Raw genomic sequence first — 60948 nt, forward strand, 5'->3', positions numbered from 1 at the left:
GCATTTGGTGTCGCCAGTATATATATTTTTTAATTTTAGCCATTTTGATAGGTGTATAGTGATATCTCATTGTGGTTTTAATTTACATTTGCCTTATGCCTACAATGTTGATCCATCTTTCCATGTGCCTTTTGCCATCAGCGTATTCTTTTTAGTGAAATGCGCCTTCATGTCTTATCTCCATTTTTAATTGGATTCCTTCTTTTTTTTTTTTTTTTTTTTTTTTTTCAGTTGAGTTTTGAGAGTTCCCTATGTATTGGAGGTAAAATTCTTTTCTGGATATATGGTTTGGAAATATTTTCTCCCATGCTGGTACTTGCCTTTTTTATTCTCCTCACATGCTGTCACAGAGCAAAGCTTTTAATTTGATAATGTTCATTTTATAATTTGTTTTTCTTTCATGAATCATATTCATAACTTTGTCTAAGAATTCTCTGCTTAACTTTAGATCCCAAGTATTTTTTCCCGTATTTTTCTAAAAGTTTCATATGATACCTTTTATATTTAAATCTTTTTTTTAATAAAATAATTTTTATTGGCGTTCAATTTACCAACATACAGAATAACACCCAGTGCTCATCCCGTCAAGTGTCCCCCTCAGTGCCCGTCACCCACTCACCCCCACCTCCCACCCTCCTCCCCTTCCACCACCCCCAGTTAGGGAAAGGTCATTTATTACTGTTTAATAACATCTTTTTTTTTAAATAATAAATTTATTTTTTATTGGTGTTCAATTTGCCAACATACAGAATAACACCCAGTGCTCATCCCGTCAAGTGCCCTCCTCAGTGCCCGTCACCCATTCACCCCCACCCCCCACCCTCCTCCCCTTCCACCACCCCTAGTTCGTTTCCCAGAGTTAGGAGTCTTTATGTTCTGTCTCCCTTTCTGATATTTCCCACAAATTTTTCTCCCTTCCTTATTTAAATCTTTAACTCATTCTGAGTTAATTTTTGTGTGAGGTCTGATACTTGATTTCATTATTTTGATTCTGGGTGTTCAGTTGCTCCAGTATAAATTGTTGAAAAGCTCTATTTCCTTCACTAAATTGCTCTGCACTTTGTTTAAAAGTCAGTTGGGCATATTTGTGTGAGTCTATTTCTGGATTCTCTATTCTGTTCCATTGGTCAATGTGTCTATCCCTCCACCAATATCACACTTTCAATTTCTTGAAATTGGGTAGAATAATTCCTCCCATTATATATTTTTTCAGAATTATTTTAGCTTTCTTATTTCTTTGCCTTTTATGAAAGTTTTACAATAATCATGCATATCTACAAATATCACTGGAATTTTAAGAGAAGTTGTGTTAAATTTTTGTATCTGTTTGGGAAGAACTAATATCTTTGTATATTGAATATTCCATTGTGATTCAATATATGTAAACATATTATGTCTCTCCATTTATTTAGATGTATTTAGATTTTCAAAATTGTATTTATCAGCATTGTGTAATTTTAGTATAAAGGTTCTGTACATGTTTTTGATGGATTAATGCCTCCGGACTTAACTTATTTTTGAGTTACTCTAGATAATATTACATTTCTAATTGACCTCCATGTATTGATCACTATGGTGTAGTAATGCACATAATTTTTGCATGTTAATTTTGTTACCTGAGAATTTACTGCGCTCACTTATAGGTTTAAGAGTTTTCTGGTAGACTCCTTAGAATTTTCTACGAGACAATCATATCATTTACAAATAGGCACCATTTTATTTCTTCCTTTACCATCTGTATATTAGTTATTTCTTCTCCTTGCCTTTTCACACTAGCTATAACTCTAGAACTGGGTCAGATAAAGTGGTGAGAATGGACATTTTTGTCTAATCCCTGGGCATAGTGGGGAAACTTTCAGTTTTTCACTATTAGATATAATATTAGCTGTAGGTTTTTTGGTAGATATTCTTTATCAAGTAGAAGTTTCTCTTTATTTTTATTTTTTCCTGAGAGTTTAATCATGAGTAGGCTTTGAAATTTATCAAGAGCTTTTTTCTGTATCAACAGCATAGTCATGTGAAATTTCTTCATTCCTTTTAATATGAGGGATTACACTAATTTTTTTTTACAAATGTTGAACCAGCTTGCATCCCTGGAATAAACTCCACTTGGTCATGGTGCATAATTTTTATATATATTGATGAATACTATTTGCTAATATTCTGCTGAAGATTTTATTATGCCTACATTAATGAGGGATATTAGTCTTTAGTTTTCTTTTTTGTACTGATTTGATATCACAGCAGTATTTGTTTCATAAAATTGTTTTCCGTAATTACAGTCGAGTTCTTGGATAGTCTGTTTTGTCTTTCTTTTTTCTCTTTTTAGAAATTTCTATAGGCATGCTCACTGTTACCTTGCTCGTGTCCAATCATTCATGAACCTAATACAATCATTCTTCATTTCTCTTATAGTGTTTTTGAATTTAGGACCTAAACCGCTGAGCCACCCAGGCTGCCCTCTGTTCTTTTTTTAAACTAGTTTTAGCAGTTCAAAATTATAACTTTTATCGAATCACAATTTACCTACTTGTATTTTTTTTTCCTGGGAGAATGTCATGACACAGAGAGAAGATAGATATTAATCTTTGGGATTAGAAATCATGTAGTTCACAGTAAGGTTCACTGTTTGTTGGCCTGTTACTAGGGGCTCAGGTGTATGTGTATCTTGTCTGGTTCTTGAGTGTTTGGAACTTTGTTCGGAAGTGCTGGTTAAAGGACAAGAGTACGTTTTAGGGTCTGCAGTTGGGTCCACAGACAGTGGACCTGTTACTAGGTGTGTGTATGGTGTGACCCTGTAAAGTCCCCAAGAGGACTCCTGCTGGGCCACTGGGTAGGTCCCTGAGTCAGCAGAACTAGCCTTGAAGTTGCTGAGAGGGTCAGGAATTGAGTCCCAGGGCTGCTTCAGGATTAATAGCCAAGACCAAAGTCTATAGACCTGGCTTTAGGGGCACAAATGGGCATGTCTCCTGCCAGGTTCCTAGCTAACAAGACTACCCCTGACCACAGCAGGGAGGTCCTGAAGCTAAGTTATAAGACTGTTTCAGGATCTGCAATCAACCAAGGTTTGTGAGTGTATCTGCAAGGGCATAGCTGGGGAGTCTCTAAGGGAGCCAAATTGCTCAGGGATCACAGCTGAAAGTGGCTGGAGCTGAGTCACTGGCCATTTCAGGATCTGCTGTCATATGGAGGTTGGTTGGCTATTCTCCAGGGGCACCGTCGGAGGCCTCCCAGAGGGTCCCCAGGCTGGTAGGACTGCATATGGGCTATGGCTGGGAGGACCAGAGTCCAGTTACAAGGGCTATTTCAGAACCCAAAGTCAGATTGAGTTTTGTGGGCTTGCTTCCAGATCATAGTGGAGTGGGGCCAGAGCTGGGTCACAGAGTCACTTCATGATCCATAACACAGGCCTAGCAACCACAAGTCTACTGCCTAAGACATGAACATGCTTGCCCCCTCCTCGGTTCCTCCAACATAAGTCAGGATCAAAGGCAAATCAGGTTGTAGCTAGTCCACAGAGGGATGGAACTATTTTCCAGTTTGTAACTGGAACCACAGTCATCAAGTCAGCCACTTGGGCACAGACCTGCCTTATCAAAAGAGCCCTCCATGATCTTGGACTCCACTAGTATTACAATCTCTTACCCATATTGCAGAGCTCCCACAAAGGCTTTTTAAAGGGACTTTTTGCTTTGTTTTGGTTTTCCTTTTGGTTTTGGTTTTTGGGTTTTTGGTGGATGGCTGACAAAATATCATTGTGCAGCGGGGATATGAGTAAGGAATATCTTATTCCATTATCTTGCTGACATCACTCCCTCTGGAGAAACTCAGATCTTAGTAAATGAAAGAGGCCAATCTGAAAAGCTGTATACTATATGATCCCAACTATATGACATTCTGGAAATGGAAAAACTATGGAAGGAGTAAATATATCAGAGGTTAAAAATTGCCAGAGGTTAGGGGAGAGGAAGGGATGAATAGGAGAAACTACCCTGTATGATACCATAATGATGGATACATGTCGTTATACACTTCTCCAAACCTATAGAATATATGACATAAGGAGTTTACCCTGATGCAAACTACAGACTCTAGATGATAATAATTGTGTCAGTGTAGGTTCATCAACTATAATCATTGTAGGCTCATTATCTGGTGGGGAGTTACCGTTGGGGAAGCTATACATTTCTGTGAGAAGAAGGATATATGGGAAACTCTGTACCTTCATTTTTGCTGTGAACCTGAAACTTCCTTAAAAATGAAAGTCTATTAAAAATAATCTAGTCTGAAAGTTTCTATAAAAAGTTCTTGCAAAAAAAAGTTCTTGTATATTTGTCAAGATGCTAATATATTGAAAAATTATGAAAATATAGATTTCCTAAATATTGCATCATCTTTGCATTTCTTTTTCAGAAAGCTCAACTAGGTGATGTTGAAATAATGATATTTTAATACATTTCTTGATTAATTCAAATTATTTCTATAGTTCTTGGACATTTTACTGAACAAAAATTAACTTTGTTTTCCTGGAGAAAGAATCAAATTATTGATTAATAAAAAGTGTGAATTTTTTATGTTTATCTATATGTAATTATGTACCAGAGTGTTTTTGAACTATCCTCCTTATAATTTATTATTTTGGTTTTGAAAATAAATGATGAACTTTTAATTTGTAAAAAAGTCTCTCAAAGAGCTTAAATAGATAAAAACTTGTGGTCTTTCAATGTTTGAAAGAACTTAGCCAGAACTTAGCCAACTCTGTGTCCAGTGCCTTGTGGAAGGTTTTTACTTGGTTTTGTTTTTTTTTGTTTTTTGTTTTTTTGTTTTTTGTTTTTTGTTTTATTTTTGTCAATTCCATCTATTATGGTGGTTTTTTTTCTACTGTTTTTTTTTAATGTCTTACTAAGGATTTAAGGTATTTTTAGGTATTTAAGGTATTTGTATTTTGCTACAAATATGGTCAATCTGCTTAACCACTGTGATCACATTTACTTAGGATATCCATGGTATTTCACCAAAGAGATGTTGACTGTACTGGAGTGAATAGGTGCCTCTTCCCTGGATCAGAGAGGAAGTCCAGTCTCATATGCTCTGCTTCCTGTGGTGGTGGGGAGGTGGTCTCTCAATATTGTGTCAAAAGCTAGAAGCAAAAACTAAAGACAGTGACATTGCACCAAATACAAAGGTTTGGACACCAACATGAGGGTCGTATAACCAAAATGAGGTATGGTGATAAAAGGCAGCATTGCCAGGCTTTTTAGATTTTTTTTTTTAATTTATTGATTGCAAGAGAATACTAGCATTGTAACTGACATATTTGTTATTTTGAGCTATATTTGCCTTTCATTTACTCTGCACTCCATAATTCTAATTTTGGGGGCATTGAATAAGGGTTTGCCTTTACTGGCTTTGCTCATGCAGTCATATTTTAGAAGCTATAATTTGACAAGCAGTACTTCTGAGTAAGCTTCATTATGACTCCTATTTTATAGTGTGATAAAGCAGTGACTTAATCGTGCTTGCAATTCATATACAACCACTGTTCACAATAAGAGTACCTTTTGATTGTATTTCCTTCTTCTCTCTGTTGAAGTATATTTTTGGTTGCTGATAAGAGAAACTTAAAAACTTGGGACGGAAGGGTCTTCAAACCTGCCACATGGCAGTGTTGAGTGCTTAAGTGGTCATCAGATAGATCCTGTAACAGCGTCTTCCCCGGCTATGGAGAATTTGAATGCAACTAGAAGTTGAATGGAAAGAGACTCTGTCAATCAAGTCTGGAGGTCTAAAGTCATTGGAGATGAGGATCCATCCTAAGGGAATCACCTCAGCTTCCATGCCAACTGTGGATTACCTCAACCCCCATATCTCATCTTCACCAATTGACTGCAGCTGGTAAACCAGAGGAGCCAAAGTCCCATATATGAGTGCCACACAGATAGAGCTGCATATGTCGCTGCACATTGTTTTAAGGACAGTAAGGATGCTTACCATCTCAAGTTAGTTGACATTTCCCTGAATACAAACCAGAGTTTATGAACTTCTATACTATTCTATTTACTTCCTTCAATGTTAGCCCATTCTATACTAAAATGGACTGCAAATTTGGCTTCTGACTGATGGCCTAAGAAGGAGAAGGCCAAAATGCAATTTTGAATAATGGGAACTTATCCTGTGGCCAAAAATCCCAGGAATTAACATAGACAAGTGAAGGTTCTTATTTTCCTAACTAGAAAATGACTGATTATAAGGATAAACATGTCAATAAATTCTTACCACACTACTAAATCAGGAAAATAAAAGTGCATCCTTCTCTTCATGTCGTTAGGACATATTTGTTTTATTTTAGCTAACATGTTGATATGATCACTGTAGCTAGATGATAAACAACAGACCAGGCAGCAAAATCATTTTAGGGAAGTGGTTATTTTTTTAAGTAGCAAAATATTTCTGGAATCTTTGCTGGCTATATCCAGAGCAAATTTAACAAAAATCGTGTTTATTAAAAGTCCCTTTGGTTTATCCCAGATTACTTTTCAAGATCTAGTATTTTACTCCCCTTATTATTTCCTCTTCACCATGTTTTCCCTCATTTTAAATTCTCCATTGAGACTGCTTACCAAGTCGATTATCCCCAAACTCTCACTTTATAAGTTAAAAAATAGTATATTCAATAATCCTAGAACAAATATAATTTATAAAAATAATAATTTGCAGTGCCAGTGCTTTGAAAGGATTTTTTTTTCCCTCCTCTGTGAATGTGTCTAATGAGAGAATGTGTATCAGGAGGGGAATATACCATTTGGGTTCCCAGATTGCTTGCCCTATTTAGCATTATTATTTTTTTTAAGTTGCAATTAGTATTAGCCTTAAGAAATGAATGAAAATTGGTGATGAATGAAAAAGTTAATAGATGTTGGTATTGTAATTAGCAAGGGTCTGATCTTGCAAGAGCCGTTTTACAACTGCAGTCTTTGGAGGACATGCAAGTCTCCAGCCTGTCTGCCTGGAGCTTTGCACCACATGTGAGGGAAGGGTTTCAGTGGAGAGAGAATGAATTGCCCTCCTCTGCCACCCATGATGATGAGGATGTAAGGAAATGATATGAAGCCTGAGCCTCACTCAGCCTCATAGACATAGTCCATCTTTTCCCCAGACAAGTGAGAACAGAATACAATAGAAACTTAAATGGGCTGTGGAAGTAGACATAATGCAATTGAGAAAATATTTTTATTTCAACACATACACAAAAAATGGGGCTGTTAGACTGAAGAAAAGAAGCATCTAAATATGTTGTAGAAAAGAGTGATCCTCTTACTTGAAAAAGTAGCAACCTGAATTTTTCTTTGTGCAATTTCCCTACCATTTGCCCAGGGGGCATCTTTATCCTTGGAGCCAGTCTTTTGTCTGAGTGGCACAGAAAACAAACTAAGTTTAGAGTAAAAAGTACTGGAAAAGATGTCTAAAGAAAAAGACAAACAACTGGGGATGAATAATGTAATTATTTGTGCTGAGATAAGTTTGACCATAAAATTTACTATTGGAAAATATATTTAAGACTAACAATACTCAACCTTAGTAAGGATGTCAAAAAAAAAATGACAGTTTACACATATTGCTTGTGGGCATGTAAATTGTTATAATGTTCATGGAGGGCCATTTGGCAGGCTACAAATGTGAAATATTAAACATAATTCTATTTGACACTGTAATTATAATGGAAAATAATCTATAATTAGGAAACAGTCATGGCTATAATAATGGATGTAAAACATATGGATATTCTTCCCAACACTGTCCAGAATTTTTTTTTAAAAAAGGAATTAAACCAAACAATCAAATAGCCAGTGGTAATGGGTAGTCTAAAAACTTATGATGCATTAATACCATGGGATACTGTGCAGTATTTTTAATAGAGTTTAAATACAGAGGAAATTATGAGAAGTCAAAACAGAATTACAGAAGAAGAAAGTCTTTCTAATTTAGTCACAGAGTACTTTTCACTACATTACAGTTAAAAAGCTTTGCCTACAGAAGCGGAAAGGAACTGCATCAATAAAGAAACTAATCTGAGAGAGACTAATTGTAACACATATGACATGCAAAAATATTGATTTACTTAATATGTAAAGAGCTCTTGTAAATCAATATGAAAATAATAATCACCCAATAATAAAACGAGAGATGTTCATAAACAGTCAATTTTCAGAAAGAAATGCAAGGTGTCAGTAGGGATGCTCAGCCTTATAATTTAAAAATTTTAGATAACAAGTAAATACAACTCTTTCACCTATTATATTGGAGGAGATTTTTCTTTTTAAATGGTATGCACAGTGTGGTGAGGGTAAAAGAATATAAATGGCTTCATTCTATTTTCCTCAATATGGAAAATGGTTACAAATTTGGAATCATATGTAATAGTTGTAAAAAAATTTAAATGTGCCTAAATTTTTACTCCACAGTTGCATTTCTGGGCATTTATCTCACAGAAATACTAGCACATATCTTACATTAATATGTAAGATATCTACTGCAATGCTGTTGGAAAAGCTAAAGATAAAAAATAAGCTAACAGTATACTTAAGAAACATAGTACCTTCTTTTAATGTGATGCCATATGGCCATCAAAAAGAGTGAAGTAGACTTATATTGCTCATGTTTGATCCTTTGAAAATCTGTAAATAAATGTATTATTAATGGGAAAAATGTCCAAACTTTGTTTATAGTATGTTACCATTCGTGTGAAGACCTGAAAAGATACAAGAGAATAACAGCCTGAGATGGGAAAATGATTAATTTTTCACTCTACATAATTTTGTTCTGTGTAATTTTGTTTTTATCATAATCATGAAAGTGTTTTTCAATATAAATTTTAGATTAGAATTAAAAATGGGTTTAAGTATAAAAATGGGTTTAAATTAAAAATGGTTTTAAAATGTTTACTGTAAAAACATGTCTAATTTTTATATATATTAAATATTTTATTGTATATTTTATCACATATAATATTAAATTATGTATTATATTGTATGCATAGTTAAGTACAGAAAATTTGAAGCAGATATAACAAATGTTAATAATTAGCATCTATGATGGAGTTATGAGTAAATTATATTTTGGTCTTTATATTCTTTAATTATTTTTATAATCAAACATTTATGTATAGAAAGATTATTGGTAGATGTTGACATGACTAATTTTGACATTTTCAGTATGCTAATTTAAATCTTTATTTCACAAAAGTTTTCTTGAATTATATATGTAAATATTTCTTCTGTTCCACTGTTTTAGGTTATTTTCAATATTTATTTATGTTGTTAATCCCTTCCACTTCTCGTCTATAACAATCACTTTTTCTTTTTTTTTTTTTTTTTTTTAAATTTTTATTTATTTATGATAGTCACAGAGAGAGAGAGAGAGGCAGAGACACAGGCAGAGGGAGAAGCAGGCTCCATGCACCGGGAGTCTGATGTGGGACTCGATCCCGGGTCTCCAGGATCGCGCCCTGGGCCAAAGGCAGGCGCCAAACCGCTGCGCCACCCAGGGATCCCACAATCACTTTTTCTAAGACATTTAAGCTACTTAAAATTTCTGTTTAAGTTTGGTTACTTTTTAAATTCTTCTGTGCACTTTGCTGCATTTTACTTAATTCCCATTTTCCTTTGTTTTCCTCTCCTTTAAAAAAATTTCTTTTATATTCTTTTACATCATTTTCCTCTTAATCTTTTGGAACTTCTGGCAGGTCATGTTTCATTTTATTTTATTGTCTTTCCATTTACTCCCTGAATTTTTGCATTTCTACTTTGAGGTCTTCCTTCAAAGAAGCAATTGCTTCATTATTTTTTTTTTTAAAAGGGGGGTAATTATTGCTTATATTTTTAATAAGCTGATTAACAACATTTTTCTGGTGAGTAGCCTTCATCTATTGGAAAGTTATACTACTCCTCTCTTTTCTTTTATAATGTTGGTGAGTTTTTAATCCAAGTTCTGGTAGTGTCTAATTTTTAAAGTCCATTGTTAAGTTAGTTGGGTTTTTTCTGGATCAGCCAGGGGCAAGAATTTCCTTTGAGAGAGACATAGCTTAGTAGTAACCCAGATGATTGGCTTTCTTTTTTATTTCCTTCTTTTTTAAAAAAAGATTTTATTTATTTATTTGAGAGAGAGAGAACACAAGCCAGGAGGAGGAGCAGAAGGAGAGCGAAAGCTGCCCCCTCCAATGAGCAGGGAGCTGATGTGGGACTCTATCTCAGGACCCTGGGATCATGACCTGAGTTGAAGGCAGATGCTTAACTGACTGAGCCACCCAGGTGCCCAATGGTTGATTTTCGTAATGCAAGTCTAAGTTCTCTGTTGTCCCACACTCTATGTCTATAAGATACTTCAAATAAATCCACCTTCTCTGTTTTTCTAAACCAAACCCAGTCTAGGGCTCAGTAGTTTACCTCTGTTCCTGGTCTTGCTGTTAAAAAAAAGAAATACAGATATTTCAACTTTGGTTATGCCTCTCATCTTCAGAAAGTATACATTTGCTACTGCTTCCAAAATCTATAATGACAGCCCTATCACAGTCCTTTTTCTCTCCTCTTCCTTCCATGAAGCTCTCTTATCACATTTTCAGACATCTCGAAACTGACTCAAGCTCATGACTGGAATTGAAAGAACTAACAGATTAATGTAATAGACATTGACCAAAAAATTATTGAGTAAGCGTCAATGCTCATCATTCATCCTTGTATTTCATTGGTTTGCAATGTGTCTAAGGCAGCTGGATCATTGTCCAATTACTAATAGCTTCAGGGAGAATATATGGATATTGTTCAGATCCTGCCTATTTAGGAATGCATATAATGGGTTTTATTTTCCCTGAAAATACAGAAGGCACTCTTTGTTGATTTCTTGTATTTAAAATGCAAGAGGGAGGGCACCTTGGGTGGCTCAGTTGGTTAAGTGTCTGCCTTCAGCTCAGGTCATGATCTCCGGGTCCTGGGATCAAGCCCTGAGTCAGGCTTCCTGCTTGGTGGGGAGTCTGCTTTTCCCTCTACCCCTCCCACCTGCTCATCTCTCTCTCTCTCTCTCTCTCTCTCTCTGTCAAATAAATAAATAAATAAATAAATAAATAAATAAATAAATAAATAAATAAAATAAAATAAAATGCAAGGGCAAGATTTCTTAACACATAGAGAAATGTTTTAAACTCAAGATGTCTGTATTTATTAGTAGCCTAATTTATTCACCCATCACATTGTTGTTTTTAAAGATGGACAGATTAGAGTAATTATATTTAATATGATTCTATTGCTGATATATTCACAGAACTTTATCAAAATTTCTTTTCCAATCTCCAGGACTTTTGCTGATTTTTACCCTATCATTGGAGTTCATTGATTACATTGGTGATGATGTGGGTGGGGATCAGTAAATGCATACATTCTTAATGGTATACACCTGACATCTAGAAATGTATTCAGATGAGGATGCTAAACCTCAAAACATTTATGTAGCTTCTATTGTATAGTAACCATTTTTTATGATAGTTGAATTACCTGTGATTTTTTTCCCCAAACCACTGTGAATTTTCTAATTTTAATAAGAAAACAAAAAAGTTAGTAAAGAACTCAGGAAATCACATTTTAGTCCACGAAAAGGAATTTATGACAAAAATGTTCAGGAGATTTCATGTGTGACCAATAACCTTACTTTGAAACTATTTCCAAAAGAGGATTCTCAAATTTTCTTAATTGCTGCAATCATTATTGAAGTAAACATACACTATCTCAAGATTAGTCTCTTTACAAATAGCAGTTACGAGGGTTTTTATGTTCAAATATGCACCTAAAAATCAATCTCCATACTTGACAGTCAGATCTCAGGTAAAATTATACAGAAACAAATTATTTAATACTTATTGAATCAGATTCTTCTTCTAGTTCATACACTATTCACTGTTTCAGTGAAATAAATAGACTTCTAGTTGCCTGAGTTATTCAGCTTCCAAAGTGCTTGGCTTCTTCCCAGAAAGTAGTTTACACAGTGACACTTTACAAGCGTTAAAGAGATATGAAGAGGTACTTGTATACTCACAAGAGCATACATCTGCTAATAACTGGAATTGCCCTCAGAGCCTGAGGCTCTTTATTGACCGTCTTTGATAGTGCAAATTTTCATCTTTTTAGGGTAGGTCTGCTTTTTATGTAGCCAACTAAGAATTGTCCAATAGCATTGTCTGATGTCCAAAATTCACAGAAAATCATCTAGTAAACTAAAATTAAATGTATCTTACACTAAATTGCAACTTTATGATTTTACTGAAAATGCAAACTAAGAAACCATAGACATCTAGGAATATAGAGCAAATAATTCTTGGTGTTTAAATAAATTTCTAGAACATGATACAATATTTTAAATTGTAATAAATATTTATTTGCATCTTATCTAGTAATAGTTTTAATGCCTATGTCCCTATAAACTATATAGCCAGTCACAGTTAAAAATAATTGAATTGGAAGCAATTATGAAAGTACATATTCATATTTAAATTTAACTTTTTACCCTTTTTTGTTTACTAGTAAGTTGTGTCTTTTCTCTTTTAATTGGGTAAGCTATCCCTATTTACTCCTACTACTAAGCTCTTGATTCTTTTATTACTACCTTTCTTTTTTAGATACCTTTAATCCATTTCTCTCTCCTAGATCTTGTCTTCCCATGTTCAAGAGTGTAGACTTCTCTTTATCTTGAAATATCTTTCACTTGACTCAACTTTGAAGTTATTGCTTTTATGTCTTTTGGGGTTATAGACAGGTAGGAAAGAGACAAATCATTATTAGTTTTGAATGTTCTATTAAATATTTTAATCATTATTACAAAAATAATTAAACACTTAAAGTAGGAGCGATAAGGTGCTGACAATGGAAGACATTATATGATGAGTTTTGAATTTTGAAAAAGCATTCTTTCCATGTGCAGAGAATGAATTTGGTGGTAGGGGGAATAGATGGTTGGAGACACTTAGAAACAGAAATTGACAGGACTTAGTGATGGATTAGATATAGGATGACTTGAGTTTCTGACTTCAGGAACTGGATAGATGGTGTATCTATTTTCTGTAATTGGGAATTTAGGTTTTGGAAGTTAAGATTCTAGAAAATGCCATGAGTTGAAGTATGTTGGAAACATCTAGGTGGAGCTGTTTAGTAGGTAGCTGTGTTTACAGGCCTGAAGCTCAAAACTAAAGTGTAAGATAGAGATAAATATTTGGGATTCATTTGGGTATAATTAATTACATCATAGACAAAAATAAGATTTCATGGGAAGAGATTATAAAGTAACATGAGGGTAGGGCCTAAGCTCAAAAGAATAATTACATAGTGAATGGTCAGCATAGGAGGATGTCTGCAACAGTTACAAGTAGCCAGAGTTAGAACAATAGAAATGTTAGTGTAAATCAAACCCAGGGTAAATGAATTTCCAAGAAAAAAGTTTTCAACAGTCCCATATCTGGCTTAGAGTTCAAGAAAAATTAAAAACTTCCATTGAATATTGGAACATGGATATCCAGGTGGATCTCAGCCACAGCTATTTTGGTGGAGTGAATATCCAGTCTTACTAACTCTTGTAGATGGTCTTAGACTACTATGCAAAAATTTATTCATATTGGCTGACAATGACTTACTGGTCAAATTCAATTTCCTGTCTTTAGTCTTATTGCTACTGAACTCTGTTGATGATGTTGATTACCACCTTTTCCTTGGCCTTATTGTCTGCTTTTTTTTAAGGCCTTATTGTCTGCTCTTCCTCCCTTGGTTCTTTTTTGGGGGGGTTCTAGGGTGTACTCCTCCATTTGACTGTTCTAGTCTCTTTTCCAGTTTTGCTTTGTATTTGCAGAGATACATTGAAAACCATACAAATTGCTTAGAACAGTACTGTCACGACAGGAGGGACACATACTAGTGGCAGGGCAACCAGTCTGACACTGATAATGTTTTTCTAAAAGTTTTAATTTTAGCCACAGGAATGTAGTTTTCATTTTATTTCTTATTAGTTAATGATTTGTGGATAAAATTGTAAATTGTTCTAACAAAAATCTTAATAACACGAGTCCAACTTTAAGAAGATCTAGTGTTCTAATCAACCAAGATAATTTATAAATTAGAATCCATGATTTAGAAAAATATTCCTTCAGATTTTCAATTATGACAACAAAGTTTGAAAACAGATGTAATATTGTATTTGGAGGGAATGTGAACAGAAAGAGTGACATTGAACTCGTAGTCTATGGCAGACTTTGTGCTAGCTTTTCTATGTGTTTTCTCATTTAGTCCTCAAAAACCTCTCTTTTAGGTAAATTTTATTATCCTTTTTCATTTCAATTCAGGAAATTGAGACTGGTTAATCACTTTTACTTGGGATATAAAGCTAATAGATGATAGAAACAGGATTTAAATTTAGGTCACTAAAACTTCTAATTACATGCTTTTCTCACCAAAATATCCAGTAGTGTTTTTCAAAGTTGTGCAATATCCCCAAAGACAAGAAAGTATAGATGGTCACATTTAGATCTTAATACTTTATTCAATAATTGAATTATAAAATAATTGCCATGAATCATAATTTTAAATAATTTAATTTTGTTATATATTTGGTAACCTTCTGGTATCTCTGTATACTTAGAAATGAAAATGCATGGTTTCCTTTTGAGGATGCAACTAACCATGGCTTTCACTGACTTTCAAATACAATGAAGTCATGCATCAAACTTTGGCTCTGAAATCACAATACAAATTATTCCATAAATAATCTTTTCCAGCTATCAAATTCTAAACATCAGTTTTAAACCTTTCAGTTTCATTAATGATAGACTCTTGAAAGACCAACCCTATATTTGCCTGATTACAGTAGTTTGCTCATGGATAGTGACTAACTAATAAAATGGCCTTTTAAAATACACACATAAAAGAAAGGCTTGTGATGTCAAGTTTCCTTAGTTCATGATGCTTTTGTTAGATCAAGATTCTGTAAAAGTGAACTCATTATTATTATTTGAATCACTATTCCTGAAAATCAGGCATTATCAATAACTTGACAAATTCAGTTTATCCCTTAGAAGGGCAAAAATACACACATAACCTAAAGTAGATCAGAGTATTCAGTAGATATTATTTGAATATCTACCCTAAGTTTTAAAATTGTGTTTATAAATGCTGATTTTACTTCAAAAATAAAACAAAGAGACTGGTGCAATTGCACTTCTTTAGAAAAGACAATAGGTGAAATTTAGGACTGTTTGCTCTTTCTTTTGTCTTTTTTAAAGATTTTATTTATTTGATAGAGAGAGAGAGAGGGCATGAGCAGGGAGGAGGGGCAGAGGAAGAGAGAGAAGCAGACTCGGTGCTGAGCAGGGAGCCTGACCCAAGGCTGGATCCCAGAACCCTGAGATCATGACCTAAGCCAAGGACATACGTTTAACTGACTGAACCAAACAGGCACCCCACTTTTTGCTTTTTTAAAGACAAGTATTGTTATTGCTTCAAAAGCTTGATGATTCTTGCACCAATGTATACTTAGATTTTCCATATTTCCCTTATTTAATTGAAAATAAGTGTTTTCTAAAATTTACCAAGTGCCGAATTTAAAAGTTTATCTGTTTTAAAATGTGAAATAGACAAAATAATGAATCCAAAGGAATGCTTCCATGAGTGAAATCTATATTACCTTCCTGACACTACTGACTTCTTGAATAGCAATAAGTTGTTTCATTGTGTCTGTCTTCAGGAATTTGAATGATTCATCATTTTTTGGTCATAGGCATAAGAGGTCACTTAACATGTGTAATACATACAGTTTCCTCAGGGACAAACAATAATTATGTGTTTAAAGCAAATTATAAATTAGCACACATGTTTAAAATATACTTAGTTTCCATTTTTGCCATTTTAAAGTGAAACTAAATCTTTCAGGTTAAGAATGATTTTACATTTAGGGTCAATTACAATTTATGACTTCATTCCACTTCTTTGTTTTGCTTTTCTGTTCCCCAGTTACTTAAGGAATGTGAATCTCAGTAAGTTACATTTATTTTGAAATAAAAATATAATTCAAAACAAGTTTCACTGCCAGTGGAAATTTTCTAAAGGTGTCTGTATTTTTTTAGGAAGCTGTGATTTATTTACACATTCCCTCTCTGTAAGCCACTCTGTTCTATCATAATAAAACGTACAAATAAAGGATCAGCTCTATGGAGCAATGTTGATATAATACTGAGTACAAGCACAGTACTTGTTTATCAAAAGAGTGTCCAAAGATTATTTCATCAAAGTAAAAATATAACACTTAACAGTAATTTCCATTATACACTTGAAACTTTGAAAATATTCATGGAAGATTAAAATAATATACATTTTCTGGCATATCTAAGTAAACATTGCTATAGATCAGAAAAATTAATTTGTTGTAAGTGATAATGACCTTGAAAAATAACTTAGTTTTTTACCATTTTATTTTCTTATTGAATTCACTTCTTAAACCACTCATATTATTTTTTGCCATTTATCTAAATACTTAAATTTTATTTTCTGATTTGGAGAGAAAAATCATAGACCCAACTTCATTCTCTAATCCACATTACATACATATAATAATATGTATGTGTGTGTGTATGTATTTAAAACATGAGTAGTATAATAGGCTGATTGTTTTTATTCTGAACAAGAAATTAGCTAACTCCTATTCTTTTTAATCTGAGGAATATCAAAAGTAATTTTTTATAGTTGCTAGTTTATGATTAAAATTTTCAGCTCAACTAACAAATATTTCTTTTTATGTTTCATAAAACAATTATACATCACTCTTGGTGATTAAATTTATATCATTTTTAATGTGGTATTTGCACAAAATCTTTAGAAAATCTTTAGAAATCTATTTAGACTGATACTGATGAGTAAAGAAGGCAAAGAAAAATGTAAAATCTCCTTTTACAAACATAAATCATAGCAGAATGTGAAAATGTGAAGCTCTTTTATAAGGTTTGTTTGAGATGTGCAAGATTTTAAAGAGTCTGGGTAAAATATTAACAAAGAGAAGTTGAGAATCAAAGTGACATGGAAAAGCACCTAGCACAAGAATCTGGAATATGGTAGCTCCTCAATAAATATTTGTTGAATCACTTGGAAAAAATCAGATTAGTAATGAAGGAGAAATATTTGTATGTATTTTGAATAGAGTAACTTGATATAGTTTTAATATGTTTGTATTTTGAGAGTTTCAGTGAAGGAGCTTCCTTTCATTTAATTTACTTAACTTTGCTTTAATTGATTTTTCAGAGAATTCCTTATGGTGGTGATGATTCCCCAGGGTGCCAATTTTGAATCATGCTATGCTTAATTTTTAAAAAAATAAACTGGCTCAGGCAAATGAATTTATCTAGAAAGAAAAATATTGAAATATTTCCTTTAGTCTGATCTAAATGCTGTAGCATTTTCTATTGCTGTTTTAATATTACTAATTATATATTATATGATCATATATCTTACAACTTAATATAGCTAATTAGATATTAAAATTTAAGCTTTAAAGAAGTTTTAGTATGATGTTCCTAGCATTTATATCTCATATAGTCATCAAAGGTGGAGTTAAAATTATTAATGAAGGCAATATTAAGTCGACTGATACTGAAATATGATGTGAGAGGTTATGCTTTTGGAGAATTAAATCTTTTCTAGATTGAGTTGTGTCTTATAGTGGGCTTTATTTATTTGTTTTTGTGTGTTTCTTTTTTTTGATATTTTCATCTATTTTCCCTACCTGACTCAGACAAAAGCAATAATCCATTGTATTGTGGCAAAGAAATCTATGTGTCGGAATGCCTGGATGGCTCAGTGGTTGAGCATCTGCCTTCAGCCCAGGGCGTGGGCGTGATCTTGGAGTCCTGGGATCGAGTCCCACATCAGGCTCCCTGTATAGAGCCTGCTTCTCCCTCTGCCTATGTCTCTGCCTCTCTGTGTGTCTTTCATGAATAAATAAATAAATTCTTAAAAAAAGAAATCTATGTGTAAACAAGTCATGACAAATAAATATAAAATGCTTTATATTTATATAGATAAGGATATATGTAGCTTGCAAAGTGCTTTGTTAAAAAAGAAATCAACGTAGGTGCTTTTGCCAGTATTATCTAATTAAATCTTCTTGCACTGTTGTCCTGGAGCCAGCTCCTCTTGGCTCACAGGAAATAATGGTTAAATTTACAAGACTACTGAGAGCTGAGTTGCTGAATGTAACTCTTAATATAAAAAAGTAAATTATAAAATTTTATCATGAAATAAATTATACCAAAAATGATAATATTCAAAATTCATTAATTCCTAATTATGATACAATATTTAACTAATGCCCCTGCTTTTGATGTTGTTTACAGTCATTGAATCCATATGGGGGAAATAATATCATGAAATAAAATAATATAATGAGAAACACTATAATATATATATATATATATATATACTGCTTACCCAGAAAACCTTCAAATGATGTGCAGTTGTACATCTCTTCCCAACTCTGTGTTGGAAGCTTGAATTTGGCCTTTGTGGGAGAATTTACACCAAAGAAATCATCAAATGCAAATTAGATATTTATAAGCATTTACTACCATAGCATAGATTTTGTGCCTCTATCAAATATATAGACTATTTCATAGCACTAGAAATTTAAACTCAGAGAATTAGTTGATTTACCAAATGCCACTCCTCTTACAAGTGTTAGAATCAACATATTCTATCTGATTGTAAACCTGCATGTGTGTTTGGGGGGGTGGTGGGGACTGGTGATGCTTTGTTGTCTGGCAAATACTAATAACAGTATAAAGGCCAACTTTGTTGAACTCTTCCTGGATGCCAGTTTATCTGGTAGGTATTTGATAGGACCTTACTTTAATTGTTACAGAATAGTTATGACTCTCAGCCTTATTTGATAGATGAATGAAGGGTGACTTTGAGAATTTATTTACCTTTTCTAGAGTCAAGATATGAATGAACTCCAACCTTTCTAACTCTGAAGCTAGAACTCGACTCATACTGCTTACCCAAAAACGCTTCAAATGTTGGTTTAAAACAATCAAAAAATGGATGGAGAAAGTATACACATGAACTTTTCTAATATTGACACCAGACTTGAGTCTACTTTTATTTTTACCTTACTTCTTACTTATTTTTAAATATTATAAAGTTGCTGTAAAATTCATCTACTAACTTTGTTTCTTTTTGATGTTGGTTAAAAGAAAAGAAAAGTAAATACTGCGTCTCCTCATCTTCCATTCTATAAGGGCAAAGACTTCTGCTCAGGATTTTTCAACTTAAATATGCCTGATGAAGAGGAAACCAAATTATTATAAATTCATACATTAAATAGAGGCTTGAGTATGATTTCAGGAAGTATTTACAAGGGGCACAATATTATTTAAATATGAAATGTAAGTGTTTTTTACTCACTTTTCTAAGCTACTTAAAGTGGTCTCATTAAATATCGAGCTTAAATAATAAAGACTAACATGTGAACCTATCAATAATGTTATTAAAGATTGTTATTAAAGGAAGAGAGTCCATAAGAAGATACCAAGGTTAGGCAAAAGAAAGACACAGAAATAAGAGAGATAAAATGCAATGATGGAAGGAGAACAAAATTACTTCAAGTAAATTAGTCTTGGCAAGAGAAAAAGAAAAGAGCATTAAAAGAAATGGGATCTCAGTCTGATAAGAGCAAAGAAGTGAAGATGATGTCTTTATAGTTTCCAAAAAGGCTATACCATCCAATGAAGATGTTGCTATTTTAACATATTTTAAGATATTTCAACATATTTAAGATATTCTTTTAAAATTACATATGCATTCACTTACAAATGAGCCAAATTCAAATATTTTCTGAAAATACATATTTACTCTTTGGTTGTTATCACATTCCTCAGCTATTTTATTCTGTTATTAAATGGAGTTCTATCAGTAGAAAAATTTCTATTTAAAGATAGCTTAATAATACCTAATTTAGCAATTTTTAACCCAAAGGTGGCCAGGATTTGAAAGCAACAAGATTATTATCTGATGGGAGATCTACTTTGCTTATTACTATCACTTTATATCAATAACCCTATGTAATTTTTAGAGTCGAAATTCAAATAATGGAATGTTGATTTTTCCACCCTTCAAGGCATTATTTTATTAATATGTCAGGAAATTTAAAGAAAATCTATGTTTTGTTTTTTTTTTTCACCTCAGATCTGATGGGAAAAGTCTTCATAAATAAACTGTGAAATCCCTATGAATATTTCACTTTAACCAACGCTTCACTAAAGACTGATATGTGAGATAATATAAAAAGCATCCAAACATTCAGAAACTTAGGTAGCAGTACTAAAAGAGAAGCAAGCCATTCTTTTAAAGCATGTATAAAATTTTGCAACAAAATGAATGAAACTGATTCTTGAAGCCCTAAAAAGATAGATAAATAAAATCCATTTTTGTTTTTTTACAGCTTGAAAAATCTGTTCTTCAAATGCTGCAATGAAAATGGAAAACTTATTCAAGTTTTATATACTATGCTCTTTGTTTGTTTACTTGATTTTTAGATAGTACAAATGTAAGCAGAGTTATAAAGGGACTCCATTATTTCAACTTAAATTATGTTAAAAGAATGGCTTTCATATAAAACTGAGATTCTAACTTTTTTAACCATTCAAATGTTTTGGCTTATATGACGTACATCTCTGTTTAGAATATCATGAAGTCTGAAAATGCTACAAATAATACACTCATAAGTAGGAATATTTCTTTAAACGGAAAGTTGATTTCAGTAACATTTTCAAAGTTATAGTTTTATATTTAAAATTTTTCCATAAAAGTATTTTTAAATTGTCACCATTATGATTAAATCAAAATTAAGGTATGCTGTCTTCTCAGTAGATTTATTATTTATCTTTCCATACAAGTCCAAAATTTTTTTGTAGAATTTAAGTCCTAAGTTCTATTGAAAATAGTAAGCTGTGATGCAGATTCAAGGAACATTTTGAGTTTATAATTATGTCATTATTTTTTCTTACTTTGTTGCTTTAAAATATTTGATGACAGTAAGTTATTGGTATAATTTAAACTATGAAAAAGAAAAGATTTTAATTTTAAAAATTAAGATCATCTAGTCAAGAATTTTGATTACTTCATAACATTTTACTCAATCTTTATTAACAAATACTACCAATAACTAATAAGAGAATATGACAAGAGTCATCTTTCTAAAACATACATTATTAGACTAATTCTCCTTATGCTTTCTTAAACATTATAGGTTTTTTTTTTCCCATTTGGTGCAGTTATTACTATTAATGAAAAATGAATTATTCCTATCTTTTAAAAAATGATTGTACTAGGGTATGTATTTCAATTTTCATTAGTAGCTGAAGAAATAGAACCTGGATAAATATTGTAGAATTTTATATTCAGAAATTGGAATGAAAACATGTTGAAACTCTAGTCAGTAGAAGAAATGAGCCTCTTGAAGAGATAGAAAGAATTGTATATAATTGTATCAATCCAACATCTTTGGGAAGCTGTTTCTGTTCATGGAGTACTTTATTTGGCTGAAAACATTCTTCAGAAAACAATGCTAGTCGCCCTTATTCATATTATTCACAGATCTACTTGAAGATGACCACAATTGGTAAAAGAATAAATAGTGGATTCTGTAAAGTGGAAAGTGAATTTGACAAGCAGAAATTACCTCCCAGAATCACTCACTTTATAATAAATTTAGATATCGTATGATTGCTCTAAAAAGAATAAAAAGCATGATTTGAGAATCTGGAGGCAGGATGGGAGTGGAGAGGGGAAGGAAATATTCTCAATTGTCACTTGAACCAGATGACAACAACATATCAAATGAGTGTATTATTCATCAAAGATACTGTCTTTTTCTTATGGAATGTTCATTAATGGGTTTCCGTTTGTTGTTTATTTCCTGAGTGCAAAGGAGTAGTTAAAAATCCAAGATGACACAAAACCTTGCTGAATTAACTTAGTCCCAATCTGATGAACTCTTTTGCTACTCATTTGTCAAAAGTGAAAAGATTATAGTACTTAGAAAATACAACTGCCCGGATTCTTAATTTGGTACAGTAAATCTTAAGCAAAATGCTGCATATCTTATTGAATATTAATCATACTGTGAAAATCTTGTCAATTCTGTTATTTTTTCTTAATAAAAATAGTTGCTTTCAAAATATTAGACATTTATAAAAATTGAAAACCTTTTATGAATGTAACTGCCTTTTGGGATTGAAAGAGCCCTCAGAGGTTACCTAAACCTATCCCTACATTTTCCTGGACAGGGAACTGAGGCCATACAAATTAAATAATGTATCTAGATCGCATAGTCATGTAAAGGCACTTAGAGGATTTTCATCCCAAGAAATTTAGGGAAAAAATGATACAGTGCAGCACCCATTTCCTTTTACTTGTCTCATTAGAATTACTCTGAATCTGTAAAGCTACAAAACATCTAGGGTGACATAGATGTCCTTTTGGGGACAAAGCAGTGAAACTCAATGCATGTAAGTTTGTGTGTATGTGCATGCTTGTTTATCTTTGTGAATTACTGGACTTCTCCAATCGGTTTTCTCAGTCCCCTTGTTTACAGCTTCAAGTATAAGTGACAAGTATTAGTTTTTGTTGGCCTATTTTAAAGCTCAGCATACTTTTTGTTGGGGATTTGATTTTGATTCTTTTAGATAACTCTTTATCTGAGATAATATAAGAAACAAGAGGTTAAAAATAGAAAGGAGACATATACCCAATACGTTCTATAACAGAGCACTAGACCTATACTTCAGCTGTTCCAAGGATTGTGTTCCAAGACACAGAAAATCATCTCAGAGCAACGTGGTAAAACTTCATTGTATATTGTGATTCCCCTGTTGTAACCATCGCTGATGCCAACACATGTTCTGCATAAGTAGAGAAACACACATTGAACTCAAAATGCCCCGAGAGTATTGTCCTTCATAACACCCTGGTGTCTCGTGTGTAGCTGAATGAATAACAAATGACCGAGCTATTAAGATACTAAACAAAAGTCATCTAGGCCCATAATATTGATGTAACAGCATCTCAGCACTGTATTTGCTTTCATTAGTTTGTCTAGACTAAATCTTTCTATCTTAAAAAAAAAAAAAAAAAAAACACACGCACTGAGCTTGGTGGTAATTTGCTCCAGGAATTTTTAAAAAAGGGAATCCTGCTGCAGCTCTTTTTAGTAGTTGCACATGTTTAATATCACAGACATACCTACAAATGTGTGACTGCGCAGCTTCCAGGGATTTTGTTTTTGTTTTTTAAAAGGTCTAGTTCTCAATGTTGCCCTTTATAAGTTTATCTTCCTCATACACTGCCAAATATGCAATGAAAGTGGAATCTGCCCAAGAGTTGAAGTATATAGCATTCGTGGCTCTACACCTCTTCTCAGCATGATTAAAATCAAATTTTCAAATTGATTTGAGAGGGCATGAATCAAGGAAACTCAAAGTTTGCCATATATGTATATACATACATATATGGCAAACTTCCTCCACAAAGCCAAGCGGGAGTTATCGTTGTCCCATTGTCCTTTCAAATGTGAGCTCCAGTCTAAGTGTGGCTCTTGTGCATATACACATGGGTCATACATGCTCACAGAGATATTAGAAAATGGGTCATGGTACTGTGCTTTCATTCATATTTCATCAATATCCAAATCAAGATCCAATAAATTGTAAATAAAGAACGTCCCATCGTCCAACATTTATAACAGTTCATCTAAGTTTTAACATAAGTGGCACTCTCTACCATGAATACTTCCTATAAAATAGTATTTGAGATGAATTAATGTGGCTAGTTTCTGAAAGCCCCGAGATAGCTGCCCAATTTCCAGAGTGCGGGCAGATGTGATGTGAGCACCCCATTATGTGCGTGTAATTTTATATACCTCCCGATCACCTTTTATACTGAAAGAAGCATCCTCTTTTTAAAATTACTTAATTATTACTTAGGTTCCATGTTCACTTTTTAAAATCTTTCTATCAAGGGGGGAAATATTTTTTCCCTCAACACAGATATAAAACAGACTACGGCGCATAAAGGCCATGGACGCATTTTGTGGGGGATAGGTTCTGGTTGAATGAGATCTGGGATGTGTGCCAAATTAATAGAAAAAAAAATCCTGTTCTTCCTCTCCAATAGCCACAATGTTCATTATTAAGAAAAGCATATGAACCACAGGATTTGATTTTAATAACACCAATGTCTTCATTAATCTGTACATTCCATTTAGCCTCATTATTGGGCAAATGCTGAATTAATGCAGAACATATTATTGTCAGACTTCCCTTGGAAAACCTCTCTCCCTTCTTTTATCATTCATTCAAGGACCATCAGGTGTGTTATGTCATGTTTTTAAATAGGCCGGTGGCCCTCGACAGCTGTTTTCTTAGCTCAGGTCTAAGAGGAGACTTTACGCTTGGGGTGTCTACAAAGGGGTGTGGGAAACAGAACTGCGGATTCTCATTCAAAACCATCATTATTTTTCTGTCATTTTAATGCTGTCACGTCAAGAAGGCCTCTCCGTCACCTGCAACTGAGATGATGTTTCCTCGATGGTCTCCGGGCCTCCTTCTAAATCAAGAGTGGTGATAGCCAACACCGCTTTGTATCTGCGGAACAAATAGTGGCCTTTGTCCAGCACAAGTCCCTAAACAAACTTAATCTCTCTAACACGGTGACAGATGACATTTAGATGTCCTTGTTACCCTTAAAATGAGTTTTATTGACAATCAGAGAACAAAAAGAAGGCCCAGAGAAAGCCCAATGTTTTATAGGCTTGCTAACAACATCTTAGTGCAGAGGGTGAGGAGAAAGCCTGAAGTCGCCCCCATTTCCCCCTGCTTTGCTATATCACCATGACAACAGATATAGAAATCACTTAGTGACTCCTAGAAAGAAAACACAGTGACACAGTACCCCTTGTATGGCGAATCAAACTAAAGCCTGCATTCAAATAGCTATTCAGCTTGGGCATTCATGTAGAGGATAGGGTGGATTTTACACAGGTAACTACAAGGGAAAGGCCAGCAGAGCCTCCAGCCGCAGCATATGGCACAGTCTCTGTCTAATTAATGCATCCTCAATAGAATTGATCCATTTTAAATTTGTTTTCTTTTACTTGAAACATCATTAATGTAAAGGGCAACATTAATCAACATCGTGGAACTTAAAAGGGCATTAAAGAGTGATCTTTTTCCCTATGCAACAAGAATCTTTTCAAGTAGTTGTGTTAACCGCAGCGGATTCCAGGCTCATTCCAGAGTTCTCAGGCAGAAGGCAAATCTAGAGAGGCCTCTACTGGCGAGTCCCTCTCAGTGCACTTGTCCTATGGAACCGCCTTAGAGAAAAGCCCGCAAGAGGATGACTTCTAGCTCTGACCGGCAAGTTGCACACGAGGTGGATCACTGGTGAACACACCGTACAAAACATTGAATAATGGCGTGTTCACACTTTTGAAGTGGTCATGTCTAACTGCTTCTTTTCAGGTAATAAAAAGAATCATAAAGCTCTGATGCATGAGCTGCTTGGACACTTTTGAGATATGTTCAGATTGTTCAACAAGGATATCACAGGTAATTTCTCTCTCTCTCTCTCTCTTTTTTTGCTTTGTACATCAGAATCTCGTGCAAATGTGAGATTTAAAGCCATTCAAACAGGGAATTTTATTTCTTAACATTGTGTGCAAGGGGTGGTGGACGGGGCACCCTGCTGACACACATACTCCTACAATATTTCCCTCAATTTGCAAATTTAAGAAAAAGTTGAATCTTTAGATAGAACTAAAGTATCCAAAAATTACTTTTTGCTTAATTGCAAAGCAGAAGATTACTGCCAAGCTTTCCCACTTATAGTGAAGGAATATGGACCAAACATAGTCTCCCCAAGTGAGATTAAACATGAAAATATCATTGCAGCACGTTTTCATCAAATTAAGCCAAGAATAGACTCATTGCTCTTTCTAGAGGAAAAAACTTTGGGAGGAAAAAAGAGAGAAGATTTAATCTTCCCACCAGAAGCTTAAAATTATTTAGTATTTCTTAGGATAAGGATATATGTGATGTGTTTCTGCATGGGGAAGCTTGGGGGTGTTTTTCTCTTTGAAAAAATCACCCGACTCCACAAGTGTCATTTAACTTTGAAAGTTTTCAAAAGACAAAACCCTCTTTTCTTGTTTTACAACATTTATATTTTTATATTCAATATTATTTGAAATGGGAGCATACCAAGAAAACACCTCAATTGCCTTTCAAAAATCCCATGGGTTATTTTTTGTTGCAATGACCAATCTCTTGAACCTTAGGATTTCTCCCTGCTTGCTTTCTGCAGGGTCATTTCATATTTCAAATCATTTCGTGTTTATTTGAGATAGAATTTTAGTCAAGCAATGTTTCGTAGGATAGTTTGGTGAGCACGTCAGTAAATTACCTTCTGGATTATACAGGTAATGCATGATCTTCTCTCAAGTAAATTTTGTTAGATGTCTTGGGATCGCTACCTTGTAGTCCCAATAGTGACACCTTCTGGTAGAAAGAGAACCAAAAATAGTTTTAGTTTTCTTTTTGCTTATTGTTTTGGAGAATGCTACCAGGGACTCTGCTGGTATAAATATACCTTTTCAACATGATCTTTTCAGGTCTTTTTAACCTAGAACTATACATTCCCAAACCTTGTGAGAGGAAAAGCTCAAGCAGTGTAATCTAAATTTTTATTTGTGAAAATGAAAAAAGTTACTAGCAGAGGAATGTTGTCTAAATTGCTATGGAATAGTGTATAGATACATAATTACAACCTTTTGGATTCTTATGTAACATAGAAAAGGAGAAGCCAAAATTTAGCAGTTGTCACTCTGGAAAGTGCCATGTTTCACAGAACTAGAAGGTGGATGGTCAGAATGCTTAGCAGAAACCTTTAACATTTCTTTAAAGTTTCCTGAAATATTTATTAAACGTTTTACATTTAAGAAAGAGCAGAATTGATCCATGAACGGAGAGATCAGATCAAATACTTTCACAGCAAACCTAATTGTCAACAATCTTTGGGGTTTTATCCTAGCTTAACTAGAATTGCTCCTAAACTAGAATTGCTTAACTAGAATTGGATTTATTTTTTTCGCAAATCAGAATACTGGAATCACGTTGGAATGTGATAATTTCCTGACTGAGCTAGAAGCACATGGTTTGCAGAACATTGTATACAATAAATACATGCCCCGCCTGAGAGAGGATTGGATATTACAAACAAACTTTACCAAAGCAGAGTTAAAGCTTTGAGGAGAGATCTTCAGTTCCCTGTGAGGCTTCAGTGATGCTCTTCTCTAAATTATATCTGTTCTTAATTTTTAATATTATCACCTAGCACATCAGAGAATTTTCAGTTCTCCATACAACACAGGAAGACTCTGGTAAGAAAGCACTTTAGATAATTACCTGAAGACCCATGTAACACCTGTGTAAGTCTTGTTTTTTTTTTTTTGTTTTGTTTTGTTTTGTTTTTTTTGACCAGGTAGCAATTTACTTGTTACACTATAAAACTATACTATCAATAATTCTAGGGCTTTGCAGTCACATAGATAAAAATGGCAAATTAGAAAGAAATCATTTCAACCCAGGATTAAATGGAGTGAGCGTTTCCCTGCAAAATGCGCCTGGTATTTCTTTCAGAAAACTTGGGATCTTTGTTGATATTTCAGATTACAAAGAAAATATGGCTATCAGTTCCCCCAAATATTGTTTTTCCTTGGGGATTGTGGTCAGCCATATGGTAAACCAGCGAATCGTTTAATCCCTGATACACATTTATGACTACTTTTGTGATATCACTGTGAGGAAACGTGAAAATGTCTCACAAATTATGCGGCAGACAGTTATATTGGTGTCTTTGAAACCATCTTTGGCTCTGCTGTGTGCCTTTGTTTGTACAACTTGAGCACATGCTTCAAAATGTCATCCAGATTACAAGCATGCAGGGAATGAAGTATTACTTCTGTATCAATATCAGAAGCACGCTACTTCATTTCATTAAATAGTTCATCAACCCATGGCCCAGGGAATTCACAAATTTCTTTCTTTGCATTTCCTACAAGACTTCTTTCATAATGTTATTTATGATCTGAGAAAAAAAATCGTCAAAAATTATTTATGATGATGGATATGGGGGGAAACAAAGGACTTTTAAAAATCACATAAATTACAACATAAAAATCACAAAGCGCAGCATTTATACAAAATCATTTGGCCAACCCCCTGGCAATTAGGTTGGGATACAATGTGCTGAGAGGGAAAACAAGAACAGAAAGGAGAACAAAATACCCACAAGGACTGGAAAAGTTTGGGTTTGGGTTTTCCTGAGTACCTGCAATAGCAGTTCAGTTGATCATCAGGCACAACTATAAAGAAAGGCCCTATTTTGCCTTTGGAGAGTTCATCCAGAGATTGCACAAGGGATTTGCACAGAATAAAGCTTCACAAAACCCAAGGGCTGTCAGAGGGAAATGGTATCCAGGAGGACAGGGCAGGCCAAGCATCCCTTCAACAGCAAAGCCACACAAGAGAGCCAGAGGCAGCGCAGCGGCTGCCAACACAACTGCCTACCACGTCTGCCAAGGAGCCAGAAGCCGCTTGTGGGAAAATATCACTTACCCTTAGCATCTGGGTCCTGTGATTGTTATCCAAAGAGACAGAGTGGTAAGATATAGTGGGATAAACAGCATCCCATTAAACACACACACACACACACACACACACACACACACACACATACACACGACATTCCGTCTCTGTGTACAGAGGGAGATAAGCCATACATGGCCTTGAATTAGAAAGACTTTCTGTAGTTGGAATTCTGTGAAGCAAGATTCATTCTTAGTTATACATTCATACTTCATAATGAGATGAGCTTTAGTAATTGCTTTTCACCAATAGCTCTGGTTTGCAAAAACCAGGAATTAGTTGCATTTGTGGATATTTGAGGGTGTGTATAGTCCACTATGAAATTGTAATTCCCTTGGAGTTGCTGGTTGTAGCTGGATGATGGGACTATTTAAAAATTAAATCTCGATGATACATAAACTGAAATGAAGTTTGATGTTAAACTCCCCCCCCCGCTTTTTTTGGTATTGTATCACTATTTTTAAGAGACCAAGTTCCAAATATTAAGTCATAAATAATTGGTAAATTCTTATTTAATATGTACTATATTATAAGCGTATAATATACAACTATAATTTGTATGTAATATAATATATATTTTTGCATATATATTTAAGTTTGACAGAATGTCTTCAAAAGTAATACACTTTCAGTTTACAACTGGATGAGTGTTTTTAAAGTTTCCAAATGTGACAGTGTGATCATATAGATTCACTTGGTATTGAGATATGGAACAGGGAAGGGAGTGAATCTGGAGGATTTAAAGATTGGAGACACCTTGTGGTTAGCACAAAGGCCTTTACTTCTTAGCAGTATAACCATTTCTTGAAGATCCTTATTATGGCAGAAAGTAAGTAGTGGCCTTTTTCTGAGTATTAGGTAAAGGGATAAGAAAAGGATTTTTCATTTTAAAGATTTTGCACTGACATCAAGAACAGAAAAGAGTGCTGTTTTAAGTGTCAATGGCAACACGATATACCCCAAAGACGATTTTTTTCATGCTTAAGTTCATTACAAGTCAATTCTATTACGCAGACTAATGGAGAACATTTGTGATCACAATCTTGCTTATTTACACAGCATATTTATTATTAAAACCTTTTGATTTTTCATGAATGAAATTAAATTTTCAATTGTGCTTGGTTGACTAAAAAAAAAAAAAAACATTTCAAGGCCATGAAATCCAGTTGCTTATTTATGCATGTTACATGAGATCATGTATAAGGGTCAGTTTATGCTGTAATATACATAATGACATGCATATAACTACTTATAAACATATTCCACATGTGCATAAACTTTATTATATGGACACTTAATTGTTTATTTGTATAAGTAGCAAAGTAATTTAAGAACGTCTACCATCTAATGGTAGCATGAGGACAATGTTCCAGGGAGATGAAATCTTATGGAAGTGCAAACCCATGTAGTAAACAATTGATGCGTTTTTATTTTTGTTGTTTTTCCTTATCACACACACACAAAAGAAAAATGTTTCTGACTGGTAGTCTTTTGATTAATAGATTATTTCTTCTCTTGTACCAAAAATTCTCAAAAATCATTCAAGTTTAGTTTCATATTTGTAGCATTTGTATACAAATCAGAAAGTTATGGTCAAAACAGTTTCTTTTACGTTGCATATCTGTGTAGTTGTGGAGGAGCCTGTGAACTCAAAGCAATGTTCAGTTATGGAAAAAGGAAGAAGATGAAGGAACAGATCCTAATCATTTTACTTCATGTAAAAATTTTAAATGTTCAAAGCAAACGTGAAATACTCCAATCTTTAAAAGTACGTAACATAATTTATGAACACATGCAAAAGATAGATAAGAATTTATAAAAACTTCTTTTTGTGCTACATTTTCCATATAGGAAATAAATATCCTCAGAAAGCTGTACATGAAATCAGTCCTACTTTTTCTAGGTTGCTTAAATCATTATACTCTACAACTATAATATTTAAAGCAAGTATTTAATTTTGATTTTACTGTTAAATGTTTGTACACATTTATCACTTTCGCTATATCTTTTCCTCAAAATTTTTGTTTCTATTTGCCTTTTTAAAAAATTTCATTTCCCATTGCCACAGTTTGCATTGAGCTGTTTCAATTTTCATTCTTTTAATTATATTTATACTATGCTTTTAATATTTAATAGTTTTTTTCCTCTTAAGGTAGGTGGTTTCTCAATCCACCAGTTTAATTAGATATTCTTTAATATCACATCATATTTCCTAGGATGTAGTTATACACAAAAACATTTCCCCAAATCCTAGTGTATTAAACCTGGTGAATTTCAACTTGTTATAATTGCATGTGGCATAATCATTTAACCCTTGATGATCTTAACGTTTTAAATTGTGAAAAGGAAGATCACACTCATTTACTAAAACCACAACAGTTTGCATACTTAACTAAATACATAGCCATGCTTCCCAGGGATTTTTTTTTTCCTCTGGAATATATACCAGCTGAAGCTGCAGAGGACAAGTTAGCCTCACATTCCCTGTATTCATCCTATATTCTTTACAACTGTCCAAATTGTATTAGAATTTGCTTATAATGATGTTATATGATGTCCTTGTTGTGATACCTGCGTTTGTAGAGAACTTAATATTGATTTACTGTGTCTTTTGCCCATCTTTGAGCAGCCTGGATAGCAATTACAGCTGTTGGTGGTATCTATTTTGTCTTTTCATAATTGTCATTTCTTGTTCTACTTAAGATTAAAATATGAAAATTGTACCACGTGCACATCAACAGTGCATTAGCCAAGTTATCAGCAATATCTGTGAAGAACCATCATTTTATCCATGGTTCTTTACATTGCCTCTTCATTTTATTTATGAAAATTGCATGCTACAATATCAACTTGAACAAGGAATGCATTCGAAGGTGAGCCTCCCTGACATCAAGTCCTCATCTGGACCATTACTATCTTCCTGAGAAATCACTAGGGCTTTCCCTATACCTGCCTGCCTCTGCCAAATGCTTTCTCCCCCCTCAGCCTGGGATTTCTGACAAGCAGGGGCTGCTTTGTTATTTTTCAACTCTTAACTGTAAAGAGCCCTCACAGTTTTTGAGCTCTCTCTACTATTCTCATTTCAATTCACATTTCATAAAGACTGTAGTATTTTCTACAAGGAAAGACATTTTTTTTATTAACAGAGCAGACTTGAAATGAGTTCTTCCTATCACCAATAGGTCTACCAGGTACAGATTTCTTAAAAACAAAACAAAACAAAATCTGTATATAGCTGTTCCAAAATTCAAAAATGTCTCATTTGAAGACCAAATACACTTATGTGGGGAGAGGTAGAGGGTATCATTGCCTAGGATCCTCTCATTAGGCAATTTATCAAACAGAGGTTGTAAAAATAATTTTTAAATGGTGAAGGGAGGAAGGTTTTTTACAACTAATTTGGGATTTTTTTTCCTGGTCAATTTATATAAAACACACAGTTGAAATAACTGAAGCATTTTGATTCTGTCTTGACTCAACAAACCTTGAACTACTTCAGAAGGATTCTTTGTGTTGTACAATGAAAATATAAATATCACATTTCAAGATGAAACTGAATAAATATTTGAATACTATCCCCTACACACACACACACACACACACACACACACACACACACACTTTCCTATCAGCAGACTAAATTCAGCTAGTTCCTGAAAGGCATTCATTTTAAGAGTCACTATTGTTTTATCTTACTACATCTGTTTGGAGATGTTTAAAAAATGACTATGTACAAGGAAATAATAAATGCATCTGCAATCTCTAGCAGAGGCCCCTCCTCATGAGACGGTGGCGGGCGTTTGTGGGTGTTGTTATTGCCGTTGTTGCAATCTAGCTAATAAAGGCTTTCTCTTACACGAGAGAATTTTGACAGGGTTGACTCCAGACAGCTTTCCAGCTGAGGTCTGGGGCCTTGCTGAACCTTCAAAATTTTCCCATTTGAGCTGCATCAAAGTGAAGGAAATCCAAGGATCACTAACGTCTCAGATGGTAGCACTTGCCCTAACAACGAAGGTTCAGGAATTCTTTGGAGCAGGCTGAGGTCATTTTTCTCCCCTTTTCTCCTAATGCTTTTCTCTATTAATCAGAGCTCGGAGCTCAGATTGGTCTTCAACTTCCTCCCAATCCTTGCTAAGCCTGTCATTTCTAGCTATTATTTACTTTAATGGACTTTGGCTGATCCCTTATGAAGCTTTGGATCTGAGAATAATAAGGCTGGAGAGTAACGGGCATAGACATGGGTGTGGGTTTGCCTGCAGATTAACCGTGGCAGATGGGCTTTATTGCGGTTTCCTGTGTACTGAGTGTTGATTGAGAGGGTATAATGAGAGAGGTGGTGTCTACACAATGGTCACAGCCACTTCATTGCACTTTGCGTCTAAACAACCCCATTTTTCTAAATCTTTGGGTTGTGAAATTTTAGGAAGTCAGAGCACAAGAACAAATACAAAAACAACTGTAAATAACCATGAATGTTAATCCAACACTAATTGGTCCCTTCTTTCACTATGAGTCCATTTTGCTCAGTTTTTAAAATTCTGGGTAAATTAAATGGTTAAACAAAATGTTCCTGCATTAGGTAGTTTGGGATGAAATAGTGAGCAACGTGTATTTTCTGTGTGTTTTTTGTTTGCTTGGGGTCTTTTGTTTGTATTTTGTTAAATATATGCTCTGTTTGATTATTACCGCAGACAACAAAAGCTTAAGTTGTAATTATTTTCAGATGCTTTGGGAGTTATCATGTTGGGGACATTTTTCTGAATTAAACTAGAGTATATTAAAAAAATAACATCAGGGTCATTGTTTTATCCCTGGCATATAAAAGCAAAGATTTTTTTTTTTTACCTTTCTCTATTTCCTGCATTTGATTTGAATGTTTGCTCAGTTGCAACTCACTATGCAATTAAAACATTTTTTTATAGGTGCTAGCTAAAAGTCTTTTACACATTTCTCATTTTTAAGATTTTACTTAATTCCTCCCTTTCACCAATGGATTAAATCACAACTATTGATTCCTTTCTTTCTTTGGGGCTTTACCCATCTGTCTTAACGCTTTCATCCTACACCCCTTGGTCTCAGAGGGGTGTTCAGAAAATGAACCGCCAAAACCTGGAGAAGACTCTAGGTCAAGTTTGTGTACAAGAGTTTAAATTTTTAGTGACAGTCCTCTCTCACGGCCGCCTGAAAGTTTCCACACAGTGCTGCACAAGCGAGCACCACCAATTATCCTCCTCCTTTGAAAACCATTATCAAGTTTTTCAAAACTTCTTTCATTTCACTGTTGTCATTCAGTGAAAAGGAAACTAACCACCATGTCAAGACAACTCCGCTGCCTAGCAACACAGGGCCACATTTTAATTCTGACTTGCTTCTGGTCTTGACTAATAGAAAGTGACTATGTTAAGCCAGTCACAAGAGTTGTTTGTCACTTCTGAAATGCAAACAAAACTATATTGTTTTCCGAAGTATTGGGTGTGATTGATGTAAAGATTTACAGTAACATCATTCATTTTCCCTTGTGTTTTAGCGGGATTGATGTCATATCTTTTCATGCTTTATTAAATGCTTTAAAAGAGCTCAAAAAAAATGACGCTTTTTGTCCTTTAAAGAGTCTAAAGAGGGTTTTTTTTTTTCCAGTGAACTAGACTCCAACAACTTGTGAAATTTAATGAATCTATTCAACTAGTGTCAGCCACGTCCATAAATAATTTAATAAGAAACCATCATCCATGAAGGGGAATGCAAGTCAAACAATCAGAGAGGAACAGACCGGACCAAGGTCAACATTATGGGGTAGGGGAAAGAAAAGTGAAGCTTTTAAGTTGTGAGTCTTAGAGTGTGATTTATCAAATTTTCCCACAGCCCTGTGTTCTTGGCTTTTTGGTATGAAAAGCTGCAGTTTGCTGCCGGTGTGATTTTAATCGTAAATCTTTCCAGGAATATATGTTGAGAAGTCTACGGTAAAAACATGGCATATTTAAATTCACTAAATTCCTATAAAATGGTTATTTGAAGTGAGAGCTTGTAGCTGTGCTTAAGAATAACTCTGCTGCAACTGACCAGAAGTCAATTAATAAAATAGGAAGGTATTGCTATTATATTTTAAATGTTACCTAAGATCATTGATATTTCTACTATTTTGTGTAAGTAGCTGAGCTTCATCTACCAGACACTTTATACCAATTTGTGTGACTCGAGTATAAATAATCTAGAAAAAGGTAACATTCTTCCTCAAAATAAGATCTGAGCATAAAAGAGAAATTACAAGCATTAATTATAATTTCTCTGTGATATTTTAAAACTCTAAGCAGTAATATAATAATGTTAATCAGTAAACAAAATATTTATTAAAAAACTATAGCTTAGAAAGATCAGAATAACAAGTAATAAAATGAGGTGTCAGCATTATGGAAAGGCAGTAGAAAGGTCTCTTTCATTTCAATTCTGACCGGGAATCACTACCTTTCCCATAAAACCTTATTCATATTTGGAAATGGAATCTAGTTATTAAGTAGGACAAAAACATACAGTTAGAAAATTTTAAAATCATTATAGAAGTATTTTGAGATGAACAAAATATATTGCACATAAAGAATAAAATCAGAGATTAAAGGAAAGAAGGTTATCTCGAAATTAAGTGAAAACTTTAAAAAGCTTTCATAAACTTTTAAAGGCTAATTCATTCATTAGCAATATTTTGTCCAATAGACCTATATTGACATGGAATATGGACTCAAAGAACATTAGCTTTCATTGAAACAGAAATGGTTTAGGTTCCATCTACGCAGAATATATGAAATTATTACATTATGATAGCACTGTGATATGCTTAAAATATGCCAGGCCTTGGGCATCAGATATGAGATTGTGTCCCATCTTTTCCCTCTTCGATTAAGGGCATTACCCATCCTTCCGGAGCCTTAGTTTTTTTCACCTATGAATAAGGATGATAACATATTTTTCACAGGGCCATCAGGGTGATGAGAGAGCATCTGGTTCATTGAGGGGCTCAAGATAAGTAGTAATAGCAGCAATAGAACATGTTGCTTAAAAGCTCAAATTAGTCTGCAGTGGTTTAAATTCCACTTACTAACTCTATGACCTTGAGCAAATGGCTTATATCTTCTGATTCTCAATAACCTCATCTATAAAATGCAGTTAGTAATAGTACCTATATCTTTAGGTAATTATGGGCATTAAATAAAAGATTGTATGTGAAGTGCTTCAAACTTGGCCATAATGGTGCTCAGTAGGCAAAAGTTAGTTGTTCATATTATAATTATGTCTGTGTTAATGCTCTCTTTCCTCAGATATTAAAATAATACTAATAATTTGGCTCCTCACATATTTTTGTGGTAAATTAAAATCAAAGGCTTTGTGTACAGATTCATAAATAGACTACTTAGACTAACAAAGTCCATCCTGTAACAGAAAGATAAAAGTAAGCTTTTTAGATATTGATTGTTCTATCTGCATTTTTAATCAAATACCTTCATAAAATATAATTGAGCATTACTGTAGTATGTCTTGGCAAACCTCAGAGTATTCTTGTTCCAAATCAAGGATGTTTTGCCAACTAAGTTTAATTATTTCATGCAGCCAATCACCATGTGGTACCAGTAATGGCAGGAAACAATAGCAGACACGAAATCTGATATTTTGAAGCCCAGTCTTGGTTTTCTTAGAATTTCCAGCAGGAGGACATATTCATGGACCAAATGCAACACGTGGGCACGTTTTGTTTGTCCTACAAAGAGTTTTTTTATTATTAAATTACATCACCACATCCCAAGCTTAGATCTTGCATTAAAATCCAGATTTCCAGGTTCTCTCAAAAAAGCAGGACTGCCAAGATGGGCTGGATTTACTGGACTGGAGTGATGGCTGAGTGGCCATGGTGCCTTTCGTTGAGATCTCAACTCTCCACCTTACCCTGTTCACCCTTGCTCTCTCTCAAAGTATTTTCAGCCAGATTCACCTATTTTAAGCTAGGTGCCTGTTTCCCAAGGCATTTTAGATTTTTAGCATAAGAACTCAAATTAGAAATCATGAAAAATTCACTAGCTGAACCCAACATTACCTATAGCACTCTGGACCCCCTGCAATTTGTAATTTCATTACTTTTCCTCCAGTATCTTCATATTACATTTGGTTTAGTTATTCTTGAAAAGTGTTAGAGACAACTTCTTTACAGATTTGAAAATAAAATATCTTTTCTCGTTTCTCTTCCACTGCGTGCAGTTTTTCTCCTGGCTGGATAGAGCAGAAATGAAGTCCCCAGTTAGGAACTGAGATCAGACGGTGAACAACAAAGAGCCCTGAGGTCTATCTTATGGAATTGTGACAGCCTGCCCAGGATAGCACTCTTGGCCACAACAAAGGTGATGGTTTTTCTGTTTTTCCTACTCTGCTGCACCAGACACTTTATGCCAGATATTCAGAGGTGACACCATGTGAATTCTGACTGGTGACTCTTAGAGAATCTAACTGATAGCTTCTCTGGTAGTGATGAGGTTGGGCACATGAAATTATCTTGGCAAGAATACGAGCATATTTCTTCATACATATGTGTTTCCTTTATGGCTTTAAAAATTATTTTAGGCTGACTTATAGTGATAAAGTAAATAATGTAACATTTAAATAATACTTTTAAACTTTTCCACATTTCTAAATACCTGGCTATGCATTTGTTTGGTGATATTATTTATCCCAACTTTTAAAAGGAGGAAATATAGGCTATGAGAAACTGAGTATTTCAAGTTCCAGTTATTTCTTCAGATCAACATCATCAAATCTCATTTGCAACATGGTGGGTTTAACTAACCTGTTCATTAGCTAACTAATCAACCTACTACGTAAATAAAGGAACAATATGAAAGTAGACATTTCTGAGCTTCTTACTATGGCTAAATCAGAATCCTTTACTATCATCAGTATAGAATACACTTTTGGTTGTTTTGTCCAAATGTAGCAATGAGCTGCTGAGGACATGGGAATGTGTGGTGTAGTTAAGTGGAATTTAGAGCATTGCCAATGGCTTTGGGTGGAATAGACTTTTCCTTGTCTTGCACTTGAGATTGTGGTCTCTTCCTTATTTGTGAAGGGCTTTAATCATCAGAGCAAATTTTCTGGCCCATACTACAAAATATGTTAAATAGCTCATTACCTCTTTAAAAGTAGACATTTGGTCATACGCAACTTGAATTATCAAAATTTCAAAACACAAGTAGTTAATAAAAACAGTCTCAGTTAAAAATAGTGTTTCTATCATCATTTGTTTGTTATGCCTTATTTATAGGTATTCTTATTTAACTCTATAACACTTTTTATTTACCAAGAAGTTTAAAATAAGTATCTGCACGAGGAAGTTTCCTCATGGGAAAATACACTACATTTTCATATGATGTCTAGCTGCATATTTTTTTAATGTTCTGTTCATTTCCTGTCACAAGATGTTAACCTCAAAGAAACATTTGGTATCACTGAAATAAAAGATTCTTTAATATTATTTTCAAACCACAGAAATTGTTTTTTGATACATGTGCCAGTTGAATCCCACTGCTAGAATATGATATGACAGCAACCCAGAAAGATAGTCTTGATATGAGAAAAAGGTTTAAGAGAGATTTTTAATATCTAGTCAAGAGTTTGGCTTTAAGTTGATACATACATAGTTCTAGGTGTATAATTTCTATTCCCAAATTTAATATAGACAGTTCTTTTAATGAAGCATTATGGGTCTGGCCAATTTCTCAATTAGAAAGACAAACAAGGAAACACATGAAAAGTATTTGTAAATGGGATTATTCTTCTAGGTGGAGGCTATTTGGGCACAAATAAAGAGTTATATGCGCTCTCAGACTCTAGGTTTGGAAGGGGTTTGGAAATCATATGGTGCAATTGCACAATGAGGAGATAGCTCTCTGCATCATTCCCCTGTCCCAGTGCACTGCTATCTGGCACCTTCCAAGAATGAGAAGCTCCTTTCTTTTTTGAGGAATCTCATTTCATTTGGACTGGTCCAGTCCTATTTTAGAGTGAGCCAATGTTCCCTTTCTCTGACTTCCTAGGTCTCTCTTCAAAACCATCTCACAAGGCAAGTGGACAAAAAGGTTTTCAGAGCCACTGAGCATAGCCATGATTGTAAATAGCTAATGTGGTGTTTCACACACAATATGTATTCAATAATTGTCAGTGAGCATTGATATCTGAACTAGATTCTTCTATATCTGGGACTTCTTTGTCTTAAGGTGATGATAATTGTGTCCTCCCTCCTCCCCCAACTCCCACTCAAAGAGGAGAGAGACAGCAGCAATCACAGAGAATGTCAAGTCCACATGCAACCACTTCTCTTTGCTTCAAAATCTAACCCTACTCCTTCAATATCCCCACATAGTCAGGCCCAGCATAGTTTTCCTTGGGGTGAGCCCAGATCTAGGTTTGTCCACTCACAGTGATGAAAGGAGAAATAAAGCATGTGCCTTTCTGTCTTTTCATCCCTTAGAGTGATACTGAGGCCACAGGAGTTGTCTGAGTCCTAGGCAGCCCTGTTCAGGACTTACTAAATGTAGCTATGCTCCTATTTTGTGTTGCTTTTTTCTTTGTCTTGTCAGGATGTTTTCAGGTCATTATTTATTTTAATGAACATTTCTAGAATGTCTAGTAGAGATTAGCCACTTCTGTAAGTACTGGAAATTCAGAGATGAATCTGACATCAACCCTGCCCTAAAGTTGCTCACGGTCTATTGAGAAAGATAGACATGAGGACAAATCTTTTCAATTAAAAGAACCCCAAAGAAAAAAAAAAAGAACCCCAAAGAGACACTGGCTTATTGCTTGTATATAGCAGCAAATAACTATGAGAGGTGGAGCTAAATGAAGGAAGGGTTCATAGGCTAGTGGAAGCTGTATTTTTTATTTTTATTTTTTAATTATTTTTTAATATATGTATTTTCATTGGAGTTCGATTTGCCAACATAGAGTATAACACCCAGTGCTCATCCTGTCAAGTGCCCCCTTCAATGCCCGTCACACAGTCACCCCATCCCCCTGCCCATTTCCCCTTCCATTATCCCTTGTTTGTTTCCCAGAGTTAGGAGTAGAAGCTTTAGTAGAGCAACTGAGTACAGTTCCAGGGCTATGAGAGGGAACTGCATTTTCAATAGTTGCTGGTATTTAAGGATAGTAAACTGGAGGAATAGCAAGCCATCTGCATGGTTCAAACACAGAGGCTGATTGAAAAATAAGGCAGGGATGATGGAAATTAGATTAGATTCAAAAGATAGTTTAGGGTTATTAACACAATGTGATTGCTTCCATTAGCAGCAAGATATTTTATCCAGACTGTAAATGCACTTTAGGAAAAATAAAATGAATTAATCAAAAAGGCTGGCTGAATTTGCTTCTTTCCATGAATATACTTTTGCCCAAGCAAGTTTTTATTTACATGTGAAGGAGGGACAATGCCAGAAGATTAACTCACTGGCAACACACATGTTTTATACAAATTTTAGTTGCATAAACAAACCTTGAGGTGTTTTTTCATAAAACTCTTTATCATCACTAGGGAGTTGGTGAAATGAATTTTGGATTATCCATACAATGAATACTATGGATTCAGTAAAATGAGGTTGTAGAAACTGGATTATATATAATCAATAGTTATTATATAGATTGCTAGGCGAATAGAAGCAGGTTTCAAAATTCACAGTGAGTTCCTAATTCTTTAAAAATAGACATCTATATAAATAGAAACACATATTGAAATATATACAAAAATATTAGTGGTAGTCATTTCAAGGTGGTAGGATTAGGGATGAGCTGAACTTTCTTTTTGGCAAACCCATTTAATTTCTTTCTACAATAAATATGTATTATTTATATAAGAAAGAATAATGGTTAGAGATCAATAGGGGAAAAATCCAAACTCTTTAGTTGTAACAAGCACCATTTCCAAACACTCATTCTCAGGTCAACCTCCATATATATAGATAAAGCAGTAGAATAATGCCAATATGTTTCAAGTAGTCCCTAGATCCAATAATCACTATGGCTATCTCCATGATGGTAGGATTGAGTGGGACTCAGCCCATAGAGTATCTGAGCCATTCTGTCCTGAAAGTTGGATGAATTTCTTCTACAAAACAAAAGCTGGTTGAAATTCAGTATAACCGTTCTACGACTAGCAGCATATATATAGTTTTAGGTATAACACTCTGTACCTAAATTTGCTTTGAAAATCATATAAATGAAGAAATATATACTTTAAGCATTTATCATCATGACAATTGCCCCAGTTGCATAGAGTGCCCTTCTATCATCTCTGCTTTTCCTTGAAGAGCTGGGAAAATATATTTCTGCCTTACTTTACCCGATTGTTTTTCTTTACCTTTGTCTCAGCTGAAAATTTTAGAATTTCCACTTAGCAAATAACCCAAATTAAGTGGCCAGAAATGTATCTACTTTATTACAAATGCAAAATTGTGCTTTAGAGTGACTTTGAAATGTTACTAATCGAAAGATTTCCCATTTCCCATAGATCTAAAAACAAGATTACTGAATATCAACTTTGATCTACTTCATCTATATGATTCTTTATCTTTTATTAGTGTTTTGAAAATGAGCATCAACATTTAGTGATAGCCAGAAGGATTACAATGTTGTTTCACTTTTGAGTAAGGAGTTCATTTTTGGACATTTATCAAAAAGACAGCCATAAATCATCATTGTATTCCTTCGTAAGCAAAAAGTAGAAGGAATACACAGTTTGTACACCAGCAGTTTCATCTTCTCTTCATGTTGTGGCAGATTAATACCAGCTTAGCCCAAACATCCAAAGTTATGCTGTTGGCAATGTAGCCATCTGTTTTTAATGAATATCTGGGGTCCATTTTTCAGTTAAGCTTCTCTTATTGTGTGTGTATGTTGCTTTTTCACAGCTATCTGCATAATTGCTTAAAGATTTTACTACAAAATTAATATCCTTGCTGTGAACAAGGGAACAGGGCAAAAACCAGGATGACAGAGCCTGAGATGAGGTGAAAAGCAAATCCAATTTTTCCTTGCACCATAGAAACCTCGTCAGGACTAGCTTTATCTGGTAATCCACGTTTAAACTTTAACCTGTAGGGGGGCTCTTTGTGTTAGATAATGTAAGCATAAAAGGAGGCTGAATCACTAATCAGATTAATCATATTTTGTAAGACTCAAAAGCTTCATTAAAAGGACCTGGTATCCAAGTTACACATTTTTGTTGTTGTTGTTGGCAGAGGAGGCATTTGTCTTAAAAAAAAAAAAAAAAAAAAAAAAAAGAATGACGTGGAAATGCTCAAATGTCTGTAACTTTTAATGAACCTATAGCAAATAAGACCAACAAACAATGTGATACCCTAATTCCTAAAATCCCAACTTCACAAGATCAGCACATATATTATCTCGTTTTCTTCACATTTAAACATGAGAAGGCAGTATTGGGTAAAGGTTATGGTTGCTACTCTAGTTTTCTCTTATTTTGAGCAGTAGTCTTCTTTTAATATATTTGTACTCTGCATCTATGAGCTACATACTACATTTACATGTTATTAAAAGTGTAATTTATGTTAAATGTATAAAGTCTACCAACTGATGATTTTTTTCTATGTCATTTCACAAAGCATTCTAAAGTTGATTGTTCAATTAAAGAGAAAAACATTTGGTAGAAATGGGACCCTTGAAAAGGGGTAAAGTGAAAAGGGAAGATGATTTTAGGTCCAGCATTTTATAAAATGTGATGTAAGGAGTTACAGTCACAAATTTCTTTTGTTTATTGAAAAAAAAAAAAAGGAAGGAAGAAAAATATGTCACTGAACTAAATCTTTGCAAGCAAAGCAAATCTTTCAAAAAAGAAGCAAATGAATTCTGTGGTTGACAGTCTGTAGCATGACTAGGTAATTGTGGAAAAATGCAATTGCATGTGTAACTTTATGCACACCAAAATCTCTTCTTTGAAAACTCAGCCCTTATACTTTAAATCAACAAATAGTTTTCAGCATATGGTCTGTTACACAAATGCTTCCTAACAAAACTGCTCCAGTAATAATCTTGGTGAAAGAGCATGCCAAGTAATAGCTATCGCAAATTGTTTCATGCTACCTTGCGAAGGATACCATCTAATTCTGATGTCTAATTGGGAGTACAAAAGCATTATAACAGTTTATTTTTCTCAGCACAACATATATCATCCTCAGGAAAGATCAATTTATCAGATTATATATTCGCATCTGTGGAACTCTACATCTTAAAATCAGCTATACAAAATTGCTAATCAAAATGTACAAGTCTTTATAAGCAAGTCATTTCAGATGAGGAAACTCAACCAAATGAAATGACAGTACGTTAGCAGGAACAACACCAAATAGGAAACAAAAGCAACATAAATGACTTTCTTAGTATGTGATGAGACTACATATACATTGAAATTATTCAATACTTTATAAATTGTAGTATGCAAGATTTAAGTCTACCAACAAATTTGTAGTTTGAGTGATAGAAATAATAGTTCCTGAATGAACCATTGGTAAGTCTGATGTATGATGTCTCAGCAGTATAGATTGATAACTGACAATTATAGAATGTACAAATCGAGAATTTCTGCACTAATAAATATATAATATGTATCTATTATTTATTATTATTATAAAAGTATATATCTAACCTATCCCCAATATTTCAATACTGCTGCTCAGCATGAAATACAAATACCACCTTTACACACACAAGTTCTTTGTGGAGGTGGAATTTGCATAGCTTGTTTTACTTTTATCCCAAAAGAATGAAATATTCTAAATAACCACTCTGAAAAACACTGTTTAATAAATTCTATTTTAGATTTTTTTAAATGCCTTTTGACTATAATTTTGAATTATAGAGACGTTGAATATCACATTAATTCTCACAAAGAAGTAGACTATTTCATTGTATAAGCACTCCTTCTACACAAGTATTTTGACTGTCTCCTAAAACAAACAAACAAAAACCATGTGCATGCACCAAAAAAAAAGTGAGAAAGGTAACAATAACTCCTCTTTCTTTTAAAAAGCTAACCCTCAGAGATCTTTAGCAATTTTAACCTCAGATGTGCTAAAGCCGGTGAGGGACAATGTATGTGGTGCTGGTGACCTGTTTACCAGGATATTGGGCATCTGGTTCTTCCAGAGTACCAGACCAGCTCTGTAGTTTGTGTAAGTCATGTTAGGGCCCCTGATTATCACTGTGCAATTTATAAAATGAGGAAAATGATCTTAACTCTCTATAAGGCCAACTTATAGTTTGAATAGTCATTAAGCTAAATATATAGATGACATTTGAAGGAAAGACCTTCCCCTATATACAAATATAATTATTTAGAGGTTTCTAGAATAATGCAGACAAAAACATGAGGTTATCTCAGTTTCACTCTGTTGAATTCTGGTCATCTCTACTACACAAAGAAAATCAAGAAGTTCATAGACCAAGTGGAAACAGATAATACAGGCAGTAATCAGAATCATTTACTTCCCATAAGCCTCAGGCTATTCTCAAGTTGACAATTTTGCCTAAACCAGGCATTTATTTAATTGATTTTTCTTTTCTTTCTGCTCTGAATGAACTGCGACAATTGTTACCTTGTCTTACCAATATCAACTCAGTCGTAGAGATAGGAAGCAAGAGATTCAACTTTTAGATAATTATAGTTCATGGGCCTCCAGGATGGAAAGCATTTAGCAGGATTCAAAGAATGAACAGAAATACAGACCGTGTTTTATTTTCAGATCTTGATGCAATTCTTAAGGCCATCTTTTCAGGTAAGATAATTTTTTTCTCCCAACGGAGGGAAAAATCTTTACAAGGCTTTAAATAAAAATAAAACAAACACAAAACAAAACAACAAAAAAACCTTACATGACTGCTTCTAAGGAAAAAAAAAAATTCCCCTTTGGAATCGAGAGCAGCTGTGGAGACATCTGTGGACTGAACAGAGTCCTAAAAGAACAATTGCGCATACATCTGTGGAGATAAAATAAGTGATGGATAAAATGTGAATTAAGAGCTCACATTCTGTAGATACTATTATAAATGTATAAGAATCAAATGAGACTCATAAAGCATCTTTTTTCCTTCACCATCAACTACGTTGAATTAAGATGCAACCATAAAAGAGTAAAATAAGGGCTGGATTAAGAAAGGTCAGCTGAAGGGGCATGGAGCTGCTCAGTGTTTTCTTTTTGTAGGGTAGACCTAAGGGCACATTCACCTTCTTGCAGTGAATACCATGTATTTTCATTTGACCATCTGCACGGGGAGAAATTTCAGCAGTATCCAGCATAACACAAGTGTCTTATGCCACTATCTATGCGTTCATTCCTCGATAGCCTAGAATATTTCTTCAAGCTTCACAATGCAGCTCTGTAAAATTGGAAGTGGACAAAAAATGATAAAATACAGTAAGACACTGTAAAAAATCAAAGGTTTTGTAAAATGACATAAAAAAAATTATTTAGGTGTCATCAATCTCCATCTTACTTTCGGAATAAAATTTCCAAGTCCAGCGCAGCCAAGAAACTTGGCCCAAATCAGAGAGATAGTGACAGAACCTGGACAAGGACTTAAGTAGCATGGCTTTCGATCTAAAGTTCTTTTTTTCATTTTTTAAAATTTAAATTCAATTAATTAACATATAATGTATTATTGGTTTCAGAGGTAGAGGTCCGTGATTCTTCAGTCTTATACATCACCCAGTACTCGTTACATCACGTGCCCTCCTTCATGCCCATCACCCGGTTACTCCATCCTCCCACCCCCTCCCCCAATCTAAAATTGTTTACACCATACTGCTAGTTAGTCACCTTGGAAATATTTTATAAGTTTCATAAAATAACATTATGTCTAAAGAATGCCAATTAAATTATAGACATCTTGAGATCAGTATGCACATGTGAGTGGAGTTATGTCACACCTTAATTCTGACCATTTTCAAGGCTACTTAAATTGTTCTAGACCACAGGAAAAGATGGAAATCTTCCTGAAACTTAGTGTACCTTCAAATTCCTTTTGCCCAGTCTAAGCAAGACATCACACAAAGAACATAACTAAATCACACTTATGCTTGAAGTTACAAAATCCTTCTATAAACTATGAGCAAATCAAATTGAGCAATATATGTATAAAATAACCAAGAAAGTTTTATTCCCAGGTATTGGAAAAAGAAGTCCAAGATTTGAAAGAAAAAAAGAGATGTGAACTTTGTAAATGAAGGTGATAGAATTCAATCTTCATTTCTTTTCTGAACTGTTGAGAAACCAAAAATATTTCTTTAACATAATAAAGACTATCTCAAGACAACAGACAACATAATTTTTTAAATTACTTATTTGATACAGAGAAAGAGACATGAGCAGTGGAGAGAGGCAGAAGGAGAGGGAGAAGCAGACTCCCTGCAGAGCAAGGAACCAGAGGCAGGGATCCATCCCAGGATCCTGGGATCATGACCTGATCCAAAGGCAGATGCTTAACTACCTGAGCCACCCAGGCACCCCAACAGAATTTTTTTAATTGTGAAATTCTGGAATCACTTCTATTATTCAACACTTATAAACATTCACTTAATTGTTATAAGATATGACCACATTTTAGGTGTAATTATTTCAAAAGGAGGGATAAAAACAGAACTACTTATACATCATATGCTTTATATTTGGAAAACCTAAGATAATCTCCTGAATCAATTGAAATATTATGAGCCATAATATAATAAGGAAAACAGTCACAGAAGTAATCAAGAATCAATAGCTCAATGACAATTTAGATTTAAAACCTGTCAGAGAGAAGAAAATCTTATTCAAAATAACAAAGAAAAGTATGATACATGAGAGAAAATAATTAACTGCAGTGCTAACCTAAATATAGAAAATCGAAAGCTTTACTAAGATAGTAAATGACATCTCGCACATATGTAAAGTCTTATTATGGTCCTGGATTAAAGGATTTAATAACATAAAGAGATGCATTTTCCCAGAATTAATCTATAATTTTGTATAAGTTGTTCAATATATCAAAGTCAAAGGGATTTTTTTTTCAGAATTTTGCAAAATGGTTCTTAAGTTAATTTGGAGCACAATAGCAGAAAATATGAGAATTGCAAAAACATTATTGAAAAAATAATGAGAGAGCTGGCTGTATAAAATATTAACTTACATTCTAAAGATATACTAATTAAAACAGTATGATACTGACACAAGCATCAGTGTAACAAAATATAAAAGTCAGAAACAGGGCAGCCCGGGTGGCTCAGCGGTTTAGTGCCGCCTTCAGCCCAGGGCCTGATCCTGGAGACCTGGGATCGAGTCCCACGTCGGGCTCCCTACATGGAGCCTGTTTCTCCTTCTGCCTGTGTCTCTGCCTCTCTCTCTCTCTCTCTGTGTCTCTCATGAATAAATAAATAAAATCTTAAAAAAAAAAAGTCAGAAACATTCCCAAGGATAAGTATTAAGTACATGATAAAGGGAGTAGGTCAGTTAAAAAAGTAATAAAATTTTTAATAAATGGTATTGATATAGCGTATGACAGAATATAATAAAGTTAAAAATGAGTTCCTAAAAGCACTACGATAAAACATAGATTGAGACTTACAAACTTGGATTGGAGATGACTTTACAAGTACACCACCAAAAATAGAACCATAACAGCAAAATTTAATAGATTTGACTCCTTTTCACCTCTATACTACCCCCACACCACTACCCCCTTCACCACACTTCCCCAGCTAACGTCTCCCATAGGAGTTTCAACATGGGTGTTCTTAAATCCTAGAAGCAGACAAGTTAGGAAAAGGGTACTCAGTATCTGAGAACTTGAGAGAAAAACAGTAAGAAAGTGGGATAAGGGGATGCCTGGATGGCTCAGTGGTTGAGTGCTTGCCTTTGGCCCAGGGCATGACCCTGGAGTCCTGGGATCGAGTCTCACATCAGGCTCTCTGTGTGGAGTCTGCTTCTCTCTCTGCCTCTCTCTCTCTCTCTCTCTCTCTCCCTCTCTCTGTGTCTCTCATGAATACATAAATAAAATCTTAAAAAAAAAAAAGTGGAGTAAGTGTTCAGAAAAAATAATGGTAGTTTTCCAGTGAAAATATTTCTTAATTTGTTGTGCCTACAGAGTGTAAAGACAATATAAAAAGACAACTCACTAGTATAAAAACTATAATGATTATTATTTAAAATAAATCAATATCATTATATTATTTCTTCCACACATGTGTTCCACTCATATCAGTATTTAGAATTTAGAATTTATACTTTCCTTAACTGCATTGTAAGCAGCACTGAGTTTTTAAAGTGATCTGAAAATCTAATATTCCGCTAAACATATGAGTCTATAGGAAAAAGCATTTTTTCCTCAAGTGACCGACTTTTAAATGGACCTTGGAGGGACGCCTGGGTGGCTCAGCGGTTGAGCGTCCACCTTCAGCTCAGGGTGTGATCCCGAAGTCCCAGGATCAAGTCCCACATCGGGCTCCCTGCAGGGACCTTGCTTCTCCCTCTGCCTGTGTCTCTGCCTCTCTCTGTGTCTCTCATGAATAAATAAATAAATAAATCTTTAAAAATTAAATAGATCTTGGAAATACAAATATTAATAAAGCATAGGATACCAACATATTTTCCTTTTTGTATAGATATCATACATATACACACATGTTACTATGTTACTTTTTGAAGGTTCTTTTTATTTTAGCACTTATTTTTGTTTTAGCTTTGTCATTTCCTACAAAAGCAATAGAAAATAAGTCTTAGCAAGAGGTCTACAATTGAATATTTGAACAGAAAATCTGTATACATTATCATTTATAGCAATTTTACATGGTAAACTAACTGTAAAAAAAAAAAACCTACTCTCTCTAAATCCCTCTGCTCCCTAAATTCATGGGGGTATTATAGATAAAGAACCTACTTACCACTGTTTGTAAGTACCAAATTAAGATTGTGTAACTTACATAAAATCCATTACTTGACAGCTCAGTATCTTTGACTATACGGTGCTTTGTATGAAAAAAAAAAAAAAAACCCTAACCTTGACATATTGACAAAAAATAAGATGTGATTGCAGTGTGGAATGGGTGGCTAGGAAAGACCTCTGAAAAGTGATATTCAAGCTGAGATCTAAATGACAAGGAAGCAAGGATGAGAAAATCTGGGTGAAATCATTACAGAAACAGGAAAGAGCTAGTGAAAAGATCTTAAGCTAGTGGTCCAAAAGCCAAGAGGAAAAAGAAGAGCAGTATCAACTGTGTTGTATATTCCGGAGAATTCCAGGAAGATGAGAGAAAAGGAACTATTGAAATTGGCAACGGGAAGCCGTTAGAAGGTCTTATCAGAGTGGGCAGAGGGGAGACGTTAAAGTGAAGAGGTGGAGACTTCAGCTATGGACAATTTTTTCAGTACATTTTGCTATAAAATGGACAGAGAAATCAGATAATAACTAAACTACAGGGTGATATGAGGTCTTTTGTTTTGTTTTAAAGGAAATACTAAAGCATCTTGTCTACTGATGGAATGATCTGTAGAGGGAAACATGATGATTCAGGAAAAAGTGAGGATAGTCAGAACAAAGCCTCCTCCCTCCCCTCGCCCCCAACCACCACGAAGTAGGCAAGAGAGGATGGGTCTAGAAGCTGTGCGGAGAACTTGGTTTTTGTTCTGAGCAGATAAAGACGCCCATCCAGAGTAATGGGAGGGAAGGTCAAGAGAAGGCTCGGATGCTAATTTGTCAGCTGGAATTCCTGTAGTAGGAAGAGCAGCAAGTCCATCGTTCTTTTTTTTTTTTTAATAATAAATTTATTTTTTATTGGTGTTCAATTTGCCAACACATAGAATAACACCCAGTGCTCATCCCGTCAAGTGCCCCCCTCAGTGCCCGTCACCCATTCACCCCCACCCCCCGCCCTCCTCCCCTTCCACCACCCCTAGTTCGTTTCCCAGAGTTAGGAGTCTTTACGTTCTGTCTCCCTTTCTGATATTTCCCACTTATTTTTTCTCCTTTCCCCTTTATTCCCCTTTCACTATTTTTTATATTCCCCAAATGAATGAGACCATATAATGTTTGTCCTTCTCCGACTGACTCATTTCACTCAGCATAATACCCTCCAGTTCCATCCACGTCGAAGCAAATGGTGGGTATTTGTCCTTTCTAAAGGCTGAGGAATATTCCATTGTACACATAGACCTCATCTTCTTTATCCATTCATCTTTCGATGGACACCGAGGCACAGTTTGGCTATCGTGGCCATTGCTGCTAGAAACATCAGGGTGCAGGTGTCCCGGCGTTTCATTGCATCTGAATCTTTGGGGTAAATCCCCAGCAGTGCAATTGCTGGGTCGTAGGGCAGGTCTATTTTTAACTCTTTGAGGAACCTCCACACAGTTTTCCAGAGTGGCTGCACCAGTTCACATTCCCACCAACAGTGTAAGAGTTCATCTTTCATTGCTGCTATTTTCTCAAGCACATGAGACATGTTGTTATGTGACAAGAGAGATGGTATAGAAAATTTGAGATGAGGAGAAGATAACTTGAAAAGTTTGGTAACTTTTGGTGACTCCAGGTCTAGGCATGCATTTCTAGTATCTTCGAATGGTTATCTTGACTACAACTTCCTGAGGACAAAAGGATTTGCTAAGAACAAACGAGTTCTTTCTGCAAAAAGAATGAACCGTAATATACCATTCTAATATTCTCTCTGTGTGTGTGTATATACACATGTACTGTACAAACACATACAAAATATATTCAGTGAATATTAATGCACTTTGACAATGTGAGGGAGGTTATCAGCCACATTAACAAGAAGAGCCTTTCTTAATTGGGGCCCAAACTTAAAATAGCTCTTTAGCTTGGGGAGCGGCAAAACCCTTCCTGTGCAACATCATTAACACCCAGGCAATTATCGATTCAGATACTGAGTTTGAATCATTTCGCAAGACACAACGAAAAGCAGAATAAATAAATTATCCATCGTTCACACTGTGGCCAATAGTCAACACCAGACTTTTTTGTCCTCCTTTTAAAAATGGGCTGCCTTTTTATCCCCAAGTCTCCCAAAGGACATCTTCAAGGAAACCAAAAAACATATGAAGAAAAAAGCCTTTTTGCATAAACGCTATGTCCTCTCTTTGCCAAGAGGAAGACAGTGACAGTAGCATCGGTAGCAACTCAGTGTTCAGGCTCACTGAGAAACCACAGGCATATTCTGGGTAGCCTGTTTGCTCTAACAGCATCTCTCCTGTTCTTGTTCACACTCCAAGCACGGATAGCTCAGCTTTTCTGCTTCTCCAGATCCATGGCTCGAAATCTGTGTCTCTCTTGGCCTGAAAGAAACAACATGCCCAAAACACTCCATTGGTTAATGGAGCTATAGTAATGATCGTTTCAGAATGTGCAAGCTGTCCTGACTCAAAGTGAATAACTGAAAATCTAAAGAAAAACAAATCAGATTCAGGATCCAGAGTTGTGTTCTAAGTAAGAGTAAAACCGTAGTTAGATAAGAGCTGGCCTAGCCAGCAGCCCAGCTGGGGTTAGTGCAAAAAGACACATCTTTCCTGTCTTGTACTGAATTTCTAGCACAGGATTTAGAATAAGAGATGGCAAGTCAGGGTTAGATGCCGATAAAAATATGCCTACATTAGACTGCATCAGAGTAGGCATCGGAGATAGGATGACAGATCTTTGGTCTATCATGTGATCAACAGACTTGAGAGAGTTCTTTCCCATTCTATGTTTCTGATGGCCTCTTTGGAAAGAGCTTGGAGACCTGTCCTGTGTCAGGCTGGGCGTGAGGAGACAGGCCCAGAAACAAAGTCAGATTAAGTGATAACCCACCAGCCTGCCTCGAAACACTGTCAGTGTAAAGAGAGGACAGGAAGTTTGATCCCACTAAGAAAAGATGATGATAAACCAAAGCAAAGCGTTACTCCAAACAAGCATCAGGGACAGAATAATGATTGCAAGTGTAAGGAACATTGGCTTATACTTAACTGAAACATTATAACTCCAGAAGACAAAAAAAAAAAAAAAAAAAAGGAGCCACTGTAGGGATGACATTTTCTATAAAACGGTTGCTAATGGTTTATTCTGTAGCACAAACTGTAAAGTCGATTTGGTGAGCCTCTGGCTTTTTAAGCTCAGATAAGCAGTATGGCTGCAATGCCTCACAAAGACAATGCACACCTTGTGGAGAAAGAAGAGAAAGGGATGCTTCTTTTTGAAGTGAAGATTATTAGGGACATTATTGGTAGCTTAATTAAGAAGCTTGTTGCTGACTGTGTTAATAAATTGGCACAATTTCAATTCAGAATGACAGTGCTCATGGGAAAGTCTCCCTCTCTCATTCTCTCTCTCTCCTTTCCTTTCTCTTCTTTCTTCCTTGTATATAAGATATGACATAAAATACATGGGCAAGTGCTTGATGTCACTCATGTGGGGAGCAAACATAGAAATTCAAAATCTCAAAACCAATCTTAGAGACTTTGTTCAGAAACGGAACAGATTGAAATGACCTCTAGCAACAGATTGTGTCAGAGGAAAAGGGAAAGAGGCCATTCCTATAAGGCAGCAAAATAATATGAAATGACAGGACCTGATGCTTTAACGGTTTACGTATGTCACCGACAAATTGAAATGGTGGAGGCATTTGTATAGACCAAGTAAGCCAGCGGTAAATCAAATTAATCAAGTCGATCAAATTAATTTCAACAACCAAAGATGCGGGATAAAGAAAAATGTTTTAAAATGAAGACTTAATCGGACCACAAATTTAAAATAATGTATCACAACCCATTACTCTGTCACAATATATGGCTTTTCTGTAAAACTTCTGTGCAAGTTCTATGAGAGCATTTCCTGGGTTACCAGCAAATAAAACTATGTCTTCCTGGGACAGTGTTGTCTCTTATTATCCCCTTTTGGAGCTTGAATCCTGTACATGGGCTCACACGTTATGATCATATCATTAAGGCATTGCATAGTCCATGGCAAAATTCTTGAGATTCTAATTATTTGCATTTTTAGTTGACATAAAATGTCATTTCACTTGCATGAGAGTAGTGCAAAAATCGCATTCATCATTACTGAAAGCTGGCTAATGTGGCTTGAAATTTACCACGGAATCAAAAATCTCAGAACTGAATGGAAACTCAAAATCTGTTTAGTCCAAAGGACATTACAGAAAAGAAAATTGTGGCTCAGAGGAATGCAAAGGGTTACCTAGTAGCCATAGGTAATTTAGGATAGAGTGGAAAAGATTGCACTCAGGTCTCCTCTGTGTTATCCGCTGGTGCGCGTGAAGGACTTTTCATGGGAACAGAACATGGGTCTAAAGCAGCCACTTTAATCATGTTACTAAAGTGGAAATAGTCACTTAAAGTGTTAATAATAAAAGTGATTAAAACCCACGTAGACTTTTCACAATGAAATCCTTTTTAAGGCTTGAATTTATAAAATTATACAGTGCTGAATGAACGAAACATAATAGCTCAAATTCTAAACAGATAAATCGCAGGTTCTCTGATTTTTTCTTCCTTCCTTCCTTCCTTCCTTCCTTCCTTCCTTCCTTCCTTCCTTCCTCACTTGGTTCCTTTCTTCTTTGCCTTTGCCTCTTCTTCCTACTTGTCCCCACATTCTTCTTCTTCTTTTGGTATTACTGCAGCTTGTGAATGTCCATCAGTTCTTCGACCCTCTTCCTTCTAGAAATGGGGCCTAATTTCTCAATGGGCTAGACTTGATTACTCTCTTCTAATGAATAAAATGTGGGGGAGGTAACCATATATAACATCTGACACCGGATCATAAAAGGCATTGCAATTTTCCCTCTTGCTCTAATTTTTTGGATCACTCGTCTTGGAAGAAGCCAGTGGCCATGGCAGGTGGACATTCAAGCAGCCCTCTGTGGAGCCCTCGTGGTGAGGAGCTGAAGCCCCCTGCCAGGAGCCATGTGGGTGGAAAGGGACACCGTGGCTCCTAGGCTCTCAGAGGAGTGCAACCCCAGATGCTCTCCTGACTGCCACTTCATGACAAATTCCGAGCCAGAACAACCCAGATAAGCTGCCCAGGATGGCCTGACCTGCAGAAACAGGGAGATAATAAAATATTTGTCCCTTGAAGCCTCTAAGTTAGAGATAAATTTTATTTAATAGTAGATAAGTAACACAGCCAGGTATGCTACCTTTAGCATGTCAAATTTTATGACAGTCTTCTTAAAATTAATTAGCAGCCTTTCTGTTTTGAGAAAAGTGTTATGAATTTTCCATACAAAAATAGAGAATTCAAATAAGCAGATAGGAATCAAAAAACACTTAAAATGGAAGTATGCCAGGTAACAACTATTCACGTTTTAATGTAGATCTTTGAAGACTTTTGCTAAGCATTTTGGTTTGGAAAAGCCACCAGGTTGCTCATAGTAAAAGAGTAAGAACATAAACTTTGGAGCTGTACTGCCCGGATTTGAATCCTTGCCCTTCCACTACCTAGTTGTGTCACCTTGAATAGGCTACTTCCCTTTGCTTCAGTTTTTGCATCTTTAAAATAGGGATAATAAAAGTATACCTGTCTCCCAGGCTTGTTGGGAGGTTTAGCTGAATGGAATTAATATACATAAAAGCATCAGAGTTGCACTGGAATCATGGAAATCATTCTGTATATTTGTGCTATCATTATTACGTCATCCTATGTGAGGAAGGATATTGATTTAGTTAGTTAGTTAAAAGATTTTATCTATTTTCCCCTATTTTTATTTATTTATTTTAAAGATCTATCTTTATTTATTTATTTTAAAGATTTTATTTATTTATCGGACAGAGAGAGCACAAGTAGGCGGGGCACAGGCTAAGGGAGAGGCAGAAGCAGGTTCCCCACTGAGCAGGGATTCCCTAAACGGGGCTCAATCCCAGGACCCTGAGATCATGACCCAAGCCAAATGCAGACCCTTAACCAACTGAGCCCCCAGGTGCCCCAAACCATTCCTGTTCTACCATTGTTGTCTCAGCAGTCTTTGACATAGTTGATTAGGCCCTCCCGAATATCTCCCCTGTTGCTATTTGCTCCCAGAAAGTCTTGGATTTCTTCCCCCATAACCAGGTGTTCTTTATCAGTTATTTTTACCTGTTTGTCTCCCTCTCACTCTAAGATCTGGAACACCCCAATATCTGTCTTTGGATCTTTTTTTTTTTTTTTTTTTTTCAGATTCTGCCCAAGGGATTTTTTGGAGGGTGATCTGCTGCTCTTTATTTACCCAGGCCCTGCCCCATTCTGCTTGGGAATACCGGGTATCCCTGAGAGCTCACCCAGGTGGAGAGTGGATGACCCCTCTCCAAGAAGCCAACCTAAGTGCCCTCCCCCATTTTCCCTACTGACCAGTTGATCCAGCTTTCCACACAGATGTTGCTGCCTATTGTGGTGCCTTCTTTCAGGTTAGGAGCTCTCAGCTGTCCCTGACTTCTCCCTCCCTCTCTTTGAATTGCTCCTCCCTCAAGATGCTCTCCCCCTTCCCTCCAAAGAAGGAGCCACAGAATCCTGAGAAGATGAATGTGCCCTAACCTACCCCCATGTGCCCAGGTCTTATGCATTCACTGACTGGCTCAGCCCCACCCCCCCTTCCCAGGCTCCTGAGGGACCTTTCCTACCCCCATCAGCATCAATAAAACCTCTTGTCTCCAGTGGGGGGGGGGGGGGCGGAAGCCATCTTTTTCCTCCTTCACTGCATCCCAGTCACAGTGGCCTCCTCTCTGCTCCCCAAGCAGAGGAACCCCCTGGTGCCTTGAAGCCCCTGCATGTGCCATTCCCTATGCCTTCCTCCAGCCCTCTGCATGGCTTGTTCTCATTCTCTACTGTAGAAAAGGCCTTTCTGCCAACCCCTCTTTTTTTTTTTCTTTGCAAAAATCTGCAGGTCACCTGAGGCCAGCAAAAATTTATTGATTGATTTTTTTTTTCCTTGTCTGTCTTTCACCAAGTGGCTTTTTCTTGCAAAATGCCTAACGTAACACCAAGGGGAATGTGGGAGTGAGGTCACCTGAAGTGGCAGCCCTGGAACTTCAATACAAGCTGGAGGGCAGGGTGTGGGTGGGACAGGCAAGAGCACAAGGGACCTGGCTTCTCAGGTAGAGATCAGAGGTTTGTGTTTCTGCAGGAATAAGTTAAGCCAAAGAGCAGAGGCTAGGAACTCTGAGTGGGAGAAGTTGGGGGGGGGGGGTCTGGATTACACCCACATTCCCCAGAGGAGAAGCAACACTAAGGTGTGAGGATCTGTCCTTATGAAGCTCCAAGGGACAGAAGAGAAACAACAGACCAGATGTGCTGTGTCAAGGCAAATTCTCTTCTAGTTAGTCCTTCTATGCAATATAATTATTGTACGTTATGTTATGTTGGTTATGTTATATGTTATGTTATTCAGTTGTGTCACACACACATACTTCTGAGTGCCTACGATACGACAGGTAATGTTCTAAGTACTGATATCAGTGAAGAAAATAGCCATGACCTGAGCCCTTGTAGTGTCTACATTCTAGTTTTGATAAACAGTAACCAAAAGACACAATCCATGCGTATATTATATATTACAAAGGTGGTAAGTGCCATGGCTTTGAAGAAAAGGGGAAGAGGAAGAGCAGGGTATGGAGTTGGTTGGAGGTCAGGGACGGGACAGAGTTGCAGTATGAAATATGGTATCAGGGTAGCCCCCTTGGGTCTGGTGAGATTGAGCAAATTCTTTTTTTTTTTTAAGTATTTTATTTATTCATGAGAGACACAGAGGGAGAGGCAGAGACATAGGCAGAGGGAGAAGCAGGCTTCATGCAGGGAGTCCGGTGTGGAACTGGATCCCCAGGCCTCCAGGATCATGCCCTGAGCCAAAGGCAGATGCTCAACCGCTGAGCCACCCAGGCGTCCTAAATTTGAGCAAATTCTTGAAGTCAGTGAGAAATATATCATGTGCTATTTGGGGGAAGACTGTTCCAGACAGGAGGACGGTGGTGTGGGATCATGCCTGATTGCCCACAAACTACTGGGTAGCTGAGCAAAACAGAACAGAAAGAAGAAAAGCCAGAGAAGGAAGGGGGGTAGGGAGAGAAAATCAATGGGGAACAGTAGGTCATTTTAAAGGCAAGATGCTTTTTTACTCCTTTATATTTTACCTTGTTTTAAAAGTGTATTGATTGATAAAATTTAACAGTCCGACCAGCATGTTTTCTTAGGCTCCTTTCATTAATTCCATCTGGTAGCCAATAAGACGATCAATCTACACGTCCAGAGTTGTTGGACTAAAGTACGTTAGTCTCATGAAAAGCTTCTTTAATTTAGAACTGAGTTTCTGATTCTGTTATATTTATCCAGATTTGCTTATTAGGAATTCCACTTACCTGTATCTTGATATCCAAACTCTATTTTAAACCATTGTGTTCCCTGTCATTGTTTTTGTCTTTTCTCCTTCTTCCTTTGCAGTCTGGCGAAGTTCTTAAATGTACCTTCTAAATCAGGATTTAGCTTTGTGAAATTCCAGTTCTGTTTTTTCCTGCTTTGAATGCAGATCCCATATTGTGATAATGCAGTATCACAGTATTACTCACCTTTCATTCTTTCTTTACCGCAGCCGGAAGTCTTTCATATCAATTGGCTATATTAAAAACTGCTTTCATCTCTTGTCCTCCCCCAATTCCAAGGCATATTTTGATGGAGAAGGTAACATACCTTTCTAAAACTACTTCTGTTTCCCATAATGTTTTCTTAATAAACATTCCTATTTTGGCTTCTAAAGTGATCGTCCATTTTAATTTTATGGTACATAATCGCTTCCATGTGTACATTTGTTTCTTTTTGTATATCCTTGAATAAAGAACATTCTATGCATGCTTGGTATTGAATAAAACTCCATTTGAATGGATTTCCCTTGTAACTCTTTAATGAAAAAATAAAAGTCAGATATCTCTCCTATCTTAACTGCCAGGGTTGGGGAACTTGAGTGTCCAATACCAGGTCAGTGAACTGCAATCGAATGGGGGAGGAAACTCAGTCACCCCAACAGGGAGACTTCACATCTGTGATTCCTGCTCTGGATTTGACAAAGTTGTGGTACCACCAGTCATTCGTCTCCTGTGGTTTTCTTTTTGGTCCAGCCTCTGCTCCAGGGACATGGCATTGTGGTTTATTCCCTGATACATTCCACTCACCGTGTCTGGAAAAAAACCCAGATTTGTTGGATGCTCTCTGAATTTCTCACCTGTGTGACTGATAGCATGTGGCTACCCTCCCCCAGTGGTGGGCCTGCAATGGTAGAAAACCTCACCCATGAAGTGTACCTAGAGGCTCTTTGTTGACATCAGCCTTCCAAATTTGTGCTCTTTTCTCAGAAAAGAGAAAACCTTAGCTTGCTGCTTTCTCAGAAGTGGATATTGCTGTAAATCTTTGAAGTTAGCTATTCCTCTGGTCTTATACTAGTGGACCCCTTTACCTGGTAAATGATTAAGTGAACTTAGCAAAGAGGCCTTGTTTCCAAATGTGTACGTATAAAGCAGATGAGGAGGCAATTCTCCACTTCCTTTTCTCTTCCACAGTGCTCAAAATCTCCTGTCATATGTGGAATTTAAGAAACAAAAGAGAAGATCACAGGGGAAGGGAGCGAAAAATAAAATAAGACGAAATCAAACCATAAGAAACTCAACTATAGGAAAAACAAACTGAGGGTTGCTGGAGGGGAGGTGCTGGGGGAACTGGGTGATGGGCATTAAGGAGGGCACATGATGTAATGAGCACTGGATATTATATGCAACCTGATGAATCACTGACCTCTAAGTTAGAAACTATTGATATATTACATGTTAACTAATTGAATTTAAATAAAGTACGTTTAAAGAGAAAAAAAAATCTCCTGTAAGAGGAAGAATACAGACTGCTTCCTTGAATTTTTGCCTTTTCCCAACCAATTGGGTCATGTACAGAAAAATCATTTTTCCTTTACATTTATTATGTCCCAGGCATCTAGAGAATTACCAAACACAAACTTGTGATATGGATGGAAAACCTTCTTTATCTTGTCATTGGGAAATGAGTTATAACTCAACATTACATTCAGTCCAGTCAGCCTCTGAATCATTAAAACTGATTCAAGTTCAAAAGAAATGGTGTCAATCACACATTCTAGGGCGATTTTCGCTCCCATGTGTTGCCTTGAGGTAAAAGACAAGTGAAGAGAATGCAAGTAAAGCTATGTTGAGATTTCAGATAGGCCCTTCACAATTTCGTCTCCAAATTGTCAGTGTTTGCTCTCTAAATTTGAGAGAAAGAAAAGGCAGCAAGAAATTCATCCTGAAAAGGTAATTACCATTAAGAGTAAGAAGAAATTCATACCCTATATTAAATTTAACTTAAATCAACTGAGGGGAATTGGAAATCTCATGAAGGTAATACATTAAGGGGCCGGACTAATACAAAACTCCAATGGTCCTGTGACTGCTAAGTCCATTTTTCAAACAATCATATATTAATTACATTTTACATTTGTCTGAACCCCAACTATTTGACAATTGATACAGCTGAGACAAGAAGCAAACCATTTTGCGCACTCCTGATTTCATTATATTTCTGTTGTTAACGAAGAGTTGTTGTCAGGAGATACAGCTTTGTGAAGAAAATGCATCTTGTTTTATTTTAACTGTGTAGATTTGTGCCGTTTGTACAGAATGATTATATAATCGATGTCGATTAAGCACTGATGCTTGTGCATCATTAATGTCATACCCTTTCCTTTGTCACTGCATTTAGCTATAACACTGTAAGACAAACACGCCTCTTCTCGTCTTCCTATTATACTGCATGCCATTAAAAGTGAAAAGAAATGCTATATTTATCTTGATATATATTAAAAAATAATGAAGAGGATAATTATCAAGGCTGCATTGCAATTTCACGGCATGGCTGTCAGTTACGAACTGCTTGATCCGCACTCTTTTAGTTCATAATGTCAGAAAAAAAATCTTGTGATTGAAATACAATGATTTAATTAATTTCTCTCTATTATTTCTTCCAGGGCTATTCTTGTGATTTGAGCTCAGGGATGGGAAATTCAAGTTTGGAAAAATAGAAGACTATGAAAGTTGGTCAGTCTGTGTTTGTTTTATTGGGATATTTAATCCCTTAACACTGAGTGGCAGAAGCAAAGAAATGCCACAGATTTTTAATTATTCAACTTATAGTTATGTGTTAACGAAAGGCAAGATTGACAGACTGGTTTTGTATTTGCTGGTTCTTAACTACAAGAGCTTTTTGATGTAATGACATTCTCTTCAATAGTACATGATAAATAAAGCAATAAGCAATCAAGAAGCCATGAGAATGCTACTTTACCATTTTTCAGATGAATTTTTTTTGCTACCAAGGCTCTTATTACACATGAAACACAAGATCAACTTTCCTTTTTCTCTGATAGATCAAAATAACCACATATGAGAGAGTTGTCTTTTAGAAATATTAATCATTAACAAATATGCTACTGGATTTATGAAGCACCCTTCATAAAGGTTTAAGATAATCACCAAATGTAAAGTCCTCTGACCTCTATCATCATGAGGAGTCCTTATAGTCACAGTTTTCTAACTTCTGATGCAATAGAAATTTTGTATTATGGTCATGAAATCTTCATCAGATGGTTAATTGGTAAGAATATAGATATAAATGATTTGGCAGAAAAAAGTATAAGAAAAATTCGTATAAAAAAGATTGAGAAAAAAGATAGTGGAAATTTGAAGGCATAAAACTGAGTACAGGCAAGTTGTATGATAGCATCTTACTCTTTCTTATACATTGCTTGGCTATCACCAACTAAGCTAGTTAAGTCCAATTTGCCTTCTACTTGTAGGTCTTGTTTCTATAGATTATCATTAACATGATTTTTAAAGAATTTCCTAACAAAGTTTATCACTGAGGTTTGTATTTTATCTCTTGATTAACTTAAGCATTAGAGGGGAGGAGTCTTGAGGGCAGAGTCCATGTACCAAGCACTTTTTTATCTCCATTGTCTAAAACAACACTTTAAGTTAGTTGCCAAATAACAATTTCTCATACAAAATTAAGGAAAAATAGGGCAGCCCCGGTGGCCCAGCGGTTTAGCACCTGCCTTTGGCCCAGGGCCTGATCCT

At 35.4% G+C, this 60948-nt stretch overlaps 1 long non-coding RNA gene across 1 annotated transcript; it reads left to right on the forward strand.

Annotated features, from left to right (window-relative positions):
* The first annotated feature begins 25489 nt into the window (after positions 1-25489).
* Positions 25490-60167, forward strand: LOC106557599. Its single transcript, XR_005376736.1, has 4 exons — positions 25490-25675; positions 34409-34564; positions 37013-37152; positions 59841-60167. It is a non-coding gene; the product is annotated as an uncharacterized LOC106557599 (long non-coding RNA).
* Positions 60168-60948: the final 781 nt, after the last annotated feature.

The sequence above is a fragment of the Canis lupus genome, chromosome 23 (assembly GCF_011100685.1).
Source record: "Canis lupus familiaris isolate Mischka breed German Shepherd chromosome 23, alternate assembly UU_Cfam_GSD_1.0, whole genome shotgun sequence".
NCBI lineage: Eukaryota > Metazoa > Chordata > Mammalia > Carnivora > Canidae > Canis > Canis lupus.